Source organism: Triturus cristatus, chromosome 2_2, assembly GCF_964204655.1.
Source record: "Triturus cristatus chromosome 2_2, aTriCri1.1, whole genome shotgun sequence".
Taxonomy (NCBI): domain Eukaryota; kingdom Metazoa; phylum Chordata; class Amphibia; order Caudata; family Salamandridae; genus Triturus; species Triturus cristatus.
In genome coordinates this window covers 1,073,118,149-1,073,190,237 of record NC_140582.1, presented here as the reverse complement: position 1 = coordinate 1,073,190,237, position 72,089 = coordinate 1,073,118,149, and positions in this window count along the sequence as shown.

Below are 72,089 nucleotides of genomic sequence, written 5' to 3'. Positions count from 1 at the left end.
AAGCACCACGCCCTCATAAAATACAAATGTACAATGGACCTGCACAGGCTCGTGTATGATAGTACATTGCTATTTGCTGAGGGCGGACATGCCTTAAAGTATGTAAAATCAGAAATACAGTCTCCAACAAGAAATTAAAACATGCATTAAATCACCGGCTTAAAAAAAAACCCACAGGAACGGGAACAGATGGGGTCCCGTACGTAGTAATCCCTGGGCCCGTGAAATTCAGGTGAACAGTACCTGAGTTTTGTAGATCCTTCTGAAGAGTAGAAACAGGAGTTCATCCCAGGCTTGTAGCCAAATTGGTAAGTAGACTCTGAAGCATTGAAAGCCTTCAAGTAGTTTATTGCCGCACATTGTATACAGGTCCAGAGGGTCCAAGGGAACAGGTTCAACTTCCCAACAATTCTCACATAAACGTTCTAAATACACATGACATAGTGAAGGTTCCCAGGAGGATGACCAATGAACATTCCACCCACTGATATATAATATAAGGTACAACAAGAACATAGATACCACAGGACATCATGTGCAGGTCACTGTACTGGCCGTTGCTCCATAGCCCATTCCCAGGCATGCTTCAGAGTATTCATTAAGAGTGTGGTAGATTGGGAAATGGGCTTCAAACGGTCTGGGAAAAGAAGCATGTAACAGGTTAATGGCGCAGAGCTACTGCTTTACTCCCGTGAAAGAGTGGCGATGCTGCTGCACTGCCTTAGTGTAATCAGGAAAAGGAAGATTCTAGAGTTGCCGGAGATTCGGTTGAGCGCAGGCTTCACAAGGATAGTCTCTCGGACCCGGTAGTTAAGCAGGCGCAGTATCACAGGCTGAGGTGGGGCCCCGGGCAGAGGCTTTGGGGCAAGAGAATGGTGCACCCTTTTGATGACAAACATATTGGAGAGTCTGCCAGCCGAGATCCAGGATCAGAACCACTCTTTCAGAGTCTCTGCGAGGCCCGAGGCTTCCACTGACTCAGGTAGACCCACGAGGCAAAGGTTGTTACACATCAAGGTTTTTTTTTGCATCCTCTTCTCATTCAGTAAGAGCAGTTACTGAGGTCAAAAGCTTGGATACGTTCGTGGAGATCAGTGTTTTCGTCTCAGTTACTCTCTCCGCTATATTCCGGAGGTCCTGGCGCAGCTGTGAGAAGGTCACTCTGAGGCCATCGCTGATAAAAATATAATCAATATTAGATATATTCCTGAATGCGGGAAGAATGTTGCTTTGTGGCTCGCTTGCTTCTTTTAGAGTTTGCAAGGAAGCTAACTTGTGACTGTTTTTTTTATAACAATTTTTATTAAGAGTAAATCACAGAGTCATCATTGCAATATCATGGTACATATCCAATATAATGAGTTACAATGCTTCAGTAAGTGTCTGTGACAGAAATTGGACGGATGAGAATCTATTGTTCTGTTCTTCAGCGCATCGCCATATCTTCTGTTGGTGAAGTACAAATATCCCCCCTAAATGCATTCCATCCCCCCACTTCTTATCCCATTTCCTGGGGCAACCTTGCATTCCATAGACCTCCTTTTCTGCTATCATGCACCTATCCATTTCCGTCACCCATCCAACCGTTAAGAGACGTTTATCAGAACCCCAAAGCTTTTCACTAGTAGATACCCCTATGCCACCCATTGTTGTTCTATTTCCGTCAGATCTGTAGGATCCCATATATTCAAAATTCCCAGCCATGGTGTCAATAGGAGCTGCTTACCTAATGTGTCCCTCATCTTTGTGGTTGCGTTATTCCATAGAGGGCGTACCTCAGGACATTCCCATAAGACATGATAACAGGTGCTATCTTGACCACATCGTCTAAGGCACAGCGTGTTCACCCATCTGCCTATCTTAGCCAGGAGGACCCCAGAAATATATAGGATCTATGGAGGATCTTTAGTTGGATAAGGCGAAAGCGATGATTCATCGCCGTCTCCCTGGGGGACATTAGTGCAGTCTGCCAGTCATTGTCTTCGAGTGGCCCTATGTCCATCTGCCACTGATTTCGAAGGGACTGAAAGGAGTCATGTAGGTTGTTACAGAGTTTATGATATGTGCAGGAGACAGCCTTTGTAAGGAGTGGTTCTGAGAGTAGATGGTCTTCCAGAGGGGAAGAGTCTGGTAAGGAGGGCATGTCAGGAATGTTAGTGAGTAGTGCATGTCTGATCTGCAAATATCGAAAGACTTTGCCTGGTGCGAGGTCATATTTGGTTTGCAGCTCTTTAAAAGTGAGAAGTTTGCCCCTGTGTATCAGGTCCCTTATGTTTGTTATACCAATGGAAACCTGTATGATGGCAAAGTAGTCCCAACCTCTGAGAGGACCAGAGCAGCGTGGATTTCGTGAGTTTATCTGCCCATCCCAAACGTTTAGTGGCCTGGTGCCAGATAGCCACTGTTTGCGACATAGGTCCTAGGTAACGACCCTTCTGGACCTTACTATAGAGGGCGCCTAAATAACCCTCCCGCCCAGTTTGATAGCACTCCAAATGAAAGGTTGGATTCATCGGGGAACCATGGATACGTTGGTTAGTGGTCACTAACTGCGAGGCCCAGTAATATAGACACAGGTCAGGAAGGGCAATTCCCTCATCATACCATCCCTTTGTCAGCTTTCTGAGGGCTATGCGAGGCGCCCTGCCGTCCCATAATAAAGTGCGGATTTCTCCTTCAATAGTAGTAAAATAGGTATCGGCAATTGGGAATGGGTAGATTTGGAGCACATATAAAAACCTAGGGAGGGCGAGTGTTTTAAATAGGGCTGCCCTTCCCAGGAGGGATAAGGGCAATGATCTCCAATGTTTGATGTCATCTTGTAGCCGCCAGAGGGGGCCCAAAAGATTCCGATCATAAAATGTTTGGGGGTCGGGTGTAATGTTGATTCCTAAGTAGCTACCTCAATGTCGTAACCACACGGCAGTTTAGGTGGGGGGCCATGTAAAACGTAGAGCACCGATTTGGACCAGTTGATAGTGTACCCGGTGTATTTAACGAAGTTAGTAATGACGTTGAACAGGTTATTAATTGAGGCCCGTGGAGATGCCAGATAAATCAGAATATCGTCAGCAAATAACAAAATGTTATCCTTGGTATCATCGCTCCATCGCAGTCCACGTATAGAGACATCACGCCTTATCCAATGCGCTAATGGCTCTAGAATCAGCGCGAATAGTAGGGAGACAGGGGACAACCCTGTCTGATCCCTCTCTGCAACGCAAACGTACGTGATGTGTGATTGTTTCCTCTAACCTGCCCCAGCAATGCAGTGTACAACAATGACACCCACTGTCGAAAGCGAGGACCAAATCCAAACCTCGCCAGAACCTCAAAGAAGTTTAGCCATTCTATCGAGTCAAACGCCATGGTGGTATCTAATGACAATATAACCGCATCCTCTTGCAGATATGGCTGCCTCCCAAGGACATTATGAACTCGATGAATATTTAAAGTGGTGTTGCGGCCTGGTACGAACCCCGATTGGTCATTGTGGACCAAGGAGGGGAGAACTGCGATTAGACGGGACGCAAGGAGTTTGGCCAACACCTTGGCTTCTGAACTTATTAAGGAAATAGGCCTATATGAGCCACAGTTGGTCGCCGGTTTGCCGGGTTTGTGTATGACGATGAAAGACACTCGCCTTTGATCCAAGGGGAGAACACCTTGCTCCAAGCTCTCGTCATACATGTTTTTGAGGTGCGGGGCCACTTTAAGGGCCATGATCTTGAGGAATTCGATTGGAATACCGTTGAGCCCTATTGCCTTCCCTGAATTAATAGCGAATATAGCTTTACAGATTTCTTCCGCTGTTATGTCTGCATCTAAGGTTTCTCTATCGCTATCTGACAGTGTGGGTATGGGCATGTCCCTCAAGAGCTGGCGGGAATCATCAGAGGAGTAGGTGGTCTTGGAGGAATACACCACCTCCAAGTGGTCTGCAAATGCTTCCGCTACCTCACATGGGTCAGTTATCTGATTCCCATTCTCAAGTAGGAGTTCGGGGACCCAGCGAACCGCTTGGTCTCGCCGCTCCAGCCGCGCCAGCATTTTTCCAGCTCAATCTCCTAGCTCATATACTCTGTGGCATGTACGAAGGAGTCTCGCCTGAGTCTTTTCCTGCGCAAGGGCGTTATATTCCAGCCGCTTATTCCGAAGGTTGTGGGTTGTGACATCCGTGGGGGAGGTGTTATGTATTGTTTCTAGCTGAAGCAGGTCACTTTCTAATTGGGTCAGCTGTACATTTTGATTCCTAATGTATCCTATCTTTAATGCTAGAGCAAGTCACTTAATCACCGCCTTATAGGCTTCCCAAATAGTGTTGGCTGATTCAACTGAGCCGACGTTTTCACGAAAATAATAGTCTGTGTGTTCAGCGAGGTCCTCCCTAACATCTGGGATCGTAAGAAGCCAAGGGTACAGTACTGATTAAAAGTAAGTTCAACCCTGAGGGGGGAATGGTCTGATATACCTCTTGGGAGTCCTCGAGGGCACTGAAATAGGCCTATATCTGCAAGGGAAGTAAAAAAATTGTCAATGCGGGACATGCTTTTGTGCGCATTAGAATAGTGCGTGAAGTGAGCCGTGGTGGGATTCAATGTGCACCAAATATCAATGAGACCCATCGCTTGGGTGAAGTCGGCCATGTGAGTGTTTCGTTGGGGAGATAGTTTTTGGAGGTGTCTGTCTAGTGTCCCGTCCATTACCATATTAAAGTCACCTCCTCGCATAAGAGTACCCGGGGGAAGATCTATCAGAATCTTGCCCAGGTCTTGCAATGCTATCGCACCCAGCGAGGGTGGGAGATATACCGATATTGCATTCAGTGCCTTACCCTCCCATACCACTTCCAACACAGCAAATCTACCCTGTGGGTCGCTCCAGACACGAGTGGGTGTAAGGGCAAGGTTTTTGCGTATAAGTATGCCTGTGCCCCTGGAGCCTGATGTGAATCCTGCATGGACCACAAGCCTGTACCCCCATCTGTTAAGGGCCTTGCAACTATTCCCCACCAAGTGCTTTTCTTGCAATAGCACTAGGTCCGGCAATTGCCTCTTAAGGTACTGTAGGACCACTCCCCTTTTTATCTTACTCTCCAGGCCATTAACATTCCACGACATTATGGACAACTTCAAGTATCTCGTGTTTGTCATATCAGGTAGTGGTGAAGAACAAAGGGGGAATGCGATGCGAGTGGCCGCACCTCACCTAGCATTTCCAAACTAAAAGGACGGTTTACGATGATCGCACTAGCAAAGCCTCTCCCGTCCCAGCTTTCTGATACTATAAATGACGTATGCAATTTAGAACATGAACATGACGTAATTAGGTTCACTTGGATGCTCTGCATAAAAATAACTATAACATTGAAAACTCCAACTATCCCCCCTCCCCCACTCCTTACCCCCCTCCCTGCACCCTTGCCAGTGGTGTTAAAACGTTCCACTCCCCAAAAAGGCAGAGTGCCTGTCGCCCACCCCGTCATGTGTAGGGTACCTGGCTAACCACCTCCACCCCCCCGCCTATGCAACGTATTATAGTCATGGTATACTGAAGTACTTAGCGTTTTATCCGATCCTTAAACAATGTGCTTTATAGAGATGATAAGTTACTGGGGCGTAGTCACCACAGGGGAAACGGCGCCAAGAGCAGCGTTCTTAGCAGACTCCCAAATAGTTATGATATATAGGTCGCAAACTACAAATCAAAGAGTGCAGATGGGACCCGGTGGAGTCAGTGAGGACAGTTAGAGTTCAGCAGTGTGCCTCAGAGTCACCTGTCAGGGTCTTCTTCCGAGAGACGTTCTTTTGACACCAGAGTAGCACGTTGGTTGATGGTGAGTTCCTTGTTGTTGTTACCTTCCGATGACGTCCCACTCGCCGCCATCCTTCAAGCCATTCCCAGGCCTTCTCCGGAGAGAGAAAGAACCATGATTTTCCCTCAGATTCCACTCGGAGCTTAGCCGGGAACAGCATGGAGTATTTGATATCTTTATCGTGCAGGGCCTTTCTAACCGCTGTGAAGCTGCATCTCTGCACTTGAACTTTGACGGTAAAATCCGGGAAGAAGGTGACGTTTGTATTATCAATCTCTTTACTGGAGGACCGGCCCTTGCTGTTTGTAGAGTGACGTCCCTGTCCCGAAAATTGAATATTCTTGTGATTATAGGTCTGGGAGGAGCCCCAGGCTATGGACGTCTGCCAGGGACCCTGTGAGCTCATTCAATGGAGAAGTAACTAGCGAGACGCTTAGGTTGAAGTTTATTGAGCACCAGGTCCTTCACAAAAAGATCCATGGCCGGTCCTTCCGATCTTTCAGGAACCCCCAAGATACGGATGTTGATCCGCCTCGCCCTCCCTTCATAGTCATCCAGGAGTTCTTCCATCTTTTTTTGCTTGCCCTGAAGCTGGGTTACTTGCCGTTGTAGAGTAGAGGTGTCGGATACCAAAGCTTTCGTAGTAGTTTCTACATCTTTGACTCTAGAGTCCATTTTTTTTAGATCCGCTCGGAGGAGAGTTATCTCTATGTTCACAGAGTCGATCCGAGTCTCCAGCGATATACGTAAACCTGCTATAGCCTCCATGACATCTTCGAGTGTGAGAGTTTTGGTCGAGGAGCAAGGCTGCGACGTCTTGGGGTCTTCTCCTGTTGTCACTTCAGCATCTTGTTTGGTCCAGGCAAACTTTGCCAACTGTTTTTGAGTCTGAGGTCTGAGTCCTTTGTTAGTGGCCATCTTTGGCAGGCAGGAGACAAGGGAGCTCAAGAATACTTGAAAATACTTGCAAAAATCTGAGGGACACACCTGTATTAGCCGCCGCCTTCACGGAGGAAGAGGGTGATCCTCCATCGGCCTGTCGGTGTTCCGGGTGAGTAACCAGAGTGGGAAGGAATGCGGTTGTTTCTAGCTGCCGGGTGGGGCCGTTTCAATATCGGCGCACTGTATGTTTTGGTCCGTGACCAGTGCGGGATGGTTCCTCCTGTAGCAAGTAAGATGCAGGACACGTCGCAGATCAGTCCAGTGGGGGGGGGGGCCTTCATTCCACTCTCCGTGCACAACAAAGGCTGGTAGGTTATAACTTCATGTGGGTCTCTGCTGTGACTTCTGTTGAAGGGGATAGTGGGGAGAGCAGAGATGAAATCTGACTGCAGCTACAGCCCAGCGGGGGAGGGGGGTCAGAAGCTCTGTACTGTGTGTAATCCCTGAAGCGGCCTTGATCTGGGGACACAAACCCATCGTGTAATGCAGGCGTCAGGGGGCCTCAAAACATAGGCCTCAATTTTCAGAGCCGCCGGACGTCCTCGCGCCTCCTCCCTCTGCAGGCGCCGCTGCTGAAGGCTCCCAGATATGGTTTATGGCGCTGCAAGCCAGTGTCGGCTATTTCCCCCGCTGTGAGTAAGAATGGCCAGTCTGACCTCAGCTGTTATGATCCTCGTCAGCTCAGAGGCAGGGACCCAGTGTCTTTACAAGCAGGCCTTGAAGCCGGGGCCTCGATTTTCACTCGGCCTCCCAGCACCTCCCAGTCGTCATTGGGTAGTGGGAGCATCTAATGCGCGTGTTCACCCACCTTAGCGTTTGATTGGCTCACCTCAAATTCAGTGCTGGTGGGCGTGCGAGGGGTGTAGCTGCCTCGTGGGTTATCCAGTGCCGCAGCGGGAAGGCTGTGAAGCCGGGGATCTCACTTTGCCAGGCAGCCGATCCGGTCTCAACTCCCCGCAATCCGCAGTCATGGGTTACGCTCACCTCCCCTCTCTGCAATGCCCGACCGTCTCTTCCTCGCCAGTGGAGCTCGGAGGTCTCCTGCCCATACATCAGCTGTGATCCACAGCGGTGTCGTCTACAAATGCAGCTCCGTAGTGATCTGCAACTCCCTCACCGCAGTCCGCCATCTTGAGACACCCCAGGCTCCTCCAGTCCGCAGTGTTTTTCAGCCGCAGTGCCGGCACAGCTTGATCTCCGAGCAGCGTTTGTACGCTGGATCGGTTTAAGAGGCGATTCCCGTGGTGAGAGGGGAATCTGCCTTGCTACAGGCGGAGAAATGGTCGGGTGTTCAACTTGTGACTATTGAGATGGCTCTGACTTGAAGCAGCCTCGGTGGTTAAGCTGGTTGATTTGGTTCGACAGCCCAGGCCCCTGGTGTGGTTTTGTAGAAGGTAAGATCAGTGCTGACAGTAACACTCCCATTTTTATTAATAGTAGCAGGGGTTGGGGGTGGGGCAAGAGCCAATGACTACCTAATGGATTTCCAGGTCTACGGAGGAGTCTTTATAACGAAAACCAGAGTTTTAACTAGTGTTAGACGTTGGGTTACTGGTTGAGGGGTGTGAAACCCTACTCAAGCAGAAGCCACAATCCTTGTCTGGGTGAAGTCACAAGCACCCCTAAATTAACCGGTGCTCAACCCTCGGGTAGCTTGGCACAGAGCAGTCAGGATAAACTCAGAGGTAATGTGTAAAGTATTTGTGCAGCAGTTCAAACAGTAACACAGTGAAAACACACCACAAAAGAATTCCACAACAAACATACAATCAATAGAACTGGAGATATGTAGGTTTATAGATTTCAGTGAAATTGGACCAAACAGCACAATGCACCAACTATTGATATCTGACAGTGATGGGCCAGGACAAAGTCACAAGTTTAGGCTGACCGCAATGGAGTGTAGGCCAGTGGCCCCAGTTAGGCCCACTGAACAAGAGTCCCTTAAATCCTGGTTTGCAGAGCGTTGCAAGATTCCATGCTGAGGATATGTTGTACAGCTGAGGTGATGCGTCAGTTTCGACGTGTAGCGGAGCTGCGCTGAAAGGTCCTGTGTCATCAACGATGATCCAATCGATGAGGGCTTGCGATGCGAAGGCCGGCATCGACGATGCATCATGTAGGCGTGGTGATGAGTTGGTTCTGAGAAGCTGTGAGTCTGTGGTGAGAGAAGCTGCATCGTGACTGCCGTAGATGAGAGATATGAGGGCCTGCTTCAGGAAAGCTTTGCCCAGGCAGTGGTTACAATGCGGCCATGGGAATGATATGGGCTCCTTTGCGTCTGAAGAACACTTGCAGCAGAGGCAATAAATAGGTTCCAAATGCGATGCATTGAACAGCAAAGGTGATGTCCCAGTTCTGCTGGACATGTGCCACAGAGAAGATGCATAGGTACTGCTGGATCCACAGATGGGCTGATAGAACACCTTCAGGCCCACTTCCAAGAGTCCAGGGCTGGGGTGACACAATTTCTCAGGGTAGAACTTACAGATGGCAGAGTCCAGGTGCTGGGTTCAAGGCTGTTGAAGCCTTTTGTCCTTGCAGCTCTAGACAGGAGGCCAGCCAACTAGTCCTTGGATTCACTTTGGGTTCCTCGGCTCAACGGATGCAGGGCCAGTCTTTCTCACCTCGGCAATAGGGCAGCAGGCAGCAGATCAGCACAGCAAGGCAGCAGGACCTTCAGAGCAGCAGTCCAGCAAAGTGGCAATCCCTTCAGCAGCACAGGAGACCCTTCTCCTTGGCAGAGTATCCACAGGTCCAGCTGTGTACTGAAGAGGTGGTGTCTGAGGTCCAGTATTTATACTTGGTACCCTTCCTCTAGAAGGTGGGAGAGGCTTCTAGAGGTTTCCCTTTTAAGTCCCTAGGCATCCTGCCTTCCCTGTCCTGGCTACAGACTAACTACAGGGGGTATGCAGCTCTCTGTGTGAAGGCAGGACACAACATATTCAAGTGTAAGTAGGGCTGTTCCCAGCTGTACCCTCCCATCCTGCCAAAGATTGCCCATCCAGACACACATGTTATCTTTTTTGTGTGGCTGTCTAGGAGGAATACACAAAGCCCAACTGTCAGCTATACCCAGTCATGTGACCTAGATACAGGCCACAGGCAATATATGGCTAAGGCAGGAAAATGCCAACTTTCTAAAAGTGGTATTTTCAAAATTATAATAAAAAATCTGACTTCACCATGAGACAGGATTTTTCATTACAATTCCACAGACACGAAACATGAGCTGGTTACTTGCTCCCATTTGGAAATCACACCCTATTAAATGTGTTAAGGTAATTCCAATGTTATCCTGTGAGAGAGGTAGGCCTTGCAGTAGTGAAAAACAAAGTTTATAGATTTTCACTACCAGGACATGTCAAATTAAATATATATATGTCCCACTTTTGAAATGCACTGCACAGTGCCCTCTGGGCTATCAAGGGCCCTAAGCTAGGGGTGACTTACATGAATTATAAAGGTAGGCTTGGGTCTGGGAAAAGGTTTACTTGGCCAGGTTGACATGACAGTTTAAACTGCACACACAGGCTGCATTGGCAGGCCTGAGACATATATAAGTGCTAGTTAAGTGGGTGGCACAATGAGTGCTGCAGGCCCAGTAGTAGTATTTAATTTATAGGCCCTGGGCACATGCAGTATCATTTTACTAGGGATTTACAAATAAATTAAATATGCTAATTGCGTGTAAGCCAATTCTACCATGTTTAGAGGAGAAAGCACAAGCACTTTAGCACTGGTTAGGAGTGGTAAAGTGCACAGAGTCCTAAGGACAGCAAAACAAATTAATAAAGGAAATGGAGGATAAATGTTTGGGGGTGACCCAGCAGAGCGAGGCAGGTCCAACATCTACATTAAAATTCAAAGGGATATTGTTCATCAAACATGCAACTTTTGCAAGATGTTGGCATAGTTTGAAGTGAAAGTCAGAGTTACTACCAATTTGTTATATTAAAAAAAATTGAATTTCCACAGCGTATTTTGAAAACGTTGAGCCAAAAGATTGAATTAGGGAATAGCAAAAAGCGATAGATGGATTGATTGAATCTCAGCCACTGGAAACTATTCAGGCTTCAGTACAGCCCATTGGGTTTTTGTTCCCCATGCCATCCCTGATATACTGAATAGACCGAAACCAGCCTAGGGTTGCTCGTGTTCCAGTTCAGAGTAGACCTTGCTTGGCACTATGGGCTAGACTGCTCCCTTTGGAGAACCACCAAGACTGATTTGCAAATGGCTGACAGGGTGGGCAAAGAATGATGGACTATAATGTGGCCTCAACTAATTACAGTACCTGAGTGTAATACAAGCATTCCACCAATCACTTTTTTGCTTTGTTCAATGCGAGCCCTAAGTGCAACGAGTTTGACCAGACGCGGGTACTCTGCTCACTTTGCCCCCGGAACCAAGGTGAAAGCCCAAATAAGCTGAATCTGGTCTGGGGTTGCTTGTTATCTACTTAAGAGGGGACCTGCTTTGTCAGTGTTGGTTGGACTGTTCCTAATGGAACAAGACCAAGGCATTTTTGCATATGGCTGGGTGCTACTTGGGATGGCATGGTGGGCAAAAAACATGGACTCTAACGTAGCCTGAATAATTAGCAGTGCATGCGGTTAAATCAATCATTCCACCTACAACTGTTGCTTCTGTGTGGTACCTCATGTCAATTTGCACACTATCAGGCTGTGCATTCCTTTCGCATAGTGTTTTTCAAGATGCTCACAATGGTAAACCCCATACCATTGTATGTGACAGAGGGTCCACAAAGAAAAGACCCTGCTATTGCTTTTGTCAGAGTGTTCATGTCCGACGATTCACAACGTAAAGCTCTCTCCTACGGTGTTTGGCATGGGGCTCACAATGTAGAATCCCTTGTTATTGTATTTGTCAGAGAGTTTGCAATGTAAAGCCCCTTCCAATTTTATTTGGCAAATATAGTGCAGGAGGGCCCAAGGCAGCCAGGTGTTACTAGCCACAATTTTGGCGATGGAGGTATTTCACCACTGGTGTCCTGATTCCCCTATACCCCAGACTCTCAAACTGTAATCCAATTACCCCTTTTAGCACTTATCTCTAAGGGTAACTAGTTACAGCAGTCCAAGCCTGACTGTGGGAGGATCTCTGGGCTAGAAACTAAAACAATGCAATACCCAACAGTAATAATCAATGAAGAAGTCCAGTTAGAATTTTTTCTTTAAAAAGGGATTGAACTTTAATACACACATATTTATTACTATAACCAAAATGAAAAATATTTACAAAATGTCAGATGGAAGTACAAAGTGGGACCCTTCCTATAGGGGCTTTACAGATTAACCTGGGTGCAAATCACATACCCTAAAGAAGTATAAGAGGGGACAACAAACCCTATAAATGTCAGTACCCATTATCCATGAGGTACAGTCTGAGAATGCAGACCAGATTGCAATAATTTGGTGCCTGCAGCCTGTCCAAGGCCACATGATTGGGTGTACTTGGCAGTTAAACTTTTTGAATTCCTCCCAGATAGTCACACAATAGAGGAATTAGATGTGTCTGAATGGGCCATCTGCTGGCAGGATGAGGGAGGAGCTGGGCACAGCGCCCCTTGCAACTGAATAGGCTGTGCTCTGCCTTCATAGAAAGGGCTTGTCACCACTGCATTGTCCCTGCAGCCAACTTGGAGATAAGGCAGGGGAGTCAGGAAATTCCAAGCACTTCAAAGAGAGACCTCTAGAAACTTCTCCCCCATCAAAGAAGGCACCATGTATAAACATTCAGCTGGGGTGATGGAGCAAGGTTTCGCATTAAAAAGAAAATTGCTTGTATGCAATCCTCTCGAATAACCTGTAACATTTTACATTTGTATCTAGGGGAAGCTTTCCAATGTGCTTCACTAATGAATAACCCGAGTGTCCTAAACTTTTCTGCGCATGCGTCTACTACATCTACGTAGTATGATGTTTTCTGTCGCTTGGGGGAAAACTTTGCAGCTGCGCAATAGCTTCTAATATGGATGCTTTAAAGTAACGCACTGACGCACATTTGGTGCTGAAACTAATCTATACAAGTTTTACTAAGCCATTAATGCAGATTTATTAAGTAAAGGGGGTTAGAGTAGAAGTAAGTGGTATACAGTGAATTCGTTTAATTTTGTATTCTAACATATTCTTCTCTGACTTTATTAATAGTTTGTATTTGGGCCTTGGAGGGTGACCGCGTCTCTGTTTTCCTTGTGGCTTCTATGCATGCGCAACGTCCGCTTGTACTGAACAAGTGAAGTAATGGACTGGCTTCCAAACCCTAAGCCCATCAAGGACATGGGAAAACCAACTCTTGACCCTACGAGAGGAAGAGGACGCAACATTTTAATATAGACTTATCGATCCACATATGAAATGCTTGTGGGAATAAAGCTTGTGAGTATTAAAATTAAGGGGCGGGGAGCTAGACAATAGACTAAAGAAAAGTATTGCACTTAGTATGGTGTGATGTCCTCACCCCACTGCTTGGCCCAATCAAAATTGCGGGTGAACATGGAATTGAAACATTTGGGGGTGGATCATACATCTGAATTGGTATAACAGAGGTAAGTTCTATATAGTTAGACACACTTGATGCTGAGATGCTGATGCTATGACGAGATGCTGCCTGATTTTGCTGCAATCTGACTGAAGAATCCAACACTAGGGAAATTCACAGAACAACCGAGGAGGCACATCTAGGAAGGGGTCAGGACGAGCTCGAGCCGGAGAGAGTAGCACCAGAGAGGGGTGTAACGCTGGCGTAACACTAGCAGAGGTCACCTTTCCCAGTCCTGAACTGGTCCCGAATCCATGACTCTCTGATGTCGAGGTCCTCACACCATTCTAGGTTAATATAACTGTAGGGTTAATGCTCCATACTTGTTTTCTGTTCTTTCTCTCCTCAGGTGCTGTCATTGTAAGAAATTAATTAATGCAAACTGGTTATAAGCTAACTGTACGATTTTTTCCTGATGGAGAATTTGGCATATCCATGTGTATTCTGATTTGACTCACAAGATTATTAATTCAGATAACATTTTAAAACTTCTTCTGAGTCTGTGGTTCTTTTAATAAAAGTTAAATGTATTATTGTAATTTCCTCCCTATTCTAATCTACCACTAGATCTTTCGAATTGTTTATTTACTTAGGAGACAGGATGGGTAAGAATACTGGTGTAAAGGTTTCCTAGGGTAAAACAAAATTGCTGACCAGAGGATATTTGCTAGCTCATTGAGTGTATGAATGTATCTGGGCCCAAATGAGTGTTGCGTGTATGAATGTGTAGAGCTGGTAAACTCCGCTGCATCAGGGGTGGAATTTATAATTCTGCGTGCAGAATTGGAGGAATTCAGTAATTCTGTGTTACTCTTCCGCCGGCTGAATGAATCAGTGCAAATAAAGAAAATTACCTGGAGACAGTGAGCACAATAAACAAATCACCCCTACCAAGATGACCCCGCTTTACAGCGACTTGAAAAATGCCGGACCCTACAAAATACTAATATGCAAAAGCAAAATTAGTGCACTTTGGCCAGTGCAACTCTATGTGCAGCAGCATCCAGCAGCGAGTCCCACATGGAGTTTTGCTTCAAGGCAGCAGTGAGTAATCTCAGGCCTCACTCGGAGTTTGCCCTCCATTCCAGCCCTGTAAGAAAAAAGGAGCTACTTACTGTTATTTTGTGCTTGCCTAAAGTAATTTCTTCATCATGCTAGCCCTGCAGTGGAATGGGAGGCTGCAACTTCACAAATCTTGCTGAGTTTTTAAGTAACTCTGTGGAATTCCACAAAGTCAAATGGTACGAGTTCCGGCCACTCCTAATTCTAACCCATCCTAAAACGGCACCTTATTTACCTGACCCATATGAGAGATCATGCTATAACTTCAAACCTGTTAAAATTAGCAGTAGATATATATTTTGTATGATTGGAGTGGTAATTACATATGATCAAAAATGTCATATTGTCTTCCCTAAAACATTTGCAGTGTGTATAAATATGTGTATAAAATTACAGTAAAAGGCAAATTAGGTTATATCTGCTCCATTTAAATATGGTGATGAGAACACAAGCATCTTATGGCTTTTTGACTGATACACATGGAAGCTATTTACTGCAGTTTCTATTTGATACATCCGGTAAGGTTATGCCATCATGTCTTATCTGTGGTTATCTGTCTGACTTCAACCACAGTGAAGATACATTTACCCACATTATAATGCACCACGTATACAGACTGTGGGGCCAATTTTCGCTTTTAAAGGTGCATCATTGCAAATTTGAAGGTTTTGAAGCCTGTCTTAAAATGGAGCCTGATCTATAGAATACAGCTTCAATATAGTTTCATACTATAATGGCATCTGGCTTTCTGTGGTGCTAATTTCTGGGTTTAAATTTGTAATTCATCCAGAATTAATAGGTATTTAGACCCGTTTCAAAATGAAATCGGGATTACATGCCATCATTCTATATTTGTAGGATAGTGAAACTGAACGTAGGTACATGTACCACTTGAATAGATGTGATAATTACACCTCTAATGCTCGATATGAGCAGACACACTATTAGTGACAGAACGAAGCTCTGCCCGCTGCTTTACTGGGCACTCATTATGAGGACACCGGAGCTACTGCCCTTTGCGGAAGCCCTGTCAGAGGTTGCCCGTTGACACGTGCAATAAGGTTGAGTGGATTCAAAATGTCAGGAGTCTGGTGTCAGATATTGGGATCAAGGGTCTTTGGGACAAGCCATATCCCTGCCTGGTACAAAAATAGGTCCTGAAGCAACACTACTGGAAATGGGTGGAGCAACGTGAGCTAACAAAGCCTACTCTGGGGAAACGTACCGAGGAAGTTTTGCTCCATAAACAGGTTAGATCTTTGGAACCCAATCTAGACACAATCCATGTACCCAGGACAGAACTTTATACATTCAATTCAGGTTTGGTACCCTTCCTGTGGTGAGGTTACTGCTAAGTGGCACCCTAACTCTTCAAGTTTAAGCAACAGACCCAGCTGCAACGCCCCAGTGGAGTCCGTAGCCCACGTGCTGTTTGCATGCTCTACTTATACGCAGCCCAGAGACAAGTGGCTCAAACCGGTCTGTTGCCAACTGGGCACGCGGAGCCACTGGGATGCACTTTGTATACTGAAGTCAGATGCCAGGTCCCTTTTTACCTGTGCTATGGCTAAGTTTCTAAGCCGCATGTGAAGCATTAGAAGGAAGGCACTCATGAGATCATCTTAGTAACGGCTAGGTTGACCCGTAGTTCAAGTTGCCTTTTGGGTCCCAGAGACTAAACTTAGGCTACCCTCACTTGTGTTAGACCTTGCATAAAGCACTTTATTGTAGATTGATTGCATAACCTGTTTGCTACAGTTCGACCTTAAGGTCAGCCCCGTATCATCCTTTGCTAGATGCTTTTATCATCTTTCACTAGTTTTTATATTCTCCAGTAGTTTTTAATTATTGAATCTTATTTTTAGCTATATGAAAGATTTTATGATATTCAATTTTTTACTGGCTGCTGTTGAATAGAGAAGGTATGCATTTTCCAGATTGCTACAGGGTTGTGCTTTCTATTCTAATTGTTGTGAGCAGTTGAGCTGAGCACCCTTTGCAATTTTGATCACACTGGTCTAGCATGTTTAAGCCATGCAGGTAATTTGCTGTCAAATCACAATTTTGAGATATTAGTTTTCACATGTCAATTGTGTGTTGCCATGTTTGAATTTTCCTTCTTTCATATTTTTTTAACTGTGTTTTACTCTGTAAGTTTTGTGCAGCTTTTATGACTTGAAAAGTCTAAATAAAGCTTAATGATGATGATAATTAAAATCCTCCCTCTTTTCGTAATGTTATTGTACATATTTACTTTTGCAACAAACACCTTTAATACCCTGTATTTATCAGACGTGTTTGATCAGTATGAATTGACACTTGCATACTATACTGCGGTATGTTTATTTACTAGTATGTCATTATTCTATGCATTGCAAATTATGGGTAGTCTTATTATGTGCTTTTCATTTCTGATTCGACTGGTAAATATTTGAGGCCATATATTTGATTTAAGATATACACAGGACATTCAAGCCCATATTGCAATGCCAACTTCTGATTTAACGCATGATGTATTTGAATTCAATGGGCTATTCAAACCCACAATAAAATTATTAGGTAGTCATACCAAGTTTGCTGGTAAATTGAACCAAAGCTATCCACAGGTACCACCCGGCTAAATGTGATCAAAAACCATTCCTTTTCTTTGTAATGGTATCAGATATTTTGCCACTGTGACAAGTCTTTGAAATCTTGCACTTGTTACATATGCATTGGATTTGTGTGATCTTCATTGAGAACTGCATACTATAGTGTAATGTGTTCCTTTACAGACATCATCACACTATGCTTTGTAAATCATGGGTAGCCTTACTTTATGCTTTTCATTTCTAGTGTGATAAAAATGGTTATTGTTATGCAATTCAGTTAAGATATACTCATGGTATCATAGCCCGAACCTTAATATCTATTCCTAGTCTCATGTTTGATATACTTGGAACCAAGAATATCAAAATCTAACATCTGCACCGAACTAACCTGCCATTCCAACTTGTTTACGAATCTGTGAAAATGTGTTGACTTACACTCATGATATGCAATCCTATACCACATTACCACTAGGATTATATACGGCCGAATCTCGCCGGGAGGTATTTTTCATGCTCGCAATCGACAACTTGATGTTGCTGATCGCGAACGAGGAAAATGTCTCGCCGGGATGTCATTTTGCTCGCTCGCGATCGCCAACTTGACGTTGAGGACCGCGTTTTTGCACTGTGCTACGTGCAATTCGCGTAGCTCGAAGTAGTGCAAACTACGTGGGTCCACCCAGGGTTAGTGAAAACGGCTAAGCTTACATATAATTTCATAAACAAATTCAATGACTTGTCTGAACGCATAATTAAAAAAAATTACAATTGGAATATGAATCTATTTAAAAATGAATGGTTTAAATCTCGTATTCATATCATGATCAACTAATCGTATTTTATGAAACTGATAGTGCATGATAAGGCATTTTGCTTGAAATCTTAGCCACATGTTTTATGAGCAAACTTAAGCAAATGCGCAAACTAATGAATTTGATATGGTTCATTATAATTGTGCAAAATATCCCTGAATTAAGTGCTTAGTGCATTGCATGCTTCTTTTTTTCCCATATATCTATTCACTGATGATCATGTATTGTTGCCAATATAGGCTTGTTAACCCCTTCGCCGCGGCAGGAATTCCGCTGCGGCGCTGGGGGGGTTTGGGGGCAGTTGCAGTGGTGCTGTGCTTGTGACGGAACCACTCCGTCACGAGTCACGGGTGAGCTGGGCTCATGACGGAGTGGTTCCGTCACGTCTTCGCCCACTGCGCTAATCGCCCGCACAGGCGGGGAATTAGCGCCGCGTGGGCGGAGCGGCCGCCAACGGCCGCAGCATGACGGAACAACTCCGTCATGAGCACAGCGCACCCGTGGCTCATGACGGAGTGGTTCCGTCATGAGCGGGGAAGGGGTTAAAGCACCATTTTTAAATACAGACTCCGCCCTGAAAATTACATCAAAATTTCATTTCACATTATAACTATACTTGATTTCAACCATCATGTATCATAATTCAAACTTAATATATGCAAATCACACATTAAAAAGGAAATTCAAAGTTAAAAAGTGAATGACTGATGCCCATGTGGGCAATGTTATATTGTGCAGCCGCCTCACTGATCTGATAAAGTGACAGGTATGCAATAAAGTGTTAATTAAGATTCTAGGATTTCATAAAAAAAGGCCTGTGCAAAGGTGCACTGCAGATACAATATAAAGGCCAACGTCTACAATGTCAAGTGTGTTTTATTGTACAGTATATTGCCAAATTGTAGCAGAGGGATTAACTGCAATTTAGATGTATGTTAAATAATTATAGCAGCACCAGCAAACTAACCGATAGACTTTATAGGCAAGTATACGTGTCTTCGCTGGTATTGAGCCCATGCGGAGTCTTGGTATCCTAATTTAAAATATATCTAGTCTCCAACTTTCTCAAAATGAATTCACGGTTACCTCCACGTCTTAATCTGGGTACAGTGTTAAGTACAGGATATTTAAGGTGGCTAAGATTGCTACTATGAAATTCCTTAAAAAGATGGGCCACTGGATAGGAGGGATCAAAATCTGTTATGGCCCGAATGTGCTGCAAGATCCGTTTATGGACCTGTAATTTGGTACTACCAATGTACCGTAACCCGCATGAACATTCCAAACGGGTCTATCATGAAAAGGAGTGTGGTATTGAGTCATATTGAAGCCAAATTGACAAGCCCTGCACGAATTGCACTTGAAAAATCCTGTTCTGGATGTGAGCCAATTACGCCTCTCAGAACTTTCAGGAGTACTTTTAACTAGGTAATTGTTCATAGATATGGCTCTCCTAAAAGTAATTGTTGGTGATTTGGGGATTTTAGGACCTATAATGGGATCACTCAGAATCAACTGCCATTTTTTTAAACGTATGGCTCCTAATTGCCATTCTTGTTTGCTGTAGGTCAAAATATGAGACTAGTTGCTCCATCTGTTTTTCATAAATTTCTGAGTTTGTGTCTTGGCTCACCCTCAAGCTAATACAGAGTTCCACAAAATACCACTCCTACACGGTGGCTCAAACACGATGAGGCAGCAGGCATAAAAACACAACAACACCTAGAAAAGGAGTTTCACTTTATAAAACGTAACACATCAAAGACTCTCTTTTTAGAATGATGCTTGGGGTTTTATTTATGCAATGCTCTCTAACAGAAAGGCTTTCCCCAATGTCAAATGGATATCATTCAAATGTAAATAGAGAGATACATATATTTATATGCAAGCAATAATAACACATTTGGTAAATGCAACAGTTAAATGCATAATAATAATAATGAATAAACAAGCAGCAAATAATACTGGACGTCCTGCAAGAAATCAGAAAGATAAACACACATCATCAAATGATTACTTTGGAAGTGCTTTTATCATCTTTCACTAGTTTTTATATTCTCCAGTAGTTTTTAATTATTGAATCTTATTTTTAGCTATATGAAAGATTTTATGATATGCAATTTTTTACTGGCTGCTGTTGAATAGAGAAGGTATGCATTTTCCAGATTGCTAATAATAATAATGAATAAACAAGCAGCAAATAATACTGGACGTCCTGCAAGAAATCAGAAAGATAAACACACATCATCAAATGATTACTTTGGAAGTGCACTCTGACTCACTCACACATCACAAAGAAAACACCTCAAATGATCATAGCCACTGGCCACACATCACAATGGCAATAATCAATACTCAAACACTTCACCTGGTGCAATCTTCATCCTGACTCACTCCAGACTGGGGGACTTACAGCCGGAGCCAGGAGACTCGGTAACCAGATGCCTACACTGACGATGCGTCCACCGTCAGGCTCCAACAATCCTGGTTTCTAAGTCAACAACCCTCAGCTTTATAGTCTCAAAACACACTTGAAGGTTCAAGAGTCTTTACCTCTGCACCAAGGAAACTTACTGGAACTGGCCAGTTTCCATGCAAGCATTCCAGGGCAAAATGAGTTCCCATGTTCCCTCTACATTCTTACATGTTTCAGCCTTTATCTTAACAAAGCTTACAATAAGCCTTCCAAGGTACATTCAACAACCTCTTCTCCAAAACAAAACCTTGAACATGATTAACCCCAACAACTTGCAAACGCTTCTGTGCGCGCAGAAAAGCTCAAGCAAGGTAGAGTTTGAATTCAGGATGACATGAGGCCATGTCAAATCCAATAGTAAGAACTTCACAATACTTCCCAATGTACAACACAATGCACATTTGTGTACCACTGCTTATAGCATCACATACTTCATCTCTCAGTGTACAACATAGTGCACATCTGTGCACCACTGCTCATAACACTGCACTTCGAGACCAAAAAGTACATTCCACACCTCTCTCTCTCTCATGCTTTCAAATGCACATCCCACACACTCTGTTCTTGGCAAGGCTGTTGTACTGTGACAGCTCCCATTTCAAAACTACGAGAAGAAATCTTCAAGAGAAACAAGGCATATGCAGGACATCGTACATTCATGCTAGGGTGAAGTAAAACACCAAAGTCAATTAAAATGATGATTGTCAAAGGTCATCACATGGTGTCAGACCATAGTAGTGCCTCTAGCACTACAGTTTGTTAGTACGGCTAGCCTTTTTTATCAAATAGTAAGCTTTCTCTGTTTTGGATATGGCTTGATCAATTACTCGGGTGGAATAACCTCTTAATGATAATCTTTTTTTAGAGTCCATTTGAACCTTTTTTTAGATCCAATTCACCACTACAGATTATTTTAAGCTTTAGCATTTCTCCATATTAAATGCTATTGATCAAATATCGAGGGTGGAAGCTACTGGCATGGAGCACCGAATTGCCTGCTGATTCCTTCATATGTAATCGAGTTTCAATTTTGTCATTTTCTATAAAAACATGAACATCCAAAAAGTCAACTGAATGCAAGCTCATTTGCTCCTTAAACTTAAGATTGACTGAGTTACAGTTGATGTCAGCTACAAAATTCTCTGCACTATCTTTTGACCCCCTCCATATTACAAACAAGTTATCAATGTAGTTGAGCCAGTAGGTTACACGTCTATCCAAAACTCATTATGGTTGACCATGAGGACCCGGTCCTCCCACCAGCCCATGTGTAAACATGTGTAACTGGGGGAGAAGCAAGCCCCCATGGCAACCCCATAAATCTGCTGGAAAATTTCATTGTTGAACAAAATTGTGTCATATCACCACTTTGCTGTGCTCATACAATTTGAGAGATCCGCTTTTAAAAAAAGGTTGCATTGCGCTAAGAACATCCTGATGATTTATGCTTGTATAGAGGGTAGTTATGCACAAAGTTTAAAGCAAATAATCTTGGTTCCAAGGAATATCAAATATTTGTTTAAAAATTCTCCTACATTTTGGACAAAAGACGGTAGGTTACAAACCTATTCCTATAAAAAGAAATCAATGTATTGGGAAGTATTTTCCAGGAGACCTTTTCTGGCAGAGATGATTGGCCTGCGCAGTGGTGATGTCAAGCTCTTATGAACCTTAGGGATAAAATATATAACAGGTATTACCGGATGATCAGTTCGTAAAAAATAGTATTCAGTAGTAGATAAAAGGCCCTCAGTTTTCCATGCAGGCAATTTCAAATATAACTTATTGTATATTGATCTAACCGACTCTATGTTGCTTTTTCTACAACAATATTTGTCCTCCAAATGCTTATAGGGTCCAACATATAGTCAGGTTTAGGCCAAAACACGATGTTCCTGCCCTTCTCAGTGTTGCGAATTACAATTGTTTTGTTATTCTGCAATTTAGTGATTAGCTCTTCATATTTTTTGTTGTGATCACTTAGCTTGATACAAGCTCTCTGAGTCACATGGTTACGTTTTTGATCTGTTAAATTAGCTTTTCATTAAACACATGAAAAGAATCTCGAGGCATTATGGGCGTGAGCACCGATTTGGGTTTGAAGGATGTCACAATAGCACCATGTGTATTTAGCCCATGTTGCAATATTATTGATTGCATGGATGACCTTGGACTTGTTTTCAAATCTTCATTTTGCAGTTCTTCATTTTGCAGTTCTTGCAAGTCCTGGATAAGCTGGATATCTGAAATCTGATATACTGTTGCACTTCTGAGTGCTTATGGGTAATGTAGTGGTACTTGCACTGTTGGCTTTCTGCAAGTGATATGTCTTGAGTGCGAGTTTGCAGATTAATTTATAAATGTCAATTCTAGTTTGACTGTAGCTGAAGGAGCTTTCTGGACACTATGTTAGACACAGTGATAATAGCTGTTTTTTCTGCTACTTCCAAAACCACATCTGACAAATTAATTACTGTCTTGTTGTGCTCCACTTGATCACTGGCTGTTTCTTTCCTTTTGCGGTCTCGATGTTGTTTTCTTCTTTCTGTGCGTCTTTTGTTTCTCCTGTTTGTTTTGTAACTTGGCACTCTTGGTCGTAACAATTGGCATCTGTCCCGCCTTAAAAAACCCAATTCCTATTTTATATATATATATTAAATGATTTAATGCTCCTATGTTCGTTTTATCTGTAATAAAAGATTGAAAGATCGTATTATTTTGTTTTGCAGCCCTGAAGAAGTTCTACTATGTGGGTACGAAACGTGCTGGCTGATTTTTTTGTAATGTGACTAAAAAAGATTTTTTTGTGAGGATTATGAGCCTGATTATGAGTGTTGTGGTCGTAAGACCACCTCACTAACTTGCGGTGGCCCGTCCGCTGTATTATAACTGCATATATTGGTAACGGCAGAGAACCACCGCCTGTGCCAGGGACCAGCCGTGGTGCAGCGGAGGCTCACTGTAATATGCTGAGCAGGACTGGCAAGTCCCTCTCAGCATATTACGAGTTCCGGAACTGCCAGACATTTCATGGAGGGAGCCCTGCCATGAAAAGGCTGACGGTGGAGCAGCGAAGGGGGCCCTACATGCCTCCCCCAGTATGGAGATACATTCAGGGGGGGGGGCACAACATGTGCCCCCGTCTGTATTTCCCCAAGTTCCAGCACAGTTTGGACGTCACTATCCATGCTGTGTTGGAACATTTTTGTCATTCCCATTGAGATGCCCTTTTTTAGTGCACCTCCGTGGGTACAGCAAAAGGACCATCTGCCTGTATGAGAAAGACTTGTAATCAGGCGCTCAGTCCTTGCATGGCTTTGGTGGTGCTATGTCAGCAAAAAGCCAGCACAGCACCGCCAAAGTCGTAATTAGGCCTATAGTATTCAAGCAGAGATGAGGTAAAGATTGTTTCAACAGATTCATCTTTCTAGGATCTTATTGATTATTGACTCTTTCATGCAAATGGAAACCAACTTACTGTTCTTATCTAAAAATTATCTTTCTTCGATGCCTCTCCTATTGGAAATAGCTTCACATCGACTTCAAGCCATTGTTACATCTATGAAAAAGACTTATTAACTGTTCATAAAGCTTTTTTTGTTTAGAAAATATGTTAACAGGTTGCTTGGCATCTCTAATCTTGAAAATGTCAGTTCTTTAAATTTACTAGCAACCAAAAACTAAATTAGTGGCATATTTCCTTCACAATGTTCAAATTATTAATTTTAAACCAGAATATCATAGTTCTAAAGCAGAGAAGTGTGCTTAAAAATAGTCGAGAGAATATATGGTACATTTCCAATGAAAACAGTGAAATTTGGGGTATCCATCAGTACTGCTGTAGATGAATATCTTAATCAATTTTAGACATCATGTAGTATTCAGAATGCAGACATAAAGAATATTAGAACATTGGAACGTTGAGCGTTCCAATGAAGACAATGGAGTGCTCCGGGCTTCTAATGGCTGAGGGAAGCCCGGAGCATAAACATTCCAATGTTTGTTCACATCTTTTGCTGTGAACAAAGGCCTCATGGAGCCCGGTGGGATTTCAACCCCCTCGGGCTCAGTGGGGCCTTTGTTTTTACAAATTAGAGCTTTCTGCTCTCTTGGGGTGGAATGTTCTAATAGTCTTAGAGCCATTCTTAGTGGGCTCTACTGGCGATTAAAAGCCAACTCCCTGGTCCCTGGTATATGCCTTCTTGTAGAACATTCCAATGATTGTCTTTGTGTTTTCCCTTTTTAATTTAGAGCATTCTACCCTTGGTGGGTAGAGTGTTCCAACAGTTTGGTTTCGTTTTTTTGTGCATTCACTAGAAACTGTGCATTATTAACGTTGTACAGAATATGGATTTACACTCAAATTTACATGTATACATTATATGATGATTTTGCCTTTGAATCTATTTTGCTATAACCCATAAAAGTGTCTTTTCCTGGCCTATGCTAACTAGGGTTCAGTTAGGCCTCAATGTCATCTTGTTCAAAATGGATGTCTCACCTTGCACGCTCACTGTTTATTATTTCTGCTGCACAGAGTCAAGTTAAGTCATGTTTGTTTATTTCTGAATGACGTTGTTTTCGAAGAAATCTTTCTAACATGTCCTCAGTAATGTTGCAACATTCGAGGTCTCTTCCGTGTGCTCTCTGTATTGTATTGATTCACAATAGTTCACTGTTGTTTTGTAACTAGCTTGTTCTACCATATCCAGATGAGGTTCTCATAGACTGGGCTGAATCAATATGCATGTAGTGGTATAGTGCTTAGGTGTTACGGAAATATGATGCTTAATAATTCTGTGCTCTGATTTGTGGAAATTGGATTATGTTTGCTCACACCATGATGAATCTGTACCTTCAGTGTTGGTCTATGACAAGATTTCCTTTATGAATCCTCCTCAATTTTGAGGGCGTGCCAGATCTATCATATAGGTTTTCTGACGCTACTGTGGACGCTGTCTAATTTCTTACTGATTTTGCTGCTCATTCGGCACATATTTCGTTTTTATTTATTTTGCTTACTATTCTGCTTTGGCCTATTACTGAGAGCCTTCATGACAATGACTTTCTGCATTTGTACTTTACAAGTTATGTATTGTACCTTTTGAATTTTTTTAATAAATCCACCTAAAGTTTCTATTCCACTCTAAAATTCATTTATTGAGTCTGTCCTTACTTAATTGACTGTATTTTTGATATGTCATGTTGTGCTTTATCTCAGTATACATTGCTTTATGAAATTGAGGTTTAACATTGTCCCAACCCTTCCACACGTTGGCGTGCTATTGAGATGTCTTTAGGGGTGCAAGAATTTATGAGTTCCCTTGGCTCACAAAAAAGTGGTAGCAGAGGATGGTTGCAAGATAAGAGCGCCTTCTATCTGCTTTCAGGGATTTCTTTTTGCCCTGTCTCTACTCTGGCTTTTGTTGAAGCAGACTTTCAGCTGTGGTTTTTTTTTTCCATGAGCTCATGAATGATATTGCATAGCTGTTCCTCAGCAAAGTATCACTCACCAACCACAGAACTATAAAAAAAACCTCAGAGAAAACAAATTAAATTAAACAATTACACAGCTCATCTGGGGCCAAAAATAGCCACGTTTTCAGGCATTTCTTAAAAATACGCTTTGTTATCAGGGAATATGAGATAACAGGAAAACTAATTCCAGGCCTTGGGGCACTGGCACTGGGGCCTGGGCAGCAGGCTCCAACAGACTCATAACCATCAGCATTGGACCAAAAAGGAGGGGGAGGTGACTATAGGTAAAGGGTAGATTCCTAAAGGACCCCCTCGACCCCAGACAATAGGTGATGAGCAATTAACCTATCTCCTGATAGTTCTCACTGTCTAAGTGGAAAATCCCAGAAAGGCTATCTTCATTCCCATGGTCAGTCCCTGGTCTGTGTTTCATTGTAAAGTGCATACCCTGTAGGGAAATGGACCACCTCAACAGTTTGGGGTTCTTTCCTCTCATCTGGATCAGCCATCGCAGAGGTCTATGGTGGGATTGAACGTTGAAGTGAGTCCCAAACAAGTATGGTCTCAGCTTCTCAGGGACCAGACTACAGCAAAGGCTTTGCTCTCAATAACACCTCAACACTGCTCTCTAGAGAGTAGTCGCCTGCTGTTATAGGCAACTTGCTGATCCTGGTTCTATTCATTTGTTTATGACAACACTGCCTGAATACCATGTTGAGAAACATCTTTTTGGGCAAGGAACTCCTTTCAATGGTCTGGTGCCTTCAGAAAAGGTGCTGTGTACCTTGCCTCCTCTGGGGCGTCAAAGGCTTTTTGGCATCCTGTGATCCAGAAGACCTTCTTAGGGTTTTTGCAGGTAAGTTCAGGGAGTGGGGCCACAATGGCCTCATAGTGCTCTACAAACCTCCTGTAATACCCAGTCAAGCCAAGGAAAGCCCTGACTTGGGTATGGGTTTTTGTAAGCCTCCCAATCCAGAATGGCCTGGATCTTGGGTCGGAGAGTTTGGACTTGGCCTCCCCCTATAAGGTGGCCCAAGAACAAAATAAAGAACTTTGCCCTATCTTGATAATTTGGCCTGCCTGCTGCAGGGCCGGTAAGACTTCCGTCAGGTAGACCAGGTGATCCTCTCAGATGGAACCAAACACAGCTATATAATCTAGATATGCTGCACTAAAGTTGTCCAGGCCTGAAAGAACTCGCTTCACCAACCTTTGAAAAGTGGCAGGTACATTTTTTAGACCAAAAGGCATCACCTTAAATTGAAGGTGCCCTTCTGGGGTTGAAAATGCTGACCTCTCCTTTACTCCTTGGGCGAGTCCAATCTGCCAGTACCTTGATGGTAAATCAAAAGTACTCAAGAATGTGATTGCATCCAGCTTGTCCATGAGCTTCAGCAGGGTGTGCATCAGCTTTAGTGACTGCATTTAAATCCCTGAAATCCACACAGAACCTCATCTCTTCTTTTCTACCTTTTGAGTGAGGTTTGGGGAACAGTACCAGTGGGCTAGCCCAGGAACTGTCAGGGGGTTCAATTACCCATAGCTCTAGCATCTTCCTGACCTCAGTTTTGATGCAGACTTTGACTTGATCAGACAGCCTGTATACTTTGTTTTTGATAGGGAGGCTGTCACCAGTGTCCATATTATGGGTACACCATCTTCTGTGACCAGGGGTCAAAGAAAGGTGCTCAGCAAACTTGCCTAGTACTTGCCTGCTGTCAGATTGCTATTACTCAGTAAGAGAGTCTGACAAGAACACCCTTCACTGAACCATTATATGACAGTAGGTCAGGGAGGGGTTCACTTTCCTCCTCCTGGCCTCCATCAGTGACCATGAACATGGACGTCAGCTCTGTCCTGGTGGGGCTCTAGGCGATTTACATGGAGCACTCTGTGAGGACTCCTAGGAGTGCCTAAGTCTACCAAATACGTGACTTTCCCTTACTTCTCCAGAATGGGAGAGGGGCAGTTCACTTGTCCTGTAGGGCCCTGGGAGCCACAGGCTCCAACACCCACACCAACCGACCTGGTTGGTAGTCAACCAGTGCTGATAGTTGGTCCTACCAGTGTATGATAAGCTCCTGGCTGGCTTTAAAAGTGTTATTGCCCTCTTCATGACCGTACATGAATGCAGGCCCAGCACATAGTCCACTATGTCCTGTGTGGACTCTTTGTGACGTTTTTCCCATCCTTCCTCACCAAATTTAGAGAATTCCTTACAGAATAGCCAAACAAAAGTTCAAAAGGGCTGAAGCCACCCCCTTCTGTGGCACCTCTCAACAGACAAACAAGGGGTAAGGTAACTGGACATCCCATATCATTCTGAGGTTTTCAGGGAGGCCCATTAGGATGCCTTTCATGTTTTTTTTAACCTTTCAACTAAATCATTTGTCTGGGGGTGATAGTGGTTGTTGAACTTGTAGACCACTCCATATTCATCCCACATAGCATTTAGATATGCAGACATGAAATATGCCCCTCTATCACAGACCACCTCTTTAGGAAACCCGATCCTGGTGAAGATACTGATGGAGCAGGGATTCGCAAAAATGAAACCTGCTCGGATCCTGTACCCCCATAATACATACTAACAGTAAGTAGATGAAGATACATCTAGCATGCACCCACATCAACACAGGGAAATTGCTTTGCGCTTATTTGAAATTAACCTGTAATCACAACGTATTGTAATCACTATTGTGTTTTTGAAGAAATGAAGAAATTGCAGAAGTAGGCCACAAGGGCTTCAGCATTGCATTTCGCATTCTTGCTTCTAAAGTAATAGGTAATGCTGATTCCTTGTATTTTGCCGATGCTAGGTAACTTTAACGGGAAGTAGAGAACGGTGGGAGGTAAACAGTGATGGTTTCATTATCACATAACTAATAAATGTTCATTTCTATCCACTGCAGTGTGCTGAGAGAAGACGCCATTTTATTAAACTTAGCCGAAGTGGGAGGGGGGATTGCTAGGAGCGGGTTCATTCTTCACTGATGGAGAGCAAGAGACGCTGTGTGCAGATGCTGACATAAAGAAGTGAAGACCAGTGCATGCATCGCCTGCCAATTACTGAACAGGAGCATGAGACCGGAGACGCCCCAGCAAAAGAACTGTGTTTTCCTAATAAAATAATATAAATTGTTGCAAGTACATGAACATTTTAATAAAGTTATGAACCAGACCCTGGGAAAGTTTGTGTACAAAAGGAATAGTAAATAAAATGTAGACTCATAATGGTGTGACTGTACCACCTACCCAGCCCACCAATCAGCGTACAAGTTGAGAGTAAATGCAAAATTTTTAGAGCTGGACATGTCAATTCAGACTATATATTTGGGGGCTGTAGGGCCGGGGTTAGTCGGTAAGAGATTTTGCGGTTGGGATGCTGCTAGAGAGAGAGGAGGGGAAGATTTGCCGCTATCCATCAGTTTCCTGAGAGGCCTTGCCGTTCTCATCTTTTCCTGTACCTGTCCAGGTCCTCCACATCTTCCTAACGATTCCTTTAGGAATCTTGGTCATCCCTTGGGACCAGGGGGGGGTTTCCCAAATTTTCCTTCAGTCTATTAGGTTGGTATATAGATTAGGTGTCCTTTAAATTGTTGAATTCATGTATTTGAACTTGTACCTTTTGTCTCTCCACCTATCCACTCCATCAACAATTAATGATTATGTATTTCTTTAGATTAATCTATTGTCTCTTTACCTATCTTTCTGTCAGGAATTATATTTTGTTTGGCATAATCAATGTTGCTGAACCCTTATGTCTCTTACTCCATCCACTCCTTCATTGCACAATGTCGTTGAGAGTTTGAGTCAAGATCTATGTATTGAAATGTCATTTCATGAGGTTTGGTGTTTATTTCTGTAATTGGGACCTGATGCATTATGAGCATTTACTCTGAAATCTAAGATAAAATTAATTTATTAACCCTACCAAGAGTCTGAATTATTTAAAAAAAAAATTAATCAGACTAGTCTTATCATGGCCATCAACTATTCAACTAATTGATCCATCGATCAAGTATTTGAAGAGTTGATAAATAAATAGTTAGTTAAGGAATGATATAAACGAACACTCAAAACAAATTGACCCCCGGTGCACTCAGGGAATTTTTCTGGGTTAAATCTGTATGGGCCAATGCAGTGATTGGTTGTGTATTGATCCCTGATCTGTGGGTATTATTGGCGCTGGATCAATACCTGCTACTGCAGGGGTAGTGACTGTCCTGAGGAGAATTCGATCGGGGTACCCAGAGGAATGGCCCACTACCACTAGAATGAATCTGTTCTTAGATGCCGTTTGAGGGTCAAGAGGATCAACAATGCCAATCCACACACTCTCAAAGGGATTGCCACAACTGAAAGTGGAATTAAGGGAGCCTTTGGTTGTGTCCCTGTCTTGTTACTGGCTTGACAGGTGAGACAGGAGCAACAAAACTTCTCTTTTTCAGACATCTGGGGCAAATAAAAACGGGGAATCAACCTATCCCAGGTTTTGGTTTGTCCCAGATTTCCAACTAGGGGATGTCATGTGAATAGACTCATTGCACACTTGAGGGACCACCACTCTCCTGGATGCCCCTGGTTTGGGGTCCCTAGCCGCAGAGTACAGAAGTCCATCTTCCCAGTATACCCTGTGGATGCCACTGATATCTCTGAGTTGGGAATGCTTTTTGCCCTTGGCACAGGTCCTCCCTGGAGGGTGCGCCAGCACGTAGGAGCTCTGCCTGGTCAGGCCAGACTCCTTCAGCTACAGTTCCCTCCTCACGCATCAAGGCATCTCCCTCAGGAGAACTCTCTCCCTGGTCCTGTGACCTCCTTGAAGCTGCCTTAGCAGACTTCTTGCCCTTTCTCCCCCTGCTCTGGGGGCCTTGGTTCACTATTTCAGGATCCAAGCTCCCATGACTTCCTTGATGTGCTGCTTGTGCTCTTTTAGTAACACCCACCCACGCAGGGAGACCCAACATTTCTTCATGAGCCTTTCTTTCAACTTCTGCCCAAGCAGAAGTCTCCAGATCACTTCCCAACAGACACTCAACTGGGATGGGAGGGGATGTATCCACTTTCTTTGGGCCAGTAACTCCTCCCCAGTCTAATCTTACCAAGGTCATTGGATGGAGCCTTGTCTCGTCAGCATTGGTAACCTGTTAACCAACACCAGGCATCATTGTGACACTGGCACCTGTATCCCTTGAATCCTCTACTTCAGTCCCATTGATCTTTGGCCTCTGTCTTTACTTCTCCAGACCTGGAGCAAAATGTCCAGGGCTTCAATATCCACCCCACCCAGGGAAAGTAAATTAGCCTCAGTGTATCCTCTGGGCTCTCCAGAATGCACTCCCATCCCCACGCCTAGCCTAGCCAATCCCTTGGATTGTACACCACTAAGGGACTTTTTGGAGCATGCAACATCTCCTTTCTTATGTCTTGGCTGATTACAGTCATGAGTTGCCCCAGAAGCCTTTGCTGGGTCCCAGTTCTTACCCTGATACCCCTTGCCTTTGTTCTGGGAGAAATGTCAAGACTCACCTTCCTGAGAAGAATTTTGGGGGCCTTTTGAGAACTCATTCTTTTTATCCTTGTTGCTCAACTCTGCCCCATGCTGGAAAGTTTGAGCACCCTTTTTCTCGTCGCTCCCACCATAGGTTTTGCTGGACACCTGGGTTCTGACCCATTGCCGGCTACCCTTCCCAGCTCTCTGGGAAAGGACAGCTTGGAATCCACCAAATACTGATGCATTTTCTCTGTGGTACAATTAGTTAAAATGTGCTATTTCATAAATAAATTATACAGCCCATCATAAGTGTCCACCTCATTGCCGTTTATTCAGCCTTCTAGAGCTTTGACTGAAGAGTCCACAAAGTCCACCCATGTCTGGTTTTGACCTTTATGGGTGTCTCTAAACTTTAATCGGTACCTGTGGTGAGTCTAAATCCTTCTATCAAGGTCTCCTTCATATGATGATAGGACTCAGCCGCATCCTCATTAAGGGTCAGAAGTCTATATCTGCCCTTCTCTGAGAATAACTCAGAGAGCCCCAGTACTGGTGACTTATCCTCCTAATGTTTCAGGCTTTCTCAAAGGCTGCTAACCACTTGTCAATGTCATCACTATCTCTAAACTTGCGATCTAATGGTCAAAAGATTCCTCTTTCTCCCTATTAAAGTTGCTGCCACCATTATCTTTGGGCTTCAAGACCATCTTGGCCCTTTATTCTTCAAGGGCTAGTCTCTTTTCTTGAGTTCAATCTTTTGCTCCTCTAGTGAGAGGAGATCAAGCTCTCCCTCAAGGCTTACCACCACCTTCTTTGTAGGGGGGTCTGCTAGATTGCCTCCTGTCAATCCCCACTGATAAAGGTGGTCTGGAAATGCATTGGGAGTTTTGGTATTCACCTTCTTCCCCATCATCTTCAATTTGGGCTAGGACATCATCCTCACCTTCTTCAAGGTTTTCTGCTGAGGAATGTCCCTCCCTCTCTAGTTTCTCTTTCTCATAGGAGCTGGGGACTTTTTCAAGTCCTCCTTTTTAGCTGTGCCTCTTAAGCTAATGCCCATAGCTTTGCACAAAACTCTTAGATTGCTGATCTCCAGGGTTGGGGTGATTGACAGGTTGAGGTTCTTCCCTGCTTCCATTGTGTCAACCTTTTACTTGAAAGTGGTACTTTTTTTAAACTTTCAAATTCTTTTGTTTTACTGTTGGAATGGGGATCTACACAATTTTAAACAAATCAAAAAAACATTTTGAGAAATATTTTTTCAGTCAAAAGTCAATAGTGGATTTCTCGTGCAAAAATCAAATATAACCAAGTAGTACTGCAAAACACAAGTCCAGGATCCCACTGCTAGAATACGAATATAGAAAGTTGAAGTATTATGTGGTAATGCTAATTAGACTTTACCATACGATACTCTCACAATACCCCAAGAAGGTCCTTTGATTCATAACAATAAATCCATAGCTCAGTCGTGGTACAGTGGCAAAGAGCAGTCAGGCTGTACTAGAGGAACACGTGTTAAGCATCTTAGAGTTCCAACTTGGACCATAAGTAATTGACAAAATCTGAAAGAAATCTGACACCAACTAGCAGATTTTATGTAAATATATACCTAAAAACAAAATAAATCAAAATAAGTAAAACTGGAGTTATAGATTTTTGAAGCAATAATAAATCACTGCAAATCAATACTACAACAATTAGGCATTACAGTCAATGGGAAAAAGTACTACTGACAATCAGTCACTTACAGGTCGAGTTGCATGGAACCCAAGTAGGTTAAAGGTGTTGCAGGACCCAGGACCAAGCCACGACAGTCTGTTTGTTTTTATCTGGCTCGAGAAACCCAGGTGCCGAGTTGTCCTGGCTGTCCATGGTGCTGAAGCGGGACCCATTGAGGATATGGTTTTACCGCTTACATGGTGCTAGTGAGGAAATGAGAGTAAAAAGTCAACACAGAAGCCACTGCCGATGTTTGAGGAAGATTTGGTGTGTTCCCTGGAGGTGCAGCATCGAGTAAAGGTGGAGGTTGCCGAACTTGCTACCAACTATCCTTGGCAGCGGTAAACTCAGAAAGGTATTTCGATGTTCGAAGGTGTGGGAGAAAATGGTAGCCACCTGAAACTTTATTGGAGATCAGGACTACATTTCCCACAATGTACTGGACCATCAACTTTTGGATGATCCCTCTGAGGGCCTGAGAGTCAGCAATTGTTTGATTCCGGTAAATTGTTTTTTTCCTGCAGTGTGCAGAGGACTGGTGCCACTAGTCTGGAGTTGCCTTTGGCTGGAGAAACCAGTATTTGGTCCTGGGCGAGCCTCAATCGTGTAGTTCCAGGAATGTTGCCACAGGTGCAGAGTATCACACCTCTGCTCTGTGCAGATCTTGTTGTTGCAGATACAGGTATCTTCTTTGTTCTTTGTTCTAAGACAGATCAGAATTGAGGTTCTGCTGTCCAGGGTAGTCTTTAAATCCTAGATGTAGGGGTGTTAGGGATGTTTATGCAAGTGACAAATGGGCTGCTAGCCCCAGGGGTTAATCCACCCCTGATGTGAGCACATCCAGGTGTGTGTGTCACCTTTTCTACCCAGAACTCTCTATTCTGCCACCTTTAAATAAATGGCAGAAATCTTCCGTAGGAGTACAGGCTAGTTAGCCCACCCCAGAGGTGTGGCTAGCCTTCTGAGGGTGTACACCTCCTGAATACCTAATTTTCCCATCTGCCTGGGTGGAAATGGACCTGGGAGCAAGGAAAAGGGTGTTTCCTACCTTGGGGAGCCGCCTGGTTGCATATCACAGGTAGGGAAGTCTTTGAAGCACACCACCTCAATATGCCACTTCACTAGCCATCCTGCCAAGGATGGAGGTGAGCCCTGCGTCCCATGTGGACCATTGTTTCTGACTCCTGGGAGGGTTCACACCTCCTGGCAGGGTGTCAGATTCCTGTCTTTGGAGGCAGCAGATGCAGGCTGGCAGCCAGAGCACAGGAAAGGCTGGGGCAACATCTAAGGTAGCCACCTGGCTGAATTCCATATCATTGTATCATATGTTGTTTAATACCAAAACATGACATATTTCAGTGGTAAAATAATGTAACTGGCAACTTCAAGTTTGCTTGAATGCCAGTCAATGTTATCCTATGGACCGCTGATCACTTAGAGTAGCCTATAATGGAAAAGGCTACAAAAGAGACATATAAGTTTTCACTTACATGTCCATGCCTTTAATTTAATGCACCCTTCCTCCTGGTCTCAGGTGGCCTTCCTTATGGGTGACTGGCATATATTAAAATTAAAAATAGTCCATTGACTTTGCCATTACATTGTAAAGGCAAAGTCGATTTTGAGCAGTTTGCACTGCTCCTGCAGTCTACAGTGACAGGACTGCTGTCATCAGTTTACCTGGGTCACTCAAGGTGGCACAAATAGTGCTTCAGACCCTGGTGACTCCTCTAACGCCCATTCCCTGGGTACCACTAGGACCATATACTGGATACTCATAAGAGGGTTAAAGTCCTTGCCAATTCACATGTATCAGTTTGAGGGAGAGCGCACGGGCATTGGGGCCTGAGCAGCAGGTTCCAGTGCACTTTGAGAGTCATAACCATCAGCAGTGGAGCGAAAGTGGAAGGGGTTGACCATAAAAAAAGGGCCCTTTCCAACACTCGGACACAAACATCACTCACCAATCACTGTACCATCAAAAAAACTCTGAGAAAAGACTCAGGAGGGAGCAACCTGAGAGAAAACAAATTAAATTAAACAATTACAATGCCCATCTGGGGCCAAGAACTGTAATTTTTTTCAGGCGTTTCTTAAAAGTTGCTTCATTATCAGTGAATCTGAAGTAACAGGGAAGTTGATTCCAGGCATTGGATTCAAATGTGGGAAAATTTAACCGCCTCTGGATTTCAAGCAAAAGTTGGGAATTTGTAATAACTTAGCATTGAAAGACCTAAGAGTCCTTTAGTTCTGTAATGAGAAAAACAATCTAACAGATATTTAGGGTCAGTTGAATGGAAATAATTGAAGACCAAAACCAAGGGTCTCATTTATAAAAAGTGACGCATCGCTGCGTGAAAACAGTGATGCGTCACTTTTCATTTCACACTCCTTGCGACATGCCGGATGCATCATATTTGCAAAATGACGCATCATGTCGCAAAGAGTTACAGATACGTCAATATTTCTGACGTATCTGTAAGAGCAAAAATGACGCATTGCTGGAGTGTGTCACAAAAGTGACGCAACTTCAGCAATGGGTCATTTAACATGGCCAAGTCCCATTTTAATGTGCCTGTGTCAGTCTTACGCCTGCTGTGAGGCAGGCATAAGATATTGACGCATTTGCGTCCTAGAAGTGGCGCAGTGAAATCTTATAAATTTCACTGTGCCACTTCTACGAGGCTTACTTGCATCAAAACGCCCACCCTGCATACAGTATACCTGGCGCAGGTATAATGTGGCGCAGGGGTTTACAAAGTGACGCATCTACCTAGATGCGTCACTTTGTAAATATGACAGAACACGGCTCAAAAGTGACGCAAGGGCTCATAAATAAGCCCCCAAGAATGTAAAAAGAACCTGCTTGTGAATGGGTAACCAACGCAGTTTTCTGAGCCCCTGTGAAGTGGAGCTTTTTCGGGGAAGCTTAAGAACAAATCTTGCAGCTGCGTTTTGTACCACTTGAAGTCCATGGAGTAGTTTCTTGGTTATGCCTAGTTAAAGGCTATTGCAGTAATCCAAACTTAAAGTTATAAGCAGCAAGGCTTCAGTTTCCCTTGCTGCCAGAGGAAGAAATTCAACGATATTTTTCAGTGATTTAATCATGGCAAAGCATGTCGAAAGGACAAGACATTATCAGCCACTGCTACTGGTGGAGAGGAGGTGATAGATTATCAGGTCGCCAGTCTCATGGAGAGAACATATTCTTCTTCCCAAACAGAATTATTTCAGTTTTTTCCGCATTGCACTTAACATTATCAATTACCATTCAGCGGATAATACTGGCAAAGAAATTCTTAAAATTGTGTTCTGACATATAATAATTTTTTATCCAAAGATAGAATCAATTGGATATTGCCTGCATAGGAAGTGGTAGAAATGCCAAATGCGTCAATCAGAGAAATCAGAGGGCCACATAGATTTTGAATGAAGATGGACTAAGTGATGAGCTCCGCGGAACACCATATTTCAATGATTTCTTTCCTGAAATGAACTGCCCAATTGACACCAACTGTCGCCAATTTTCAAGAAAATACTGAAGCCAAGATGGGCCATGCCAATGACGTAGCGTAAAACTCGGTTTTCATTTTAAGGAAGCAATATAATCACACGTGTAGACTGCATCCGCATATAATCTTTTGCTGTATTAATCTAAATGTTAGGATCTTGTAGCGTAATAACGTGAATGTGACATGTTTAGGCCAAAATGTAGAATACATGAAGGAGTAACGTGGAAAATCAAATGTAACCAGCAGAAAACATTAACTGAAAGGCTCTTATTGTTCAACTGACAATCATTTTATTATTGAATGCGCTTATTAATCGTGTAATTTTATATGTAGGGCAAAATAATAACTGTATACTTCTCAAATTCTATATACTTTCATAAAGTTCATGTTCCATTTCTCTCATGTTAGCTGAATTTTGTAGGCCTGAAATGCATTTTCCCTGGAAGCTCTCGCATTAGAACTAATAGTTGAATTTCATGTGCATGTTGGATTCTGTTCTTTCTCACCTTTGTGCTGCAGGTGGACGAAGCACCATTGTTAGTTAGAATAATGTCTTTGTTTTAGGAGTTAGGCAAGAAGAGAAGAGGCTACATTGGGAGCTAATGCCGATAAGGAGGACTGTTGTATATTCTCACCGGAGAAGGCCTGGGAATCAAGGTCATCTTGTTACTGTTCGGGAGCAATCGCCACCCTCTGGAAAACCTTCTATGAGAATGTGGCCTGATGGGATGGCGTGACCTGAAAGAAATTATGGGAAGACAGCTGTGATATTGGAGTATTGCAAGTAGGGAAAGAGCTGCACTTATTCTCTGCTTTGGAGAGAGAGCATCTTAGAATGAGCTCTGTCTGAGTAGCTCCAGGCTGCTCGACCCATTAAAGTGGAGAGACTTCCAAGGAAGACTCCACACTCTGACACCTTAACCTAGCCTCTCTCGAAGAATACTTAATTATGGATGTCACATTAGTGTTAGTGTAGGGATAGAATAATGCTTTATTTCCATCAACCTTCGATGCAGGAGAACTTGGACTCGTGTTTCTTGATCCGTTGTACCCTGATTCTCGAATTAATTGTATTGAGCATGTTGCACCATCTCAACCTCATTTATAGATTTGGATGTATAAATAAACTAGATCAAGGCTGCACCACTCAAAATGAACAAATCGTTACATATAATTCTTAATCAAATAATCCTCAGGTTAAAAAAAAAAAATCTTCTTCTTTATTGTTTTGTTCTTTAAAAGCCATAGCCAACGCGTTTCGTCCTGTCACGCAGGACTTCTTCAGGGAAGTAAATTAGAAACATAAATAGAAAAAACATGTACACTACATCAAAATGTGCATAACGTACATAACATAGATATATATACATATAAACACATATATAATACATATATATAAAGAACTACAAATCGCACATCAACACAATCCCTAAACACCACAATGTAAACAATCAAAAAAACACTGTGACATGTACATATAACTTAAAGAGAAAGACCACACCTCGAAATGAAGAAATTCATAAATCACAACCTCTACAAAAGGTTGGATAACCAAGCCATATATACATGTGTCAATATACGTAAAGCAGCAGAGGAGAAGGAAAAAGAAACTTGATGAGTGAGAAGGAGAAAAGCGACAGAGAGGGTTGTTGCTAGAGACAGGTAATATAATAATAATGAAAAGGTACTGAAGAAAAAGTCGTCTATTGGTTGTCCACACCGATACCCCTCTAGACAGTGAGTCCCCATTAATCTGATAATGGACGGTCACACCATCGGTTGATAGTGTACCTCAATGAATTATAAATAAATACCAAATGCGACTTGACCTCCAGACCTGTCCCCTTATTAAAGACATGAAAACAATGGGGACATATAGTGTAACCTCACACCATAAGAAAACCAACTGTCTAAATCATATGCAATAACCCAAATGAGGTGATATGTACTATTATATCAAACAGTGCATAAATTGGAAGGTGGTGTCCTACCATTCAATATTTCACAAAAAGCGAAAGAGAAGGTTGGTAGTAACCATTTGAGATTATCTTCACACCATGCAGGCGTCAATCTGAATAGGAAGACAAGGGATCCTGTATGTGACCAAAGTCATCTCATTTCCAACTCTGAGTGTGCACCATGAATAACCTGGAATGTACCAGTGCCTACCTCATATATTTTAGGAACGTATATCCAAGGTTCAAGTCACTTCATACGTCCATCGCAGTTCAAAAGTGAATGAAAGTGGGATGCTAATCACATCTACGGAAACACGTGGTATGATAATCACGGTATTGAGAGCCAAGTGCCGAGTGGGACGGGTATGCTCAGACGCGAGTCCCGTGCTCTCCATGCCACTGGAATCAAGCTATCCTGGCTGAAGAGGGGTGAAACCCCGAAACCGGTCCTAGGATGCTTGGTTCCAGTCCAGGGAGGACCTGGCTTGGCAGTTCGGGCTGGACTGTTCCCATGAGGCACAGGGTCAAGACTGATTTGCATACGGCTGGGTTCAAACTGGAATGGCATGGTGAGCAAAAAAACGATGGGTTTAGGCCCAGATCTCTGTACTGGGGTGAATGTCTGACATTGTTCTGCATTCTGTCCATCAACTGTTGTTTTTGCATTTGTCACCCCGAGTGGGACAGGTATGCTCAGACGTGAGTCCTGTGCTCTCCATGCCACTGGAATCAAGCTATCCTGGCTGAAGAGGGGTGAAACCCCGAAACCGGTCCTAGGATGCTTGGTTCCAGTCCAGAGAGGACCTGGCTTGGCAGTTCGGGCTGGACTGTTCCCATGAGGCACACGGTCAAGACTGATTTGCATATGGCTGGGTTCAGACTGGAATGGCATGGCGAGCAAAAAAACGATGGCTTTAGGCCCAGATCTCTGTACTGGGTTGAATGTATGACATTGTTCTGCATTCTGTCCATCAACTGTTGTTTTGCAGATAAATTAAAAGCAGCACATATTATACCTATAAAGGGCGAGAAAAGGCTAAATAAATACCAATTAACGTCCAGTGACATGTATGCCAATGATAGTGCACTCCATTTGCAAACCCGATTATGTGTGATAACATTCATCAAATAGCAGGAATAAAATATTACATGCCCATCCATAATGCTTATAATGCATTCAAGTAGGTCCATAAATCGGTAAGCCGTTTAGAATAGAAGTAGGCAAACCCGTATCTATGCAAATTGTAATAAGATGTCCCACTCATGTGGAGACCCAAGCGCTTTATAGGGCCGACATTAGATAATAGATAATTATTAAACCCCAATCGGGTGAAAAGCAATCATATACTAAATCACATATCGCCAACATGTGGTCTCTTCCACTAAAACCGGGACCTTAACGTAACATGTGGCGTGACATAAATCATTGGCGCTGCCCAATCGCCACTCCCCAGGGGGGATAACACCAAGCTCGCCACAATGTCTCCCACTTAAGACACCCCATTCTTACCTCATGCTCGTTGTTCAGCCCGGTGTCAGAAATGTTTTCGGCGCAACTCCCGCCTGTTGAACGCTATTCCAGCCGATTCACGGCATTTCTAAAGACAAACGTATGAACGTCATCAAAGCGCGCGTGCGATCCCGCGCACGGCTGACAATTGGATTTAAAAGGAGAAAACTATAGCACCATCTTAGAGCAGGGTAAGAGACACTCCCAATGCCCCGACTCTACACAACCAACATCGTACATCTCGATGCGGTGTCCATGGGACTCCATAAAAAAATCATTAATCTCAACAGGGACCCCGCAATCAACAAGAAGCACATAAATCCCAAATTGTTCCACACGTATACATAAAAGAAATGCAAATATTAACCAATCAGGCCTGTTATATATTGAATTCACAAATTCTTCATTTTAGTACACACGGTTCAGTTCTTCGAGGTGTGGTCTTTCTCTTTATGTTATATGTACATGTCACAGTGTTTTTATTGATTGTTTACATTGTGGTGTTTAGGGATCGTGTTGATGTACGATTTGTAGTTTTTTTTATATATATGCATTATATATGTTTTTATATGTATATATATATATATCTATGTTATGTATATTATGTGCATTTCGATGTAGTGTATATGTTTTTTCTATTTATGTTTCTAATTTACAGCCCTGAAGAAGTCCTGCATGACAGGATGAAACGCGTTGGCTGTGGCTTTTAAAGAACAAAACAATAAAGAAGAAGAAACATTTTATTTTCAACATGCGGATTATTTGATTAAGAATTATATGTAACGACTTGTACGTTTGGAGTGGTGCAGTCTTGATCTAGTTTATTTGTATTGTTCCCCTAAGGTCAAAATAGGGGTGTGTTCCTGTACATGGGCCACAATCAGGAGTTTGCATTTGGGTTAATCCAGAAATTTCTGATTTAATTGGTACAATTGTTGTTGATTGGTGCCGAATCTTCTCGTAGTAGGTCCCCTGTCCGAGTTGTGTGTTTTCAGATTTGGATTTATGTTGGGTCCAAATTTCTTTTACACCCTTATCCTGAGGTGTCTGTATGTCCAGTTATTCTTGGCTTTGTAATAAACCAACTAACTTTGTTTAGTAGTCCGTGATTATTATGGGCCTAGAGAGCTGCAATTGAATTGATTGACATTGTTAATGATTTCTCTCCCCTCTACACTCTCATGCTGAAAAAAAGTACCTTCGACTTGAGGTTCTAGAGCAGATCTAGAATGTACGGGCCTGGCTCCTTCACCAATAATGCCAACTTCATAGAGAAGCTAAAGAAGTACAGAGTGTGTGACTGTGTGAAATGCTGCCGATAAATCCAAGAGTATCATGACCACGCTTTGGCCATTGTCCAGAGTTACTTTTATTGTTTCCAAAACCTCAAAGGGGACTGATTTTGTAGAGTGTTTAGGCCTGGAACCAGATTGGGATGGAAGTAAGGACTTGGAATTTTCCAGAAAAAAACATTAATTGTCCATTAACAAGCTTTTCAGCATTTTAGTAGGATCAGGGAAATGGGACTAAAATTGGCAAGAATAGGGGGATCAACCAATGTTTTTTCAATAAAGGTTTTCCACCCCCAATTTACAGAACTCTGGAACCACTGCTTAAGAAAGTGAAAGGGAATGAGCAGAAATGAGTAGAAGACCCATAACTGCATTCATATGGAAGTAAATGGTGACTCATGAAAATGTATAAAGACGAAATGATGGACAGAATGCTGAACAATTTAAACACTGATCCTCAGTACAGAGAGTACCATTCTAGTTTGGACCCAGCCATATGCAAATAAGTCTCGACCCTGCTCCCCATGGGAACAAGCTTTTTGCGATTTACTCGCTCCTTGCTTTAGGGAGAAGGTCAACAAACGTTTGGGGGAGTTTGCTGCAACAAAAAACATAGACTCCAGGAATACCATTATAAATTCAAACATTACGGATGACCTCGAGTTTGCTGCAGTGAGATCAGGTGGTGGGGATAATCCACATCACTAAATTAGGATCACCAACAGATCCATGTCCACCGTCAGTGATAAAACTGATCCCTGAACTTATAGCTAACAATCTTACAGGTGTTTCTAACTCTATGTTTGGTACTGAACATTTTCCTTCACAGTGGAAAAAGGCCTCAATCCTTCCACATCTTAAAAAGCCTAGCCTTACCCCTGAGAACACAACCCCCATTTGTTGTTTCCTGCTAAAATGGTAGAAAAATGGTGAATCAACCACTGATGTCCTTTATCCAGGAAAATCATCTTCTGGACCCAACACAGTTTGGGTTCAGAGCGGGCCTCAGCACCGAGCTGGTGCTGATCAAGGGCAACGTTGGATAGAGTAGGAACTGCAGCTCTTATTCTCTTCGACTTGTCAGCAGTTTTTGACGTGGTCGATCATTCTGTTTTGACTACCCGTTTGGAGACCATCGATGTTAGGAAGAAAGTAATAGACCCATTGAAAATCATTCCTCGAAGGAAGAGAACAAACTGTGCCTTTAGACTCTTTTACTTCAAACCTTTTCCCCTTCCTTGCGGGGTCCCGCAAGGGTCCTCGCTCAGTCCCACTCTATTCAATCTTTACATTACAGAATTAGCATTGTTGATGATCTCTTTTGGATTTTTTCGTACCTCCTATGCTGATGACCCACAAATTGTGCTATTGCATCTATCAATACCTATAACATTGGTGCTAAATTTCAAGACTACATGCGTGCAATAAACTGCTGGATGAGCAGTTATTGCTTAAAATTAAACTCGGGCAAGACTGTGGTGATTATCTTTGGGAATAATCTTTAGTTGTGGGTATCATCCTGCTGGCCACAGGAGATAAGAGCTCTCCCAGTACCAGTAAAAAAGGCAAGAAACCTAGGAGTCATGATTGACGACAAGCTGAACTATTCTAGTCAAATTAATTCAGTGATCTCATTTTCATTTGATACCTTGAAGACGGTTAGGAAAGTTCTTCCGTTTATCCCTCAAAATATGAAGAAAACAGTGATTACCACTTTAGTTTTGTCAAAAACCTTTTATAGTAACGTTCTGGACTTGAGTCTGCAAGAACAATATTTGAACAAACTGCAGACTTTGCAAAATGCAGCTGCCAGGCTTCTCCTGTGCATTCCCAAGTTTCAATCTATCTCTCAGGCCATTAAAGAGCTACATTGGGTAGCAGTCAGGAACCATATAAAATTCAAGGCACTTTGTCTGGCTTATAAGGCACTCCATGACACTGGCCCTTTTTTCTTGAGACAATCCTTTAAGTGGTACGATCCCAGTAGAAACTTGCATTCTCTGGGGGCTAAACATTTTGTTGTCCCTGGATTTAGGAGGACTAAGTGGGGTGGTTGCAACTTTGTTCTTCAGGCCACCAAAGTTTGGAATCTGCTTCCACATCATATCAGAGCTGCCCCCTTCTTGCTTGTTTTTAGAAAGAAACTAAAAACTTGGATCTATGATAACTAAATTTAATCTAGGGCTTACCCAGTTGTGCTCAAGTTTCTGCTAGGGTCAAGACACCTCCAGGTAATTGAGCACTTTACAAACAGCTTAACATTAACATTAACAGTCCAGCCCAAACTGCCAGGCCAGGTCCTCCCCAGCATAGAAACAAGCATTCTAAAACGGATTTTGGGGTATCACCCTTCATGAGCCAGAGTAGCCTGACTCCGGTGGAATGGTGAGTGCAGGGACACACATCTAGACATAGCCATATCTCTTAGGGTGAAAAATGCTAAAAGAACAATGCTGGTGAGGGGTGATACCCCAAAACCAGTCCCATGGGGAGCAGGGTAAATAGGGGTGGGCGGAATTTGCGAAATCCACTTTCCCAAATTATCGCAAAAATGTTTAAAATTATCGCAAACAAGCGGAAATATCGCGAAGATGCGGAAGTTTTTTTCCCGCATGTTCGCGAGATTTTCTGCATGGTTGCGGGTCGCCAACTTACCCCTCTGGTTGCTCACGGGCGCGGCCATCTTGTTTTGAGTTGTCTCGCGGTGCATGATCGTGAGAAGAAAGACGTGATCGCGCGACGCATGACGTCACTGCGGGCGCGAACTGTCGCGAGACAGCGCAAATGGCTAAAAACAATACAACATCTCATGGAGAACGCGACCGGATTAAGAAAACTTGTCGGCGAATGCAGGGATTCAGGTAAGGCGATCGTGCGCGCGAGAGAATTTATTATTTTACAGCGCGAGCAAGAAACAAATTATCGCCAAGGTGCAGAAAGCGGAAATTTGACGAAAATGTCAAATTATCGCAATTTCCGCGAACGGAACGAAATTTTAGCCCAGGCCTAGTAAATACTGATATGCATATGGCTGGGTCCACACTGAGGTGGCATGGTGAGCAAAACAACGATGGATTTAACCCAGATCTGTCACTGGAGGTGAATGTTTGACAATGTTTAGCTTTCCGTTCATCATCTTTTTGTGTTGTCATATAAAAATGTGGCGGAACTATTTCACAGTATTAATTGCATTTTAAAGTCACTCAGTAAATTTCTTTCAAGTGCAACATCATCATCTAAGACTCTATGCATCATTAAAACCTTCACATTTCAAAAACAATTGTCACCTGACACTGCACATTTCACATTTCAATAAAGCTACTACACTGTTATAAAGCAACAGAAAATTCATCCAGACGGCTCATCTGTATAAGAAATGTTGATAGATGTTGGGCTCTATCCGTATGCCTATATTCATGATTGGCATTGATACACCTCTAGCAACAAGGATTTAGTTTCCTTTAGAGGAAATTAGAAAGCTAGATTATGTGAGACAGACAATGAATGAGAGAAAGCCAATATAGAGACCTACACAGCTTGAGGCATTAAATAAACGGAACTGAATACCCACAGAAAAAGAGGGGAAGAACATGAAGAAACAGTATAAGGGTTCACTAAAGTGTGGCTAGAAAATAAGTGGGATAATTCAGAGAGATTCTTGAGAGAGGATATGGTAGAGGGAGCGACAGGTTTCCTGCACTAGCTAATAAAACAACAGACAAGAAGACAGCTGATGAGAGAAACAAGACAAAGAACAGGAGTCAGATGGGGAGGCAAACTTTTTAAAGGATTTTTGAATTCCAGACCCCTTTGGTACACTGGTGGTATATAAAGACAGGTTTCGGTCTCCACAAGTGTACCTGATATTTGTGCAGTGGGAGAAGGCACGTGTGTACAGGCACGGGGATTGATCATGTTTTCAGTAATGGCTGTGAGTACAGCAGATAATTCAAATGCCCCATCTGAGAATACATTGATATATTTGCAGAGTACTAGTAGAGATACTACCGCTGTCCCTATTCATGTTTCTGCACATGTGTCTGCTATTGCTCCTGACCCTCCTAGAGAAAGTGAGATTAGTATTGGTCTTTTAAAGATAGTGTATGTTTGTGTGTGTCTGTGTAGTGTGTTTGTGTATGTTTGTGTGTGTGTTTGTTTGTATGTTTGATCAATCTTTGTAATGTCTGTAATGCTGATGTAATTTACTACCTATCACTCATGAGAGTGAATAGTTTGTCAGTTAGAAATTAGGTTTTTGGTTGGCTAGGGTGTGTACTTAACTCAGGCAGAAACCACCACTCTAGGCAGGGAAAGTAAGTTACACACCAAAAGTAACCTGTGCTCACCCCCTTAGTATGTTGGCAAGAGCAGTCAGGCTTATCCCAGAGGCAATGTGTAAAGCGTGTGAGCAACACTCTGACACCAGTAACACAATACATACACCACAAAAGAGTTTGCACACAGTATTATATAAAAACAGAGTGTATTGCATTTAAAGCATAGACCAAAACAACATGTCAGTAATTACAATCCAGCGATTGTCAAAACATCACAATCAGTGCAATAAGAGAAAGGTTTCTAATTTGCATCTCATCAAAACACTGTTACTGAGCATAGCATGCAGATCCTGAAACAATACTCATTAACCTGGTGATGCAGGAATCTAAATAACATGTACCTTCACATCAGGGCATCAAATGCAGCAGATGATAAAATCACAGGAATAAGTAAAACTTCCCAGTATTACATGAATCAGCATATGAGTGCATGTAAGTCATCACAGCTCATCATATATCACAATAAAAGCATAAATCACCAGGTGTCCTCCTAAGATCTAGGATGCAGTAGACCTGCACTCCTGCTACGTATTATATGGTAACTTTGTTATGAGACTTGTGGACACACATAAGCCACTGGAACAACCGCGTGCCAATTAGGGAATATGTGGTCATTTGCAAACTCTTTGCCAAATATCTACCACACCCTCAATCTCCATTCAAGTAGTTGTGCCAAGGATGCTGGTGTTCCCACTAGGGGAATTACGGTACTTTGGACAAGCCCTCTGACTCTGTGGTCTCACCCAGTATGAAGCCCAGCAATCCGTCTCACCGGGTCCTTTTGGGACCGGTGAGCACCCAGAAAATACATATCTCTCAACAAAGCACCCACACCCAACAGTGCACACGAGATCCCAGAGAAAGGCTTCCCCGTGACAGAGGGCTACCGCCAGCTCTCCCTCACTCAGCAGAGCATGATGTAGGGGCTTTATCGGAAGTGCAGGAAAAAAAACAGTCCCGCAGGACACGCTGTCGGTAGCGCAAGGTCCGCACCAATCCTTCTTCACAGGGACACACCCTTGGTGAGCAGCTAGGCAGGTGAGGCGGCAGTAGGCTGCCTTTACGAGCTGCCTAGGAAATCCTGCTAACGCTTCCGGCTGGGAGACAGATACCTCAGCACAAAGTGGCAGACCCTCAGGTGTGCAGAGATCAGGAGTACTTAACAGCGCCAGCTGCTTACTGTTGGAGGCCAGGACAAGGGCAAAAGCTAACAGCGCTCCACACGTGCTTCAGACAAAGCGCCCCACATGCCCCTGTCCAGGAGACGAAAACACATGCTGCTCTCCAGCACAATGCTGCATTGTCCTGGGATCTTTACCGGTCCAGAGGAAAACAGGAAGGGGGCCAACCCACCCGTCCTTGGAGAGCACTGGGGGCACTAGAGCAAAGAACAGGCAGATAGCCAGCACATCAGGGCCCTTGTAGTGAGGTGGCAGTCCTTCTTGCAGCCCAGCAAGTTATAGGTCAGCACAAGAAGCAAGTAAGTCCAATGGCAGTTTTTCCTGACAGCATAGCAGTTCCTTTTGGCAATGTGCAGTCTGTAGAGCCAGCAGCATCAGTTTAAATGTCCACACAGTGTCTACAAACATGGGGTCAGAGCCCCTGTACTTATACTCAAAATGTTTTTGGTCTGGGGGACCTTCATAAGAAAACTTAGAAGTGCACCGCACTCCCCTTCAACTCAGTCCTGGCTCCAGACATATAGTAGAGGGTAAACGAGCCCTTTGTGTGAGGTCAGGACACAGCCTACACCAATGTAAGTACGCCCCGCCTCCCTGTCTCCCAGGAAGACCATTCAGTATGCAGATGAATGCAGATGCAACCCTGTCACATTCAACCCTCCCTGTGTGATGGCTTTGTGGAAAGTATGCACAAAGTGTAGCTGTTAACCAGGCCTAGACATTGATTGGAGTCGGGCTGCAAAGCACTTACAGGCACATGCATCAGCCAAAAAAAGCCTGGCTGCAAAGCACTTGCAGGCACATGCATCAACCAAAAAAAGCCTCGCAAAAATTGTGATTCGAAAACAAGGCCGTTTGCGAACGCAAAACAACACTTTCCAATGCAGGAACACAATTACCAAAAAACTAACATATTCGCAAAAATAAGGACTCGCAAATTTTGCGAGAACCAATATTGCGAATCCACATTAGTGAATCTCACAATAGCCACAACAAATAGTGATTAGCAAACAAAGAATCCCAATCCTATGCATGTAAACTCGCAATTTGCGATGTGCTGGAAAATCGCTAAATTGCAAGTGCAGAATAAGTAGGATCTCAATCAGGTGGAAAAGTAAAAATAAAAAAATGCACAGGTGCAACCAATCACAAATCAATGTAAACTGTGCCAGAAGGCCCATGAAGCCTTTCACAATGGCAGCACTCTACGTGATGGCGAGGAGGATGAGGATCCATGCAACAGCCCAGCGCAGAAGGAGACTACAGGAGAGGATATTCAGAGTGCGCATCACATTGCTGGGACAAACAGAGGATGAAATCTAAGAAAAGTACAGGCTGAACGGTGCAATGATTATGCGCCTAATTGCAGAATTTGAACCCCTAATGCAGCACCAGACTCGTAGGACCCATGCTATCGCCGCACATGTACAGGTCCTATGTTGCCTGCACCTACTTGCCTCAGGCAGTTTCCAGGGGGTAATAGCTGTAGCTGGAGGTGTATCACAAAGCTCACTTTCACACTTCTTCAAAACCTTCCTTGACGCCATGATGACAAGGATCCACACCCACATCACGTTCCCCACAACCCCACAGAATTTGAATAAGACAAATCTGGACTCCTACCAATTCCCTCATGTGATCGGCTGCATAGATTGCACGCATGTCCCTATTTGTCCCCCAGCAGTGAATGAATACATCTTCAGGAACAGGAAATCCTATCACTCAATCAATGTGCAAGTAGTGTGCAATGCAAAGCATATCATAACGGACATGGTGGCGCAATTCCCTGGAAGCACCCATGACTCATACATATTCCGACACAGTCGCATCCACATGCGTCTGCTCAGGGGTGAATGTGGCGAAGGACATCTACTTGGTACACACATATACCTATTCGCAACATTAATCAAACAAAGGCAATGCACAACTGTGGCCAACCCTTTGCTTTCCACCTTATAGGTGACAGCGCATACGCCGTGCAGAACTACATCTTGACACCATACCTAAACCCAGCCACACCACATGAGCAGAGGCACAATGCAGCACACATCAGCACACGGAATGTGATTGAACGCACGTTTGGACTACTGAAAAGCTGCTTTCGAATTCTAAACAAGACTGGTGGAGCGTTGCAGTGCTGTCCAGAGACCTGCTGCCGGATCATGGCTGCATGTGCCATGTTGCACAATATTGCCACCAGGAGAGGCATACACATCGAGGTGTCCGACAGTGAGTCTGATGGGGACAACCAACTGCCCGCACAACTTCGACAAGCGCATGGGGCAAACTCAGCAGAGGGGCAAAGGAGACGTGCAGACATCACCCAACATTATTTCTGAGGTAGGCAATAATAAGACCTAACACATAAATGCCATAAATGAAAGTATTTATTAACATGAGCCCATATATCAATGTGTAGCCACACAGAGATTTGTGCAAATCATAACCGTTATTGCATTTAAGAATAAAGTAAAATGAACACTTCCACACACTGGATATCAAGCACTAGGATGTAATTGACCATGGTTACGTCACCATGGCCAAACAAAGGCAGACATGTGTGGCTCGCGCCTCCTGCCACGCACCCCCAGACGCCTTTCGCCTGCATCGGCTACATCACCCTGATGTGCAACTGAAGATGTTGTGCTCCGCGAACTGCGCCTCCTGGCAGTGGTCACTGGCACCGACAGGCTGCTAAGACTGGATGCCTCCTCACTCCCCTCCTCCCCTGTCAAGTTGATGCCCCCAACAGTCCCGGCCTGGATATGTTCCACGGCAGTGGTCACTTGTCCTAGGGCCCTGGCAACATCCCCACAGTAATGGCCCAGATCGATTTGCATGGCCACGGAGCGACGTGCCAGCAGTGCAGTGGTGTTGCAGAGCTTGTTATTGGAGCTTGTATAGGCTGACATGCGCATCATGCTCTGGTGATGCCTTCTTCTCTTTGTGCTTTGTCCCGCAAGCATCGCCTGGGTGAGCTCCGGTAGGTTTGAGTTGGTCTGCCTATTCCCCTCAACATCTGCTGTGGTCAGCTCATGCACACTGTCTGTCATTATGCTGATGTTCTTTGCAAGTTTGGATATCTGTAGCTGTATTGAGGCCATGTGTCTTCCCTGCAGGCGCTGCACGTGCAACATCTGGGACTCGACGCCACCAAACACAATCGGAGCCTGGTCTTCATGAGCAGCAATGCGAGCCCTTGGACTGCACCGCCGTCCACGTTGGACCTGTGCCTGTGGTGTAGGTGGTGTTGTCACACGAGGCTGGCTGGTCCCTGGAGTGGGTGCAGGAGTCAGCTCGGATTCCATGGGCTGCAGTGAAGGGATCTGGGCCCTGCGTTTTGTGGGTGCGGGTGGTGTGCATGCTGGGTCAACTGGAGACTCCACATCAGTCTCAGCAGGTGTCTCAGAGATGTGTAGGCAATCACTATCTTCAGAGTCTGCCTCAGCTGCATCTGTGATGTTAAACAGTGCAATGTTAATTTGTGTTAATCTTACTATTGTGTTATATTTTGCATACTTGGCTCACATTAAATCACTGACTGCAAACCCTGACTGCCATGCAGTGTTGCCGTGTTTTGCTTGCCATTATTGGGTTGGAATGCACACTTGACTGACATGGCTATACAACTCCCAATAATGCATTGGGTGTATAAGATAAAGCGTGGACTGGAGTCTGACCTGTACACTGGGTTTAGCCTGAGTGTATGTGCACGATTCTGGGTGTATGTGCATGATTAAACATTACATAGAGGGGTATGGTTGCATGCATCTTACCTTGTGGGGTGCTTGCTGCCCGAAATGTGTGCAGCTGGGTCACTCCAACCACTGCCTCAGGTTGAATTGTCGCCTCCACCAGGTCCTCCAGGGCTGTGTTGTTGGGTACAGTCAATGGGCCCCCTCCTGTGCCCCTTGCTTCCTTCAGCCTTTCGGCAATTCGCTCCTTCAAATCAAATCAAATCAGGGACTTTTGTGTGGCGCACATATCACTCGGAAGTCTCATGGCGCTCCTTGGCACGGCTCTACAGATCATACCACCACTTTTTTAGTTCATCGATGCTGCAGTGTGTGACACCCACAACATTCACCTTGCTCTTTATGCGCAGCCATATCCTTCTTTTTTCTGCCTCTGGCACTTTGAGTGACATTTTCCCAAAGAGCTTGTCATGGCTCTTGGACACCTCCTCAATGAGATTTTTGAGTTCTCTCTCGCTGAATTTCAAATTTGTTTTTCTGGGCGTGGCACTATCCCCGATGCTGTTTTGTCCATCCTGGTGCACAGAAAGTTGTAGGTAACAGACTCGGGTGTGTTTCAGCTCAGCTCCAGTACTCCTCCTCCTCCTCTGACCTCCTCTGGGCACTGAATGAAGTATGGGCTGGATGACATCCTGGTTGTGATGTCATCAGCATGCTTCCAATGCGACACGCTTTTTGCGATTTTGCAAATAGCGATTTTGCAACTAGCGATTTCGAAAAATGTGAAATCGAAATTTTTATTTTTCGGTTTTAGCGTGTCGCATTTGGGATCTCGCAAATCGATATAGCGATGTTCAGCGATTCGGTCATTTTTCGCTAACTGCTTCATGCATTGCGGATAGCGATTTCTAAAGTGCGATTCCTTATTTTTCGTTATTTAGGAATCGCTATTTTTGATTTTGATGCATGTACCCGATAGAGTCATAAGAACAGAGAAATGGCATTTCTACAATAGTAATAAAAATTACACCTATACCAATAAACAGGATTTATCACCCCTATTCCAAACATACCAAACACAGCAATGCTACTTCTTTCAGATCAGGAATTATCACTTAAGTACCTATAAGGGTATTCTGTTCGGTGATTTTGAGGATCCTAGTGCCTTTGACTAACACACCTGTTATTTATCTTGTAATACTAACTGCGCCAGTATCATGATAAAATCGTGCTTTATTGCTGCTGTAATTTAGAACCCATTTGGCCTAGAAGAAGAAAGAAAGAAAGAAAAAAAAGAAAGAAAGAAAACAAAGAAAGAAAGAAAGAAAGAAAGAAATGCATACATATTCACTATTACCCTCCTTTACTTTATTATGTATGTTTTGACATCCTCTTTGTGTGACTCCAGTATTCCGTGGACCTTCAACGTGCTCCCAAATTATTAGCTATTTTAGCTCCGCTTTTGTCTTATGTCTCTTTGATCAAGAATTCTATTATATGGTACGTATGTGTGACTGCGCAGATAAGGGACAGATAGCTTGATTGATTTGCTAGTTATCTTTGAACACCGAAACTAATGCTGCCGATTTATTGCCACAAACAATGCGCAAAAGCTAAATGCACAGACACCTTCCCGGCAGGGTTACCTTTTATCTTTTTTAACTCCGAGCATTTGCTCTCTTGTTATGTTTCTATTATGATAAATACAACATGAACAGAAATAGGGGAGAAATGTAAGCCTTTTATTTACTCTGATTTTGGGGATATTTTCCTCCGGCTGAATGCCCCTGCCTGTAATGAAAGCCTTGGCTGCCCCGGCGGTGGATGTGATTTAAGTGCGCGGCGGACAGCTATGATTCACAAACTCCGTTCTGCTCCACCACTGACCGTTATCTGATGCCGCTTCACGCACAGTTGCCCAAATGACACTTTAATGGCTCGCTGTAAAGGCTAGTTATTTTGTATCTCTATCCAGAGAAAATGGCTAATGGCGATAAGGAAAAGGGGGAAAACAAAGCAATTGCTCCCGATCTTCAGGCTTGTCCGAGCTGCTTAGCGCGTGCTGAGAGCTTTCAATTAATTATTTCTTCAGCCCGTTGGAGCACTCAGCGCTGATTTGGAATCTTACATCTGCGCTAGAAAAAAAAAACGTGCGTGTTAACAGGGCGCACGCGGAAGTGGGATTGGACTTGAAAGGAAGAAAAACATTACCGTTGAAGGGCACAATGGCCTGCGTTTTACAACAGTAAACGCAATCGAAGACAAGAAAACCTTTATTCTGACTCTCGCTTTGGGCGAGTACACGTTCTGGGGAGCCCTGCATCTAATGTGTCAACTGGACAGGGGCTTATAGAGCAATAATGTAGCAGGTACAGAGGCAACGGGGCCTAGGGGGTTAGGGGACCACCACACCAAAACCATGGCTGGAGGCATTTCCTTGCACTAGGACCCTCGTCGCCATTGCTATGCCACTGCAGCTCGATAGATAGCCCTGAACGGAAAATTGCTTTTATTTCTTTCTATGCACAATGGCCCAGATTTGCCAAGATTTTGCTTCCAGTTTGCGTTTCTTTTTGAATGCAAACCCGAAGCAAACTCTACTGGTGGGATTTTCGATCCAATGCAAAATTGAAATTTGTGTTTGATTGTAACCCAAAGTAATGCAACGAAGGGCAGTGAACTGCCTTCAGTTACTTTGCGTCAAGGGGGCGTTCCATGGGTGGTGCATGGACGTTCCCATTGCAAGTTGCAACCACTCATGGGTTTTGACAAAAATGCCCATCTATAAATAATTAGAGACAGGTTTTCATCGAAATCTTGCATTTCCCTGTGGCAGCCGTTACAAGGAGAAGTGTGGTCATTTCTCCTCATTTTTTCCTCTTTGCATGTGTGCTGCAGTCTTGGACAAATGGACTAATGTACAAATTGTACTGCCTGTGCAAAAACGATATTAACGACAATACAGATGCCCTTGCACTATGTCACACGGGTGTCTGGCTAGTGCATGGCAGCCAAAAGTGCCACAGCAGAGAAAGAGAGCAGAAAAGTGTCACATCCTAGTAGATATCGCGCTGTTCTGGTCTCTCCCACTGATGCAACGTAATACAGCAAATGTATCTTTCGTGCTGCATTGAATCATTTCCTTTTAAATTTGGCCCCTGATTTATAGTTCAATAGGTTAATTCTGATCATCTGCTGCATTTCTAAATTATAATCTCAGAAATAGTTTTCAAAAGAGATTGGTTAGGCTAGCTGGCATGCAGGATATCTTGGAGAGTATGGGAATGACTCTTATGCTCAAGAGATCAAATAACATTATATATAAAATTTCCAGTATCTGTAAATTATGAAGTTTTGACCTCTTGCTGAGCCCCAAGAGTGCGTCCCTTACAAGCTGGCTGCCTGCTTGTGAGCCTGCAAGGTGAGTTTGATCAATGTTGTGTAATTCTGAAGACACTGAACTGATAGTGTTTTCTTGCGCTTCCTGGGGCACTGACATACCCCTGCACTGAGGCAATGCCCCTCGATTCCTCAAGAATGTGGTTAGTGGTACACTTAGCAGTGTTACTTCTCTATTGTTCCTCTCTCTGAAAATTCGAAACACCACATATTAAGAAATTAGCTTAGTGATGGTAGCTCCTGCTCAGCTCTTGTTCTGTTAAAAGCTCGAAACCTGGATATTGTACTTGTGTGTTCTGATCTTTTACCATTTCTGTAGCGGAGGGTCACTGCTAACTTTAGGCCTAATATCAAGACGTTCTTTCATGGTAAATGAGCACTCTGTGAAGTCTTCCTTATTATTTTTATATGACACTTGGCAACCAATGCATTACAAAAATATGTAAATCTCAACCCAAATTTGTACAACCTCTTATTTTGTTTGAGAATTCACAAAGTTTTACCAAGTTATGCAAGGAAATTAGTGACTGTCACAAGGATTATTCTTACTCCTGGAAAATGTTTGTGAGTTTGCAATTGTAACTCTGTTGAGACATTTACAGCAAAGCAACTGTATGCAATACTTAATTGTCCAGGAGGTAATGCTAAAGCAGTTGTGCAATGTATTTAAAAACTAACAATAATATTGGAAAATATTTTTTCTGGTGGAGCAGCACAGGCACTCCGACCAGTTTTGTGAAGTTCCCTTGTTTGGTAGATCTATTGGACCATTTCTAAGCTGTTTGAAATTTGGTTTCTGGTTGGCAGAGGTATGCACCATGTCCAAGCAGGAAGGCAAATCTAGTCAGGGTAAGTCACAAACACACTCTAAATTAACCTGTGATCAACCTCTGGTAGCTTTGCACAGAGCAGTCAGCCTTAACTTAAGAGGCAATGTCCAGAGTATTTGTGCAACACTTCAAACAGTAAAACAGTGAAAACATCACACAAAAAGATACCACTCCTGGCTAGAAAATAAATCTTAATTTATCGAACAAAACAAGACCAAAATGACAAAAATCTAATAAGTAAAACAGGAATTATGAATTTTTAAAGAGAATAAACTGAAATGTAGTGCTTAAAAGCATAACGCGCCAACCAGAGCTATCTGGTAGCACTAGTGTCAAATCCAAAAGTTGAGGATGACCGTGATGGAGGGTGGGACAGATAAAGGGACCAGCCTTGGCCCACTGCAATAGTACCTCAGTTGGGTCGTTGACGACAAGATGCGAGGCACAGATGAAGTGATGTGTCATCGTCAGAGACGGGATGCAGGGCGCAGATGAAGCAATGCATCATCGTCGATCCCCTCAGGTTGATATGCACCAGTCCAAGTAGCTGCATTGCCACTGCAATGCATGTATTCTGCTTGAACAGCACCTTAACCCACTTCCAAGGGCCTAGGATCAGATTGGCACCACCTGGCAGGGCAGACTCACAGATGGTAGAGTCCCATTGCTGAGGCAGGTGAGTTGAACGTCTTTTATGTCCCTGAGATTTCAATCAGGAGGCAAGCCAACAAGTCTTTGGAGTCATACTTTGGGTTCAAGTGATGTGGGTCCAGTACTTCTCACCCAGGCAAGGAGGGCTGCAGGCATCAGGTCAGCATAGCAGAGCAGGAATCCAGCAGAGTAGCAGTCCAGCAGAGTGGCAGTCCTTTCAGCAGCACAGCAGTCCTTCTTCTGGGCAGAGTATCCACAAGTCCAGAAATGTACTGAAGTGGTGGTGTCTGAGGTCCAGTACTTATACCCAGTTGGGCCTTTGAAGTGGGGGACACTTTAAAGAGATGCCTTCAAAGTGCACAAGTCCCTGCCTTTCCTGCCTTCGCTACAGACTCACTACAGGGGGTGTGTAGCCCCTTGTGTGGGGACAGGACACAGCCTATTCAGGTGTAAGTAAGAAGCTGTGTCGAGTTCTTTCCTCCCATCATGTCCAGGGTGGCCCATCAGGATGTGGATGGCCCATCAAGTCACATCTAAGCTCCCCTTGTGTGGCTGTTTAGAGGGAATGCACGAAGCCCAGCTGTCACCCACCCCAGACATGCATTCAGAGACAGGCACCAAATGACTAAAGTAAGAAAATTCCAACTTTCTAAAAGTGGCCTTTTCAGAATTGCAATTTAAAATCCGACTTTTAAAATATATTTTTATTAGTTTTGCAAGTTATGAACACTAAGGTACAAACTCGAGCAGCCTAATACATCAATTCAAATTAGTATCTTGCTGCAGCTGTTTGGCTCTCCCTCCCCCGCAATCCATGCCACCTCCCTGGCTTGGATCTCAGAGTGTTCGGTTCTGATGTTATGCAATAGTATTTGTAGTGTTAGGTTGCGTGTATCGTACCGGCAGGGCCTACCCCCTTCTCCCCCTTACAGTAGTCCCCACTACCCTGACCAATCATTCTGGCTCAGTCACAGCCATTCTCAGTTTTCATGGTATTATGATCTATGACCACAATGCGTCTGGAGGTGTCAGCAATTCCATGAGCATTGCCGTCCATGCTCTCATGTCATCTTCCAGTTTCTCATTTCTACTCGTCAGTCTCATATGGCATCCCTCAGCAGTGACCCACTCCGCCATATCCTTTAACCAATCGCTCACATTCAGGGACCTGCCATCCTACCGCAATCCTATGCTTTTCCAGTGTTAATCCCAACATAAGAAATTTCCTGCTCAGCTTTTTCTTTTTCCAGAACGGGACGTGTCCTAAGAGGCACTGTGTAATCTCCTGGGGAACCTCCCAACGTGTAGCCAGCTGCAGACTTCGAATAATAGCCCGCCAGTAACCCTCCTCTTGTTACCCGTACCTGGGGCAACTCGCCGACCTCTCAGGATATATGTTCTTTAATCTCTTAGGTGTTAAATAGGCCTGGTGAACTACATAAGGTTGTACTAACTTGAATCGTGCATTCGTAAATGTGGATTTAACCCCTTTGTGAATTAGTTCCCAGGCTCGTGTATCTAGGGGCTCCGTCACTTTTGACTCCCATTTGTCCTTTACAGTGACAGAGCATCGACAGAGCATCCTCCCGCAAGGCTCTATAAGGTGCGATATCAGCCTCCCTCCTCCAGCCATTGATAGCATTGTCCCATCAGAAGCCGCTGATGGTTTTGATCTATCATCACTAAAAATTGTAGGATTTGTCCTCTCCAGATCCACCTTGGATCCCTCATTTGGCTGAATCTCTCTTCTTTTATTTATGATTGTAGGTTGTATGAGTAAGTTTGATTGGCTAGAATGAATTGGTAAATGTTATTGTGGGGTTATGTATATATTTATCTAAAGAATTTTTACTGTACTAGATATACTTCTGAAGCAAATGCACGGACAGACACTGATATATGTATATTTGTATGTATTTTTATATTAAGTGCGCATAAAAAAGAAAGAGAAAAATAACAAAAAAAACTTTTTATATGTAAAGAATATATGCTATAGATTTAATATAATAAATAATAAAATTATCTCTGTAACTACTTGGTCTGTTGCACATAGATGCTCGGTTTGTGGCATGTTTTGAACCTATCATGGTCACATCAAAAGAAATATAGGTCTGTCTGGAGGTATTTTTTGTTAGTCACTTCCCACCAGTATCTCCAGCGGGAACACCTTTGATTTATTAAGATTAACGTGCAGCCCGTAAGCCTACCAAATTCAGATAAGTTGTTCAACATAATCGGTAAAGAATGGCTGGGGAGTCTGAGATATATCAATGCATCATCCGCGTAAAGGGAGACCACATGGGTGCTCTCCCCCACCTATATGCCCCAGTCCTTCACATTCGTCCTGAGGCGACAGGCCAGGAGCTCCATGACCATTGCAAATAGCAGTGGCGACAAGGGGCACCCCTGCTGTGTCCCCCGCTAAGACCAAAACTCTGTGATACTATTTTACCGATTCTGGCCCAAGCCGAAAGGCTATTATACAGCAGCTGAACCAATTTAATATAGGTGTCTTCTATAGCTGCTTTACGTAGGACCTCCCAGAGATAGCCCCACGATACGGAACTGAACGTTTGTTCGATATTCAATAATTCTAGTGCGTATTGGTCGTGTTGCAAGGTTGGGGAATGTATTATCAACTATAACCGATGCAGATTTTGTATTGTGTTCCTATTCGGGATGAATCTGCATTGATCCTCGGCGATCAGTTGCGGCAACTGGGGTAAAAGTCTCATGGCCAAGACCTTACTTAGGATTCTCAGATCAACATTTAGCATGGATAGGGACCAATATGATGAAACCTCATAACTATCCTTATCTGGTTTTAGGATCGTCACTATCAATGCCTCTCTCATTGACCCAGGTAGTAGTTCCCCCTTATACACCTTGATGTATGTTTCTAGCAATCTTTCAGCTAAGACCTCCTGCCTAGTGAGATAAAATCCAACTGGTAAACCATCTCCTCCTGGAATCTTTCCAGTACTCATCATTTTCATTGGCGCCTATATCTCGTGCCTCATCAAATGGGCATCCAGTGTATCTCTACCCTCCCCATCTTGCCTTGGCATGTCTATTGTGTCAAGATAGTCGTGTATCTCTTCTACAGTTGTGAGGGCTGAGGCTGTGTAAATAATTTTCAAATATTTCACAAACACTTTCACTACATCTTGTTACGTGTCTACTCTCTTGCCCTGGCTATCACGGTGTCCCGCTATTGGAGCCCCACTCCTCTCCGCCTTAATGAGCATAGCCAGCATACAGCTCGCCTTGTCCCCTTCCCTATGAAGGCTTTTTGCTGTAATTAGAGTGCTCGAATTTGTCAAGCCTATCCCATGTATCCATGAGTTCCTTCCTACAATCTTGCCAGGGCTGTATACTGAGCGGTGTCTCGATAATCCCACGCTCTAACACAGACATTCGTTTTTCAAGGCTGTCCAGCTGTCTATTGAGTTGCTGCCTAACACCGTGTGTTGTTTTTAAGCATACCCTTCTTGGGACCACCTTCATGGCGTCCCACTCAACCGTCTGGGACGAGGCACTACCCCAGTTATTTCTAAAATATTCACCTCTGACACAAATACCTGATTTGTCAATGCCTCTCCATAGGGAGACCTCGGGCGGCCGCATCTACCACCCACTGCAGACCAGCGTCGGAAAATATTCAATGCGGCTATTCGTGCGCTTAGCTGGGACCTGACAGGAATACTGCCTACTATATGGATGCGGTAGTCTCCAAACATCGTGGAGTCCCGCATCCCTCATCAGTTCTCACAGTGCCTCTGTCATTACAGGTTTAGTGTCAGCCCTTGGGGGGTGGCAATCCAGCATCCCGTCTAGCACACAATTCAAGTCCCCAGCCACGATCACAGCCGCTCGCATATGTTCCATCTAAACTCTCAGGATACCCCCGTAAAATGATTGGTCATCTGCGTTGGGTACATAAACATTCAACATGCACATCTCACGAGCATCCAGTGTGCCCACCACAAGTATGTACCAACCCTCAGGGTCTATCTTGGTCTCTTTCACTACAAAGGGAATCCCTGGTGCCAGCCAAATCATGACGCCCCTCGCATAGCTTGAGTATGTGGTCGCAAAGACCTGGCCAAGCCATCTACGGTGGAGTGCATAGAGGCAAGGGCCCCAAGTATGAGTCTCTTGCAAGAAAGCCACGAGACCCCATATCGGCGCAAATAGGATTGCACTCTCTGTCTTTTGATTACCTGACCCAGTCCTCTTACATTCCACGTCATCCACTTCCAATCAGCTGCCATACATCATGTAATTTCGAGGCTATTGTTCCACAGGGGTCCCTCCCGCCACCTCCCCCCATTGTCCCGCACCACAGCAACCTTTGTGGAGTCACCCTCAACCTCCCGTTGACCCCAGCCGACCCAATCCCCTTATACCAAAAACAAGCCCCAACTATTGGGCAATTCCCCCTCTCCCACAGCAAGTGAGTCCAAACTGGGTAGCCCTCTGCAACTAGGCCCCTTTCTAGAACCCCCCGCCCCATCCCCCCAAGGAGACAACGGTTTCCTTACCAACCTTTGCTCATAGGAATGAGCCGAACAACCCGCTAGCGGCGAGGCCTAAGCACTCAGCCTGCTTGGTAGGACCATAGCCCAGACTTCACCATAAGTTGTCATTTTAAATTGTTATTCCAGCGACACCAAACTTGGGAGTCCAATCTCGTCCCAATTAGAAATAACACTTATAAATGTAATAAAGTAATCCCAAAGCTATCCTATGGGAGATATAGGCCTTGCAGTAGTGGGACTTGCTCTATCACCCTCCTTAAGCCTGTTTCTGGTCTGTGTATGAGTCTTCCGTGACTCTAAAATAGCAGTGCAACTTGACCTTTGGAGCAGCGTAATTTAGCGCTCCATATATTTTCATGCAAAATAAATTCTTAATGTGTGATAACAATATTAATCTCTGTATACTGTGTTAATCAAATTACAATGGGTGGATTCGTTTATTTGTAGTAGAGTCACATATATAATTGCATTATAATCAATGTATTTGCCCATGCTAAGTGTACTCATTTGGGTTCTATTTTCTTTCCTAAACGTTGACATGACTATGCCTAGGCACAAGTCACTCAGATTATTTCTATAATAAATATATTGCAAGTGGCATGTTCTTCTCTCCTCTGCAGGTGCTATTTGAAGAAGCACTCGTTAGTTTTATTAGGCTTTTGTTTATTGTTTGGAAATATTTTATTAGTCAGTTTGATTAAAACTTGGAGGTGAATGTGCCTTGCTTGGGGACTCCACTGGCCAAATTAATCAGGGACCAAGGTTTCTCGTTAGTATCCTATGCTGACGATACTCAAATTATTATTTCCATCTCCTCAATGGCAGACTCAGTGGCAGACAGGTTCTACAGTTGTCTTGGCCACATTATGGACTGGATGCATAAGAACTATTTAAAATTAAATACAGATAAGACCGTGGTTATGGAATTTGGAAATGGTACTTCCATCTGGAACCACGCATGGTGGCCAGCAGTGGCAGGAGTCTGTCCGGTCCCTGTAGGCAAAATGAGAAACCTAGGTTTTCTATGTTGTGTCCAGCTCTATTTCTCAGGGCAGATTAGCCAGGTGACACCAGCATGCTACTTTCTTTTAAAAATGCTACGTATATTTCTAACATTTCTTGCTATGGTGCTGAGGAAAACGGTTGTGGTGGCCCTTATTCTTTCTCACTTAGACTACTGTAACGCCCTGTACGTAGGCTTTGACAAACATCAGCTATCGAAACTGCAATCTCTACAGAATGCTGCAGCCCGTACATTGCTAAATATCCCATTTCTGCTGCCCTTAGAAATCTTCACTGGCTTCCAGTTAAGCAACAAACTGAGTTTAAGGCACCTTGCCTGGTTCACAAAGCACTGTATGGGGAGGGGGCCTAAGGACTACCACAAACTATTCGAATGGCCAGTTGCTAAGATCGGCTATTAAACCTCTGGTCCACGTTCCTAGAGTTAAGAAGTCTAGATAGAGAGGCCGATGTCTCTTATATCTAGTATCCAAGCTCTGGAATGAGTTACCACTCAACATTAGACTTTTATCCTCCAGACCCCAGTGTAGGAGCCTGCTTAAAACTTGGCTCTTGCCTTCTCAGTAATAACCGAGTACCTCCTGGCTACCCTGCTCTTTCTCGCATTCCCCAGGGCCAAGATGCCTCGGCATTTGTGCGCTTTACAAGCTCTTTACTTACTTACTGTTTTATCAAGCAGATCAGACTGTTGCTAACTTTAAGGCCATGCTGCTGCATGCTTCCTTGTTTAACAATGGTAACCTACTGAGTCTACCTGCTTCCAGAGAACAACATCTTTTGATATGACCCTCCAGAAAGAGTTGGTGGGAAGAATCTTCCAGAATCTTCTATTGCATAATTATTGTATGTTCCTTAGAATAGTTAAACAGATCCTGTCATAGCTTTGCTGAGAGAAGACCTTTCTCAAACTCTGCTGACATCCTCTACTCAGGGTGTTGACTTTCAGTTTGAGCACCCGTGTCTATCCCCTGAAGCTTAGTTTGGTTCATCTAATGCTGACACCTTCCTCTTCGAACTTACCCATTCCACTTTCGATGCTTTATTCAGAATAGGGAACTCACTTTATGGAACCCCTTTATTTCTTGTTCTGTGCTTTCTACATCATCATATTTTGCATTTTCATCTTTATAATATTCAAATTTAGATTGCACAATTATGTACATATACATGGTTTTCAGATAAATGTAATTACTGCATCATTGTTTTGTGACTTTTACAACTTTTTGCTAATAAACCTTCATGGTCTTGACGCCATTCTCTTGGTCATTTTTGTGGAGCCACATTGATTTCACTGCAATTGAAATGTGTTGCTGATGTTAGCTCCATTCATATGCTTCTAGTCGACAACCAAAGTTCCATACAACCAGTGGAGGGTAGTGTACGATGATGCTATGCCAACTTGTTTAGGTACAGAGCAATCTGTTGAATCAATTGGTAACTTTAACAAATGGTTTATCACTGATGTGAAGGGAGATTGAACATTTCATGGTGAGCTTGCATTCCAGGATGATGTTGAGGTTGCAGGCCAGATCTGTCGGGATGGGTGAGGGTGCTAGTTCAGGAGGCAATCAGGAATCGTTTCATCGGGAGGTGTTGTTCCCAAAGATCAGTACTTCTATTTGGTCTGTGTTGAGTTTTAGGCAGTTGTCTTTCATCCAGTTGGCAATGCTCGCCATGCATGTGTGGAAGTTGCCCATCTTGGTGGAGGGGTTTTCTGATAGTGAGAGGATGAGCTGGGTGTCGTCGGCATAAGATATGTTGTTTAGTCCCTGGGTTCTATTGATGCTGGCCAGGGTTGTTATGTAGGTGTTGAAGATAAGATAAGATGACATTTATAGAGCGCACTAAACCCGTAGCAGACACAGTAAGAAAGAGGGAAAGTAGTCTCCAATTAAGAAGGAAATAACCAAGGTTTCAGGAGTTTCCTGAAAATAGAAAGGGAGCTAGCATTGACGATAGCAGGGGGGAGAGAATTCCAAAGTTTGGCAGCAGCCACCGAGAAGGCGCGGCCGCCCTACCTGGATTTACAGAGTCTGGGCACCACAAGTTTAGACTGTGTGGATGACTGTTAAATAAGAACCAAACCAACGATGGTGGCGCCATGTTGCGTAGTTCTGATAAATCAATATAGGATCTGTGTGTTTAGACAGCATAAACTGTGGGACTGGTGTCCAGTCTTATTCCAGACACCTCCACCGGATATGTTCGCCTGTATACCAGCTAGCTCACAGTGCCACTATGAAGCCCTCTTACCAATAAGAGAATAGTTTCTGGCAACTATCGAACATGACAACCCTGTCCCCTCCGGGATCGGGGAAACATTTGAGTTGGGACGGCGCCTTGCAATGTACTGCCTTGTATACTGTAGTAAGGGCCTTGAACGAGATGTGTTCCTTAACAGGGAGCCAGTGTAATGACCGGATGCCTCCTCTAGCACATTGATGTTTAGGGCTATGGGATGAGCCTTGAAAATGCCACAGATGATGTTCTTGGGTTCAGAGGTGAAAGGTGTATGTCAGATTCTCTGGGTTCTTCCGGTAACGAAGAAGGCGATCCATTGGGGCTTCTCCTTGGATTCCAATGTTGTGAAGCCTCTTGATAAGGGTGTGGTGGGATAAGGTGTCAAACACTGCTGAGAGGTCAAGGAGGATCAGGGCCACTGTTTCTCCCTGGTCAAGGAGGGTTCTGATGTTATCCATCGCAGCGATCAGGACAGTTTTGGTGCTGTGGTTGGTGCGGAATCCTGATTAGGAGGTGTCCAAAAGATTGTTGTTCTCTTGGTGTTCCGTGAGTTGGCGGTTGATGGCCTTTTCAAGGACTTTGGCGAGAAAGGGGTGCAGGGAGATAGAACATTAGGTCTTGAGTATCCCAGGGTCTGCGGACAGTTTCGGTCATGGTCAGCATGGTGGTGGTCGTCAGCTTTTCGGATGCCTGGTGTTGCAAGAAAAAGAAGGTGCTGGCAGGAAGAAAGGTCCCACTGTTGATCAAGGAGAGCTGAGGCAGCAGTTGTTTTTGTTGAGCCTGGGGTTCAGGGTTTGGATCCCGGTGGTGGTGTATCTGCCAGTGGCACAGCTGTGCTGCAGCCTCCATTACGTATGACCTGGGAGGAGGGAGGGGCACTAGGAGGTGATGAGCCTGGCCGGTGAGAGGCAGGAAACGGGAAAGAAAAACAGCAGGAAGATGGTGGAGGGAAAGCACGCGGGAGGCAACAACAGTAAAATAAGGGCAATACATGGAAGGATCACGACGGAGAAAGTAAAATGAAATATGACAAAGCAGAGCAGAGAAAATTCAATAAAAGCAGGCACAGTAAACACGAGGTGACTGAGGCTGAAACAGAGGGGGGCAGGACCAAATTAAACACAGTTGATCTCAATGACAAGGTAGACAATGAAAGCAACTAAAAGGGTAAGCAAGGGGAAGCAGACACATGCTTGGGCAGCCGTGACTATCCCCTGAATCTTCGTTTAGTTTCTTCTGATGCTGACATCTTCCTGTTTTAAGTTTCCCTTGCCACTTTCGATGTTTTAAAGCAGCATAAGGAAATTACTTTATTAAACCCATTTTTTTCTTGTTCGGTGCCCTCTATATCATCATATTTTGCATCTGCTTCTTTTTAATATACAAATGTAGATTTCACAGTTAAAATGACATACATGCTTTATTTTTATTTTTTAAACATGTTTTTTATTGGTAACATTGCATCATATCTCATCATAAACATTTGTCATATACATTTTATATGATGTCCTTCATTCTTTTGTGATGGTTATTTACATAGATATACATGCTTTGTGTATAAATGTAATTACTAAATGATTGTTTTTTGACCTTTACTCACTGTTGTTAATAAATCTTTATGGTTTGTACAATATCTCCTCTGTCATTTTTGTGAAGCCACATTGGTTGCAATTTAATTGAAATTTGCTGCCAATTTCAGCTCCCTTAATACAGTTTCATTCAATAAACAAAGGTCCAAACGACCAGTGGAGAATCCTGTATGACATTTATACCAAGTTGTTTAGGTATAAAGGAATCTGCAGCTTCACCTTTAACTTGATCTACATCACTTGTCTCAAAATGGGGTTGCAAAAATGTAAATGAGCAAAACTTGCGATGTAGACCTCAGTTGGTCTCTTTGCATCCCCTGACAAAACATATATAAATTACATGTAAATAATTACCTGTGAACCAGAAGTTCTTCTCTATTTATCTGTCATGTCTTCACTTCGCGCCTTCACTGTTTTTCACTTGTCACCTGCGCAGTCCACTTAGAGTGTCACGAGCACTTGTGTGCACAAAGTTTGTTGGGTTACTTACGTATTCATTGCTTACAGTGCTGATACAAACAACTGTTCCCAATTTATCGGTACCCTGCAAATTCTTGTTTTTCAAAATTTTCTTGTATTCATCCAAATACATGATGCCTCTGGCATATTCAACTAAACTATGAGTCTCCCTACCATCCTTTCTTGCAATGTTTTGTGCATGTTAAATTACTAGTATTTTAAATAATACCAATTGGGATGTTGTTTGTTCATATCTCTTCACCCAGATCTCAATTGGTCTATGGGTTTACTCCTGTTGTCTAGGCATACCCTGTATGGCATGAACAGCAGGTTCAACAACAAAATATCTCCCAAGGAGAGGGGGTCTTAGGGATCAATTTAGAGACCTAAACAGTTGAGAATCCCCAAACCAACATATGATACACGAGAAAACTGTAGGTCTTACGTTATATATGACCCTAGCGCAACAAAAAGGTTAAACTAGAGATATAATAGAGTCTTAAAAAATATATATAAGTTCCCATCACCCACCGAAGTGGCTTGCTTCATCATCTGGGAACGAGGAACTACCAATGAACCACATACCAATATCAATATGAAGGTAGTGGTTACATCTATGTCCCAGAATTGAATAACAGTATACTTTTTTGTTTTATAAAAAAGCAGTTATTATGTATTTGGGGTGATGGTTGCAGTGCTAGTGATAGTATGTGAAAAAAAGTGCTGTTAAAATTGACTATCAAGACACAAAAAAGTTTAATTGAGCACTGCCTTGATGTCAATATAAAAACAGTGCTTATACAGCTTTAACAAATAACCATATGGAGTCCAGGTCTACATGTGTCAGCCTACGGATATTCGAATCCAGGCTTTCGTCAGGACCATGAGGTAAGCTACTGCAAGAAAAACTAGTGCTGTTGTGCAAACAAAACAAAATAAGGTTGGTAATGATACAACCTGAACATCTCTGTGAGTCCAAAAGGAGGTTACAGACAGTGATTCTGGAAAGTTACCTAGAAAAATGCAAACAAACAAGACGCACATAAAATCCAGTCAATAATTTCTAAAGCGTCCAAAATGGGTCATATAGGCATATGAGTGAAATTTTATCATTATGCGATACTTCTGATCTATCTAACACCTATAAGTGTGTCATATAATTATCATCATTTTTTCATCATCAGTCTTTATTCGATTTAAAACAATCATAAAAGACACAAACATAGTACATAGAACATGAATTTCAATAAATACTTTAAAATACATTTAAAAATACATTAAACACATCAATAGACTGACATATAATAGTTAAGAACACTTTTAAATAATCCTCAGTTCAAAAGTTAAAAGGGAAAGCCCAGACGCTAATTCATTGAAGACCATCAAGGGTACGCTTAATTGCTTTTCTTCGCAATGCCCATGCCCATCCCAGATATTTTGCCAGTGCGACAGAGACTATTGTCAAGGAGCTAGTGCGCAGAATACGTAATGCCACAGCGCTGCTCCTTGTGCCAAGAGTCTTGCACATAGGGGAAAGCCATACACGTCTTGGGATAGTAAATGCCGGACAGGCAAACAGAAAGTGGGGAATTGATTCTATTACAGCCCCGCATGCAGGGCACTGCAATTCCGATTTTCCAACCCACCTTCCAGTTAGAAATCTAAGAGGCAAAGAGCCAGCTCTAAACTGGAAGTAAAGCTTCCTATCCCCCACATTAGTGACCAGATCCCAGTATAGTTCAAGGCTAGGGGAATCTTTAAACTCAAGAAAATTACTGGACATCCCCATAGCTCTACTCAATACCTGGGAATCTATTCTTTCCCAGTATGCTATTTTAAGAGACCTTTTCGATGGGAACCGGGCAGTCATTGGATCATTCCATATCCCTTCCATACCCATGTCTTTTAGAGTCGCATGTAAGTTCTTCAGCCACTCAATTTTATGAAAGACATCAGTTTTTATAATGTCCATAAGGCCATTGGCATAGTGGGAAAGTTCAGGAGTAGTCCAAAGCCTCCGCCAGTATAAAACCGGACGGAGCCTTGCAATATTCTTAATGGACCTCCTGCCCAGGTCATACCTAAGTGGTATCAGAGGAGTGCTCTGGGGAAGACCAGTTATACTTCGAAAGAATTTATGCTCCACACTGGTCAGAGTCGCTAACTGATCAAAGCCCCAAAGCTCCGCCCCATAAAGCACAGAGTTTAGGGCCTTCGCTTCATAAACTTGCAATACCGGGCTTATTGGTTTCGTGAATGACCTATTAAATTCCCTACTCAGGGCACCAGTTAGCTGTTTAAATCGCAGGGAAGCCATTTCAAGATGTTTACGCCAGTTATTGCTACTTGAAATTTGCATACCAAGATACGTAAAATTAGTTACCATTTCTAGAGATTGCCCGTTCATGGACACACTTTTTCCTCGGAAACTACTATGAGGGTTGAAGGCCATAAATTTTGTTTTTGCCACGTTGACCTCCAGACCATAATCCAGGCAGAAATCATCAAACAGGCGGAGGGCTTTTTGCAGGCCATTAGATGTTCTAGATACGATAAGCGTATCATCTGCAAACATTAGTATGGGGATAGAGACACCAGCCAGCCTTGGGGCATCAGTATTGACAGAGAGCATAAGATCTACAATCCCATTTATATAGAGAGAAAAGAGCGTGGGTGCCATAGTACAGCCTTGTCGCACACCACGCTCGACCGGGAACTCAGGGGTGTCCTCACCTGCCCCACCCCACTGAATCCTAGCATAGTTGGACTCATGCAATCGAATAACCATTGTCAGAATTTCTTTGGGAAGACCTAGCCTCTCAAGAACAGCCCACAACCGATGACGGGGAACGAGGTCGAAGGCAGCTCTTAAATCAACAAAAGCTGCGTAGAGACTGCCCTTACCCAATGTCACCACCCTCCAATGGAGCTGCACAAAGCAAAAGACTTGGTCCACCGTGCTGGTTAATTTTAGAAAACCTGCTTGGAAGGGTGACAGAATATTATTATCATCGATCCACTCTTGAATTTGGATCAGGACCATCCTCCCTACCACCTTCTGGATAGAATCAATAAGGCTAATTGGCCTGTAGTTTCCTGGGAGCGACCGATCACCTTTCTTAAATACAGGGATGATAACAGCCCCCCTCCATGATTTTGGAACTGGAGCGCCCACAGCCACAGCATTAGCCAGTAGGGTTATGTACTTGCTCCACTTATCTTTGTCATGGAGAAAGACATCCGAAGGAACCCTATCCTGGCCAGGGGCACGTCCACTAGTGACTGGACCCAAGGCACTTTTAGCGTCTTGGATGCAAAAGGGACCCTGGGAAAAAAAAACATAGTTTGGCACCCATGCAAAGTTAAACGAGGGATTACAAGCGTATTGAGGTTTAAAATATTGGACCCACTCCACCTGTGAGACATAATTGGATGGACTGTCAGGCCGCCCACCTCTGTCCAACTTAAGAATGTTCCAAAATAACCGGGAATCTCTGGTACGACAAGCACTTTTTAGATCAAGCCATCGTTGTTCATCCCAGTTTTTTTTGGCCATTCTTACAGCTTTTTTATATGTTAATCTGGCGGAGCGGACACAATCCTTTCCTCCATTAGACAAAGCTACCACCAGGTTGGCCCTAGATTCTTTGCAGGCGCCGTCATACCATCTATTTCTCTTAGTTGGAGCCTTATTCTTGTTCCTCATAGGCTTCATAAAATACGAGCCTATTTCACCAAACAACTTGTCATGGGATACAGTGGCTACAGCACAACTTGGCACATAATTTATCGTATCCTCAAGCTCGACAATGGTATCAGTTAGTTTCTTATCTATCTCGGCGATAGCCAGGATGTTATGCTCGAGCTCACCCCACCTAAATCTACGCATATCATTTGTTGAAAGTACCTCAGGCACGCTCGAAACCGGCTCCCCGGATAATAGGTGATTACTAGACCACCATCCGTGGGTTACACAGATGGGGTTATGGTCACTCTCAGCTCTAGCCTCAACAACCATATCTAGAACAGATTGCCATAATTTCAAGCTACATAAAACATAATCAATCCTGCTGGAGTGGCGACCGTTATCAAATGTCTTCGCCCCTTGCTTATCACCTGGCGTCCTCCCATTCAAGGCCCTCAAACCATACTCATAGCAGAGAGCATTAACCTGGACAATAATCGCAGTCCACCTTTTTACTGGACTGAGATCAAGCACAGGTACCCCCCACAGTTGATCTTCCACAGGGTCAACACCCCACCCAGAGTCAGGGTCTAGAAGTGGTTCAAAGGTGATGTTCAAATCCCCAGCGACGAGCACTCGCCTCTCACCCGAGTACTGGTCTATAAGGGAGACTAAGTGAGCCAAAACCTGGGAGCCCGTCCCATTGGGGTCTCTCAGATACAAGTTGTAAATATCCAAGTCGCCCAGGATCCCTAATGATACCCTGACTAACTGGATATCCTCAGACCCAGTTGATATTACACATGCCTCTGGAAATACATCCTGACGAACCCAGGTTACCAGGCCCCCCTTTGGACGCCCCCTAGGACCCTGGGTTGCTGGTGCCTAAAAATTCAAAAAGCCCTGCAAAAACAGGGGCTCACAGGACCAGGTTTCCTGGAAAAGGCAGACATCAAAGTCGCCTATATAGGCTAACCATTCCGGGGAGTCCATTTTTGACTTTAAGCCTGCAATATTCCAAGAAACCATTGATCCCCCCTCCCTTCCTTGACCATGGACATATGCGGGATCAGCACAAAGCTGCTCGCATATACATCTCTTTTCCCTAGACAACTCAGGGGTTAATACATCCACTATCTCAGCCGTCCCTTTAACGGGGGAATAGTATGTATTTACATTAGGCTTAGAATCTCCGGCTGTAATGCTTAGATTGGGGGGTGCAATAGGGAACTGCGTCCCAGATACCGGTCAGGCAAGAGTGACTGGGTCGCACAAGTCGTTTGCTTCCCAGTTATTCTGAGCTGAACTAAATCCTTCAGGAACGTTGGGATTAAAATTGTAGAAAAACCCTAAGTCATGCACCCCAATTTTTAACTGATCGCAAACCAGTCGAGAGTCGCATATATAATGCACTATTCTACTATCACCAAAGTTAACAATAATGGAGTCCCCAGGAACATCCTTGGGTCTTGAACCTACCCAGCTAACCCTTCTGACAAAGAGGATCTTTCCGTCCAGATAATTCGGGAGCGGTCTATTCCTATTTAGCCAGAAGGTGACTTTGTTTTTCAATTGCTGATATGATTCTGATGCACCTTCTTTTAGTTCCGGGACTCCTGTCAGTACGGCTACATAGGGAGTAGAAGCAGGGGGCAAATGTATATGAGCCCTAGTCAGTGTACTATTTCTAACCCCAGGTTCCAGAGACCTTCTCTTGTTCTCGCGCTTTTTCCTGGCATTGGTACTACACACACTCGTAGGATTATCCCTCTCATTTTCAACACTTTGTCTTATTAAATTGTCAATAACCTGTGCCTTGGGAAGAGCAGCCTCAGGAGAAACCCCAGGCGTTACTTCGTAATCAGAGGATACCAGCGGGAGAGTGGGGAGGCTCGCGGGCTCCCCTAGAAGCTTATCCCTTTCCTTGGTAGATAGCTTGATGACATTTTTGAGAGAGCAGAAATTGTCTAGGACAGTTTGTTCTAGTCTATCGACCTTATCACTAACCAGCTTAACCCTTTCCAACAGTGGAAGTATCAGAGAACGGACCATTTTCTCTAACTGGGGAATCATATTGCTTGATTGGAGCTGCTCTATATGCCTAATAGCATTATCACCTGAAGATGGATGGTCATTGATCTGAATCTCCCCCGTTGGAGGATTTTCCGTGACATTAGGGTGTTTGGCCTTTCTCCCTCCCTGGGACATCCCCACTCTTTTCCTCTTATGGTTGGGGGGATTGCAGTTTTCCCGCTAGCCCTAGTCTGCGGGTAAGTTAGAGCAGATTTAGTAATAACGGGGGTGCTGCCTGTTGTTATGGCAGTGTCACCTGAATCACCAGGGATATCACACACTTCACTACAGATCTGTGATATAGAAGTACTATCCCCAGGGTTCTCCCATAGAACTAAATCACCCCTATCTTGACCCTTATCTTGACCTGCTAAATTCAAAGGAGATTTTGCCAGTGCCAGAATTCCCAGAGATGAACGTCTGGCTTGCACTAGCTCCGTGGACAGACGTCGCTCAGTTATAGCAAGTTCATGCTCCAGAACTGATACAGCTCGAGTAATAAAGTGATCGAGAGTACCGGTGACAGACCCACACCCCCTGGTACGTTTCCCTTTAGCCACCATCATGGGCTATATACACAGTACTATGCGAATATACCTCGTAGCCTTGGTGGGATCAGTTAAAAGGTAATGTTTTATACCACCAAAGCCTGATATTAATCAAGGGCCTAAAAAGCAAAAATGAAGAGATACTATAAACACTTGCAATTCCAATCACAGTGAGTGCGCCCTTCTACCTTGAGTATGCTGCCACAGCAGCAACGTTAGAGATGTGGCCCAGTCCAGTCAGATCCGGTCAGGGACGGGCAAGGACGGGCCCGCCCTTGGCCCGGGCTTCGCCCGGGCGCCGCCCACGCGCGTCCCGCGCTGCGGTGACACCTGGCGGCCTTTGTAGTGCTCCGGCGCTGCCAGGTGTCGTCACTGCAGCGCCGCTCTCCAAGGATGCCGGGAGATAGAGTTCCGGTGGGCCGTTCCCCTCACGGCGGTAGCGGTGGCGGAAACGTCCGCAAACAAAGCGAGGGAGAAACCAAGATGCTAAAGAAGCCGTTCCCCTCACGGCAGGTAAGTGGTCAGGGCAGCAAGCAGATCGTAGGCAAATGGAGCGTCCCGCGCTGCGGTGACACCTGGCGGCCTTTGTAGTGCTCCGGCGCTGCCAGG